General features: G+C 38.7%; 8 protein-coding genes and 1 long non-coding RNA gene across 11 annotated transcripts; 4 read left to right on the forward strand and 5 right to left on the reverse strand.

Moving 5' to 3' along the window:
- The first annotated feature begins 3,865 nt into the window (after nt 1-3,865).
- On the forward strand, nt 3,866-6,441 carry LOC103414178 (transcription factor bHLH130-like). The gene is made up of 8 exons (XM_017326453.3): nt 3,866-3,941; nt 4,058-4,136; nt 4,258-4,982; nt 5,109-5,425; nt 5,527-5,694; nt 5,821-5,886; nt 5,980-6,048; nt 6,155-6,441. Exons 3-8 carry the CDS (start codon nt 4,403-4,405, stop codon nt 6,200-6,202), a joined length of 1,248 nt encoding a protein of 415 aa, XP_017181942.3. The 5' UTR covers nt 3,866-3,941; nt 4,058-4,136; nt 4,258-4,402; the 3' UTR covers nt 6,203-6,441.
- A 6,724-nt stretch (nt 6,442-13,165) lies between these two features.
- On the reverse strand, nt 13,166-13,711 carry LOC139192117 (uncharacterized). The gene has a single exon (XM_070813485.1). The coding sequence runs from the start codon at nt 13,709-13,711 to the stop codon at nt 13,166-13,168; it is 546 nt and encodes a 181-aa protein (XP_070669586.1).
- A 260-nt stretch (nt 13,712-13,971) lies between these two features.
- Nucleotides 13,972-16,584, forward strand: LOC103414187 (transcription factor bHLH130-like). Its single transcript, XM_029096908.2, has 7 exons — nt 13,972-14,258; nt 14,380-15,120; nt 15,247-15,590; nt 15,691-15,858; nt 15,985-16,050; nt 16,144-16,212; nt 16,319-16,584. The coding sequence occupies exons 2-7, from the start codon at nt 14,526-14,528 to the stop codon at nt 16,364-16,366; spliced, it is 1,290 nt and encodes a 429-aa protein (XP_028952741.2). The 5' UTR covers nt 13,972-14,258; nt 14,380-14,525; the 3' UTR covers nt 16,367-16,584.
- A 2,096-nt stretch (nt 16,585-18,680) lies between these two features.
- On the forward strand, nt 18,681-22,457 carry LOC103414199 (ras-related protein RABA4c). Its single transcript, XM_029096923.2, has 3 exons — nt 18,681-19,291; nt 21,513-22,007; nt 22,101-22,457. Exons 1-2 carry the CDS (start codon nt 19,065-19,067, stop codon nt 21,952-21,954), a joined length of 669 nt encoding a protein of 222 aa, XP_028952756.1. The 5' UTR covers nt 18,681-19,064; the 3' UTR covers nt 21,955-22,007; nt 22,101-22,457.
- Nucleotides 22,458-24,416: 1,959 nt separating this feature from the next.
- Nucleotides 24,417-34,705, reverse strand: LOC108171473 (probable inactive ATP-dependent zinc metalloprotease FTSHI 4, chloroplastic). Of its 2 annotated transcripts, none has more exons than XM_029096924.2 (17): nt 34,270-34,705; nt 32,535-32,790; nt 31,543-31,915; nt 30,539-30,797; nt 29,824-29,955; nt 28,513-28,587; nt 28,321-28,446; nt 28,123-28,232; nt 27,961-28,039; nt 27,675-27,812; nt 27,475-27,586; nt 26,506-26,669; nt 26,304-26,409; nt 26,089-26,165; nt 25,480-25,623; nt 25,248-25,392; nt 24,417-24,724 (listed from the first exon to the last, which is right to left on the reverse strand). In XM_029096924.2, exons 1-16 carry the CDS (start codon nt 34,522-34,524, stop codon nt 25,249-25,251), a joined length of 2,550 nt encoding a protein of 849 aa, XP_028952757.2. In that variant the 5' UTR covers nt 34,525-34,705; the 3' UTR covers nt 24,417-24,724; nt 25,248. The 2 variants fall into 2 exon arrangements, with proteins under 2 accessions (XP_028952757.2, XP_028952758.2); XM_029096925.2 differs by having other exon boundaries at nt 24,417-24,727.
- Nucleotides 34,706-35,959: 1,254 nt separating this feature from the next.
- Nucleotides 35,960-37,928, reverse strand: LOC103413381 (elongation factor 1-delta-like). Its single transcript, XM_070810337.1, has 6 exons — nt 37,748-37,928; nt 37,202-37,427; nt 36,994-37,087; nt 36,582-36,819; nt 36,281-36,442; nt 35,960-36,155 (listed from the first exon to the last, which is right to left on the reverse strand). Coding segments are annotated over exons 2-6 (699 nt in total). The 5' UTR covers nt 37,405-37,427; nt 37,748-37,928; the 3' UTR covers nt 35,960-36,153.
- A 100-nt stretch (nt 37,929-38,028) lies between these two features.
- Nucleotides 38,029-40,537, forward strand: LOC103413372 (UPF0235 protein At5g63440). 2 transcript variants are annotated; one of them, XM_070810343.1, is made up of 7 exons: nt 38,029-38,170; nt 38,408-38,508; nt 38,747-38,900; nt 39,180-39,276; nt 39,548-39,636; nt 39,736-39,804; nt 40,254-40,537. In XM_070810343.1, exons 2-7 carry the CDS (start codon nt 38,411-38,413, stop codon nt 40,311-40,313), a joined length of 567 nt encoding a protein of 188 aa, XP_070666444.1. In that variant the 5' UTR covers nt 38,029-38,170; nt 38,408-38,410; the 3' UTR covers nt 40,314-40,537. The 2 variants fall into 2 exon arrangements, with proteins under 2 accessions (XP_070666444.1, XP_008350063.1); XM_008351841.4 differs by having other exon boundaries at nt 38,033-38,170; nt 38,394-38,508.
- Nucleotides 40,538-41,882: 1,345 nt separating this feature from the next.
- Nucleotides 41,883-44,903, reverse strand: LOC103413361 (uncharacterized). Its single transcript, XM_008351831.4, has 7 exons — nt 44,525-44,903; nt 44,087-44,260; nt 43,868-43,960; nt 43,684-43,752; nt 42,990-43,196; nt 42,346-42,471; nt 41,883-42,232 (listed from the first exon to the last, which is right to left on the reverse strand). The coding sequence occupies exons 1-7, from the start codon at nt 44,753-44,755 to the stop codon at nt 42,083-42,085; spliced, it is 1,050 nt and encodes a 349-aa protein (XP_008350053.1). The 5' UTR covers nt 44,756-44,903; the 3' UTR covers nt 41,883-42,082.
- Nucleotides 44,904-45,847: 944 nt separating this feature from the next.
- Nucleotides 45,848-46,487, reverse strand: LOC139190319 (uncharacterized). The gene is made up of 3 exons (XR_011574462.1): nt 46,348-46,487; nt 46,093-46,172; nt 45,848-45,989 (listed from the first exon to the last, which is right to left on the reverse strand). It is a non-coding gene; the product is annotated as an uncharacterized lncRNA (long non-coding RNA).
- Between the last annotated feature and the right edge of the window lie 15,767 nt (nt 46,488-62,254).

Below are 62,254 nucleotides of genomic sequence, written 5' to 3' on the forward strand. Positions count from 1 at the left end.
ATTTCGAATGTGCATAATTAATTTGTTTTAGAAAAAGGACATGTATTGTTATGGTGCTTTACCAAATCAACTCAGTTATGACCACTTAGTACTACGATTTAGTGATATTCTTTTTCACTTGTAAATAAGAGATTTTATTTTTGATTTTCAATAAAGACGAAGTTAAACCATGTTATTAAAGCAAACCTTTTATAAGACTTAATCAGCTCTTCCACCTTTTAGTATAGTTACTATCGTTTGTTAAAAAACAAACGCAACTATAACTTTCTCCTAATATATTCCAAGAGAGGGAGAGAGTGGACTTTTGAGAAAAGTCAAAATTGAGTAGGAATCACGAGCAAAACGTGATCATTTGTTTAAGTGAAAATAAGTGGTTCCAAAGTAGGAGACATTGCTTTCATTAAACACCCATCATCATGATATCATTATAGGAAATGTATCATCTTCGGATTCTTTCTATCAAATTCATCAAAGTCACAAATTTAAATATTTGAAATTTGATTCAACAGTTAAAGTTATTATAACTTTTAAAATGAATTTCTATTTGTAACCTTAAATCAAATTTTAAAAGTCTGAATTTGTAATCTTTAGTGGACTTGGCGGAAGGAATCCTCGTTATAAACCAACAAACAGAAACAGCCATGTTAATAGCTTTCCTTAATCCGATGGGCGGGATAAGGATTGCGGTTTGTACAGCTGGCTTTGGGAACTCAACACCGTTTTCCCTTAATTTAAGAAATAAATCTTTGGAAATCTGAAGAGCCACGTACGTGTTTTTAATCCGCCCTCACCAAAAGCATGGAAATTCAGGTCACACACTCGTGACTTGAACTGACCAATCACATATTTTATTGTCACCACTGCCATCACTTTTTCATATTTCACTCTTTTTTTATTAAATTGATTTTATTAAAAAGAAAATTGAAGTTGTTTAAATTATCAAATAATAATTCTAGTTTAAAAAACAATTTTATCTATAAAAGTCACCTACTCGTGCAACAAAAATAGCCATTATATTACAGAAAGTAAAGACAAATTCTACGAACCTCAATTCTTTGTGTAGATAATATATGTCATGTTGAAGAACTTCAATCATACACAATGTCACTGATCAATGCGAAGCAGTTGGCCAAAAACCTTTGGATCTGAAAATTAAATTAGGTTGACGAATAAATTAAATCAAACGGTCCCAATTGCTGCGTGAAAGAAAGGTAACAATTTATTGCTTCCCAGCTGTACTTGTTTGAATGTCTTAGTACTTCATAGTCATTTATGTATGTATCTGTTCTGTCCTCCATATGCATGCATTCGAGCTCCAACGTGAACATGTCAAGAAAAGGTCAACTTCATGTTTCCCAATGCCCAATCCTTCCAATTCCAAATTTATAATGCGGCTACAGTACCAATTGTTCCAACCCGTCGTTTAAGAAGAAAGTTGAGGTTCCATTCTATAAACCGATTTGTAAAACGAAGATTTTGATCCAACTTTTTATAAACCATTGCAAGATTTTTTTTAATTCTTTGTTATAAGACAAAATAATTCACCACATTTTCGCATGTGTGTGTGTATATATATATATATTCTCACGTGAGTGTTACGAGACGAGAATTATCATTTATCAGCATTGTAATGGAGATATATTCTTTTCCTTAATAGCAATGTATGTCATTCCGATTCCCATTGGAAGCTCACTTTTGTTAATGATATATGATGTGTGTGTGAGCAGAGCAGCCACTTTTGGCACCTAAAAGTGCATCAATAGAATGAATGAAATTAATAACGATTGTTTTGGTGGTTAGAATTTTTCTATCTAATATATTGTCTTCCGAGTTCAAATTCTTTATTTTTTCTTTGTGTAGTTTAGAGTAAAAATATTGTTTATACTAAAAAATAGAAAATAACCAAATTAAAGCTTGTTTGAAAGTGCTTTTAAAATTGTTGAATGTGTTTTTGGTGAAAATGTTTTTAAAATCAATTCTTTGCAAAAATACAAGTAAATCTTAGAACAACACTTGGTGCTTTTTATAGGAAGCACTTCAAGTGCTTTTGGAACAAAAAAAAAATTATGTAAAAGTGTTTTCCATTATTTTAAAAGTATATTCAAATGAGTCTTTATTCTTTGTTGTTATCATTAATATTTTGCCAAGTGATAAAACATAAGTAGATAGATTAAGGTGCTAATTAAATTAATATCAATTAACAAAACAAAGAACTTTTGAATGACCAGTCCTGATCAACGAGAGAGAATATGTATGCACCTACAGGCTACATCGGTGACTCTTCCCTCATACCAAAAAAGAGCAGAAGAGAAGGGAGGCAGATTGTCTACCCTCTTGTTTGTGTGCCATTCTCATCCCTTTTTATTTTGTACGGTCACGGTTAAATCATGTCAACATTTTATATTAATTTTTTAATAGAGATAATAAAATAAAATATAATAAGAATATAAAATATTAACATGGCATAATCGTGATCGCATAAATAGAAAAAGATGAAAATGACATTTAAACAGGAGAGCAGACAATCTGCCTCCGAAGAGAAGGATCTGGTAGGCTATATGGTTTACAGTGGCTCACGGTTTTGGTTTTGGACTTTTGTAGTTTTTAGCGTAGAAGTTATAGACTTTAGGATAAGACTAGCATAGAGAGTCGCTTGGTCCATACGCAAAGCACCATATACCAATTAATATACCACCATTATCTTCTCATCATGATCTGAACTTTATGGATAACGTTGTTTTCAGAATTAAACAAAACAATTTTATCCCAGCAAAAAGGTGAAACTTATACTTCTAAATCATTAAACAAGATAAAAATAGCAAGATTCTACAAAAGGTTAGAAGCGTGACGGATTAGGATTTAGTGCCTAGGTAACTACGCAAGATCTAGATATATACAAGTAAATTTATTATATATCATATAAATAAATGTCTACTTATACTTAAAAATACATAATTTCATTGTAATGCATAAACTACAAAATAGAATGAATGACATATAGATGATAAAGTATTAGAGCATAATGAAAACATGAGGAACAAACATATAATGTGTGTTCATCTAAATGTTTAACATGTATCTTACAATTCATTGAAAAAAAATGCAAAATGAAAATTATTTGTTTTCTGTCTAAGTAAGAAGGGCGATTTAGGCGGTGCGTAGGCGGTCTAGGTGGTTGAAGAAAGTGCCTAAGCAGGTAATAAATTAACTGATGTTGAATATAAATTAACTAGTAATAAATTATAACTATTCAAGTTTTGGAATCAGGATAAGTTTGGAATACTTGCGATTAAAAGAGATAGGAAATTTAGATTCGCTAGATATATTCTAATTTTCATCTAGTTTTTTTTTTTGGAAATGTTCTGATTGGGATTCTTATATTTACAACGGAATTTTCGAGTTAGACATTGGAATCTCCAATCCATCTTGCACCACTAATTTATGATAGCGTTTGATAATCAAGCTGGTCAGACTGCCTTAACTAATTATTTTCTCTTACTTGTTTAACAAACAAATAGTGAACACTTGTTTTTAAAACGAGCGATTTTTATGTACGACGGTATCACACCAGCTGATGTTATTAAGTCGCGTATTTTACTATACATATTTCATTTGGTAATATTATACTCTAAATTATAAATTCTGCTAGTAGTTATCCACCAAGATTATAACACATAATAAGTTAATGGGATTGATTACAATACTAGTATGTATTTAACGCAATAATAACCATCTAACAGACGAAACCCAGAAGCTTGATGTCACAGGATAGTATGGTCAACACATGTGCCGACATGAAATGGATGCCACCATGCCCCACCAATGGCATTAGGATAATAAAATTAGAAACGAGGGGTAGTTATGGAGCATCCTCAGTACATATATGTGGATGTTAAGGATGTGGAAGGAAGCTGACTCAGATTCAGAAAAAATAATGAGAGGTAGTTGAGTTGTTGAAACTCAAATCCTACAACTTCTTTATCCAAAAAAAGAAGTTTTCCTTTTCTGTAATTGTTTTCCATTTTTGTTATGTTTCCATTTTTGTCTTTGATTGCAGGGAACAGAAAAACATAAAGATTCTCGCTTGCTGGAGTTACAGAGTTCCTTTCCAGCTACAAAAGTTCAAGTAATCTGAGGTGCGTAATCTAAATTTCCAATCTTTCTAGTTAGATCAAAGCAACCTGCAAAAGGGGCTTCATTTATTTATTTATTTATGTTTTTGGATTATTTTTGGTTATTTTTCTTGGTTTTTTGCAGATTTGTGTTCTGTTTAGATCAAATCAGAAGTAGATCTCATCTGGGTTTTATCCGAAGAGCGAAGTTAGATGAATCTTGAAGCAATCCAAGTGCTGCAAAATCTTTGAAATTTCAAGAAATTAAGATTAGCACAAAAGAATCAGATATGAGCGGTCTTCTATACAAATACAATCCTAATTTTAAGGCCTCGGAGGGAGAGCCGAGGAAGAACCACGCGGCGGAGTTCATGGATTCGAATATTTTCCACCAGCAGCAGAGCTCCGGCTTAACGCGGTATCAGTCAGCTCCAAGCTCATTTCTGATGGAGCAGATGGACAACAATGGCGGCGGAACCCAGGATTTGCTGTATCTTCAACCTTCGAGCCCTGAAGTCGAAACGGTGCTGGCCAGGTTCATTTCTTCATGTAATGAACCAGATGAACGTGACAATGGTGTGCGGCAGCATCAGTTTGAAATCCAAGAGAGGCCGGTAAATGTGAAGGGAGAGGCAGAGGACTCTGTTTCTGAGCACATTAATGGTTACCCGAATTCTACTCATACGATGTACCAAGCTCCTCAAGGTCAGCAAGCTCATGGTTTAGACAGCAGCTCCTTCGCTGCAGTCAACTCTACGGGAATGGAGAATTCAATGAGGCAATCGAAAATTGGGGTCGGAAATCGGTCTAATCTTGTTAGACAAAGTAGCTCTCCGGCTGGAGTCTTCCCAAACTCGACCGTTGACGATGGTATAACAATATTTTTGTTGCCTATATCTTGGATATATTTGTTAAAATGCTGACAGATGTGTGTTGTTATGTTGAAATTTTGTTCTGGTTCCTCTAGTAATTTATATTGGTTTGATTGAAAAACAGGCTTTAACGTGATGAAGGACTCGGCAGGATATCGCGTAGGCAATGGTACAAATGGAGAAGCCAGTCCATCAACTTCTAGGTTTGGTAATCAACTGAGTTTCTCATCAAGGCAGTCTTCATACTCAGGTCGAATGCCTCGGATTGCTGAAGATGAGAATGGGAACTTGGGAGAAGATGAGAATGCTAATGGTAGCAATTCACCTTACCAGTCTAGCTTCCCAGATGATTCGTGGGACGATTCTTCATTTAATGACCTCAAAATAGCCAGAGACACTGATGGGAACAAGTTTTCTACTTCGACTGCATTCGAATCACAGGTAGGATTTGCAATTTTTCTGTAAACCATATTTGGTCTTCACTTTTTACTTGGCCATCTGCTTGCTCATCATATTGGTAATGTTTGTTTTTCTTTCATCAGAACAATGATTTTGGACACCGCAATCATGGATCGACGCAACACTTGAGGTTTTCCAAACATTTTGAGATGCCTGCTATGGAGAAGTATTTGCAATTTGAAGATTCGATTCCTCGTAAAATTCGTGCCAAAAGAGGCTTCGCCACTCACCCGCGAAGCATTGCAGAGAGGGTAAATCTTCTTTTATTTTATTCGTCTTGTGGTTGGTTTACACTTCACAAGGATTCAGTAGCAGAGCTACATGTTACCATAGCCAGATTATATGAAATCCGTGATCGTGAATACTGTGAATTTCAGATGAGAAGGACGCGGATTAGTGAAAGAATGAAGAAATTGCAGGAGCTTTTCCCAAACATGGACAAGGTATTTGCTACGCTTGCAATTATCACCATTGTAGCGGCGTTTTCTTGAATGCATGAAAACTGAGTCTTGTGTTGTGTGTTGTATTCTTGGCAGCAAACAAACACGGCAGAAAAGTTGGACTTGGCGGTCGGGTTCATAAAAGACCTTCAGAAACAGGTTCAGGTAAAGTTGCAGCAAATGAAATGTGTAATCTTTGTATCGAATTAATCCACACGAAACTCAACCAACTATTTCTTCCCTCTGAAGTGTTATTTAACTCTGAATGCAGACACTCAAGGATACGAAGGCCAAGTGCAGTTGTTCGAGCGAACAATAACAAATTCAGTGCAAATCCTTCTGTCCGGTTTGTTCATGTAAAGATAGCAGTAGAAGATCGGAGAGGGAAAGGAAAGCGATTTTTTGTTTTGTTTTCAGGTTTATTTGACTTGAGAGATAATAGTAGGATGGTAGGATGTACTGTTGAATGTTAGCTTTGTAGGCAGGCTTCTGTTGTTTCGATTTCATCATGGTGTGAAAGAAAAGCAAACTAATAAATTACCTCAAAGCACTTAGTGATGAGTGAGAGTCGAGCAGTGAATTACGATGACGATATGTTATGGTTCGATCCCTTCCAATGTACACTTTAAAAACGAAAATCGCGCGATTTGTTTATGGTAATTTTTGCTACTAGTGTCACCACCAGCTGCAACACGGCACCATTTTAGGGCCTCTCAAGCTTCATTTCCAGAAGCAAAATCAATGACCAGCACCTCACATTGTTGAGTTGTTTGATGGTTAGATTTTCAATTATTTGGTGTAAAAGAAAAGATATTTATGGATAAATTATAAAAAAGAAATGCCTTCCAAAACTTGAGTGACTAATGAAAAGAAAACAGTAAAAAGCGATGCTTTAGTACCCTAAAGTCACAAAATTTTTACTTTTATACTTTCAATTGTCGGACTATCAAGTTAATTGTGTTTTTTTTTTGGCATGCTACTCAATGGGCACGCTTTTGTTTACATGAACGTAAAATTGAGGCTTTTATTTACAAAATTCTTATTTGTTATCCATATTGTTGTGGGCATAATTTAGGGTCCATTTGGTATCTGGGATGGGACGGAACAGGGTGGGACGGACGCGTTCTGTCCCATGTTTGGCGCCTAAAATTATGTGGAACGGCTGTTCCGCGGGACAGAAATGGGCTAAATTTTGGTTCCGCGCTCCCCCCTGGAACACAAAATTTGTTCCCTCTCCCATTGTCTCTTTCCTCGGATCTCAGCCTCTTCGTCTCCTCCTTCTTCCTTCTCACTTCCATCCGACACTTAATTTCCAGATCAAGGCCTCCTCCGCCCAGGCGTTCACCGAGGCCAAGCAGCGGCCTCCACGGCGAGTCTGTACGAGGTCCTCCGAGTCACGGCCAACGCGTCGCCAACGAAGATCAAGTCGGCGTACCGGAGCTTGGCCAAGCAATACCACCCAGACACGTCGTGGTCGGAGTCCGACGATCGAATTTCATCCAGATTTTGGCCAAGCAATACCACCTAGACGCGTCGCAGTTGGAGTCCGATGACCGGATTTCATCCAGATTCACAACACCTACGCCACGCTGTTCGATCCGGCAGCCCGAGATTTCACCCAGATTCACAACACCACGCTGTCCGATCCGGCAGCCCGGGATTTCACCCAGATTCACAACGCCACGCTGTCCAAATTCACACGTCGTTGGGTTTCAAACCGACGGGTTTCGAACAGAATCTCGCTGACGGGTTTCGAACCGACGGGTTTCGCAGTCATTTGCATTCCGTCCAACGCGTACCAAACGCAGAACGGAACAACCAACATGTTCCGTCCAGCGCGTACCAAACATACACGGAACCTTCGTCCCGTCCTGTCCCGTTCCGTTTCGTCTTGTCTCGTCCCGTCCCGTCTGCGTACCAAACGCTACCTTACTGAACAATTATGGAGGCCAGAAAAAGAGAGAGGGTGAGGCATAGAGAGAGAAGATAGAGATGTGTAATTGTGGATGTGTGTTATTCCACCTCATTCTACCTTTATTTATAGTAGTAGGGAAGGTTAATTCATTTCCCTTTAGGATTACAACATTTAATAGGTAATCTATCCCTAATAAGAATATAAGAGTTATTCCAAGATATACTAGGATTTACACAATTACATTCCTAATCTAATATGACTGCAACACTCCCCCTTAAGTGTGTAAATACTCAAGTAAATGGCGCATCAGGTCTTCAGTGATGAAGCAAGTATAGTTGATGAAGTCGTTAGCACATTGAGCGAATGCGAGTCTCAAATCAACGGAAGAATGCATAAAAAGTAAAACTCACAAAACCTCCTTATGGTAAAACCCAAGGTGGGAAAAAAACCCATAGTCTAAGGAGAAAAGTGAGAAGTTGCATTAAGTCAAAACTATACGTCTTTTGGACGCAAGTAGATGAGCTCACAAGGGTATAATCAGCCCAGGATAGGTGCCTCATTAAAACCTAGTTAGGTAGGAAAAACCCAGTGGGAAAAATGCTCCTAATCGTAAGGAAAAAAGTACATTAAGATCAAGTGAGTATACTTCTGGATACTCCCCCTGAGTTTGACATAACTTTCAAATGAGAACTACAAGCATTGTATATGAACAGTTAGGCATACCAATTCCTCAAACAAGCTTTTGGAAGGTTGACTTCAGCAGTGACATCGTATAGTGGTCGGCAAGGTTGTCTGGGATCGGCTTGCATGACTTCAATCTTCTGATGCTTTGCTGATGTAGATGTAGACGCAATATGTCTTGGTGTTGACTTTGTTGATGTATCATGGCTTGGTCGGGTTGATACATGCGGCATAATCTTCATGGATCGTCATTGGGCCTCAACGATGGATGAAAACACAGTAAGTACTTCGAATATTCTCAACAAGAACTCCTAACCATGTCTCACTTGTGGCGTAGTGAAGTGAGGTGAGTCTTGGAACGATTCGAAGATTTCGCAACTAAAGTCATATTGTAGACCTCTAAGATATTGCGATATCCCTAACAGTAAAGACATAACCATTTGGGGATTTTTCCTTGTGCGGGTTTGATAAGTAACCTGCGTCAGTATAACAAACAAGGCAAGCATCATTCCGAGGATCAGGGGGGTTGGATCCACTCGAGATGTGTTGGGATTTGCCCTCGTAGTACCTTTAGGGTACGTCTTTAATACCAATTCAGTGGTTGCGTGTAGGCGCAGTGCTGCATCTTAACCAAGATCAACAACGAAGGAGATGTCCTGTCTAAATACAATGAACTAAGTACAACGAAGCGCAAAGTTGAACTTAGATATGGAAATTTGGATTCCATAACCTCTTCAATGATCTCATTTGCATATAACGTATGGACGATCAAAGGTACACTCAAGGGTGACATATTCAGGGTGTAGTTTGACTGGTAGACCAAAATACCGTCAGAACAATGCTCCAACTTCAGGTTAAAGTATAAAAGAGTTTTCCCAAGATCTTTCATCTCAAATTCCATCTTCAGGTGTAAGGCAGTTTTCTCAAGCTCTTTCGGAGTCTTAGTGAGATTCGTCTTAACGACATAAACTGTAACTCTAGCAATTTGGAATAAGACTTCATAATTTAACACGCAATGGCATAATTCATATCCTTGACTGATCAAATAATCACTTAGACGGGTATACCACATCCGTCAGATTGTAAGTGAACGCCTCAAACAAGTTAAGAGGGTGTTCTGTGGTTTTGGAACTATTTGAACCAGTCCATGTAATTCTTCAGGAACTTACATGTAAATCTCCATATCTATATCCCCATGGAGAAACACTAACCACATTTCATAATGTTGTTATCAATCACATGACGTTTTGAGAGAAACCTTGCGCCATAAGATGTGCATCATATCGCACCATTTCATTCATCTCAATACGCTTCCTTTCCCACTTGTAACACAATAGGGTTATCTTGGGTAATGTAGGGACAACAGGTCCAATACACACTTTGGTAAGGAATTTGACCTGGATTGTAACTTTATTTGTCCAATCAGTTCTACGTTGTCACTTAATCAACGGAACACGGTTCGATATCGTCGCGTTTCATTTATGTTGGTAGCTACCATATAAGTGAAAACATCATCGATGATAATCTCATGTCAATTCCATTTTCTCATCTAAACTAGTATACTGGACCAAGAACTTTTTAAGTCTTGGGAGAAATCCGGATTAATCTCATGAGATGGAAATGATTTGAGACAGATTCATTGTTGTGCCATGTCATCCTCTTCTAGGGAAGTGAATCCTACGAACCGAATGATCTGTCATGCTCCAGGCCAAGACAGATTGATTGGCTATCCGCCGGTGTACCAGACCGTCCAACAGGGGCGGCACACCCTCCGAGGATGTTGACTCGACGTCCGTTAAGTACGTCTATCCTTGCAGGCATATATGCAGCTGGTATATGATCTCGTCACTTTAGCTAGATCAAAGGAATGCGTCTGGAGAAACATTCTGAAATTTAGAATTTATCGCACTTGCTTATCACACTTGTGCGGTATGGGGATCGAGATCAGACATAGTGGGCAACGTACACGTAAATTCGCGCTGTTTTACAGGAACGTTGACGTTTTTATCTCCCCCTAACAACGGGAAGACAGTCTCGTTAAAGTGACAACCCGCAAATGAGCGGTAAAGAGATCGCATGCAAGGGCTCGAAAAAAGCTAGTGTGAAGGAGAATCATGATCTAAAAAAGATACACATCCTTCTTTAATGACTCATGGTGGTACATTACGGCGGCGTAACTTGGCACATGGAATGCACACCCAAATGCGTAATACGAAAATAGTCAGGTTCGTACCTAGTAACCAACTGTAACGTCATATAGGTTGGTTGGCAATGGGCCTCAAGACGGACTAACATAATTGCGTACAAGGATTGTATAGCCCTAGGCAGAAACTGAAAACTTGGTACGTTTACCAAAATTTGAGCGATCATTTAAATTGCATTTTATGATCACTAAGTGAGGCTATTTGGGGTGAACATGGGAATTCAATGTTCAATTATAAACCCAAAACACATGCAATACTTTATCAAAAATCGTCGATATAAACTCTTCGACATTATCCTGTCTCCCGGACCTTAAAGGATAAGTAGGGTGGTGAACCCTTAATCGGCCAAGAGGTTTAGCAGTAATGTGTGTGGACAAACATGTGACCAGTTTGTCGTTTCATCAACCAAAACCATAAGTATTTATATGGTCCGCATTTTGGTTGGATTAGTCCACATATATTCCCTTGAATCCACTGTGAAAAGAGGTGATTTCGTATCTTTGCGAGAAATGATACAGAAAATCAATTTCCCTAATGAGCAAGCTTGGCAAAGTATGCTTGTAGGCACAAGATCCTTACTTCGGGTAAGGAGATGTGTCGTAGCATCATTGTTCGACCTAAGTGTCCCAAAAGGTCGGCCAAAACAAGTAAACTGCTCAATCACCCAGCTCCAGGCCGGCCACATGTGGTGTGTTCCCAGTTGGGAGACAACCCATTGGCCCCAAATCAAAGCTTTAAGCTCATTTTTTGGAGGTGGTGCAAAGATATTTCAATCTATTTTCTTCAGTGGTTTCATTTATGATCATTGTCATCTCGAATATCCTTAAAAACTCAACGTCACAGAGAATTTAAGGCCCCTTAAATGATAATTTAGTACCATTCATACAACGAGGAGCGTGCCAATGCTCTTAATCAGGTTGGATAAACCTGAAGTCGTTGTTAAAGATGTGATGTAGGTGTAAAGTTAGTGTGCGTAGTACGCATTCATCCAAACAACTAATTTTCCCACATTCCTACCTAATCACGTGTTTAATTGAATTGGTCACATGTATTAAGAAACATGATTCAATTAACTCATATTAAAGGACAATATCAATAAAATTATCCATAAGTAAAACATACACCAAACTTGAATTCAAGAACATAGAAACCTGTTCACAAAGTAAATGGTTTACTAAGGGAATTCGGCCAACAAGGTCATCCATGTCAAAATTATGCTCTTCCAATGGTGTTTGGTGGAGCAAAGTTAGTTTCACGTATTGACTACTAGAATGGTACTCCTTAACAACATTGGTAGGGGCACGAATAGGTGCATAACCAATGGTCTATTCCATCGAGACGGAAAAAGATTTTGCAGGATTAAGATTTGGGAATATTATCCCTTATTCTTGAAGTTTTAAGTCTTAAGTACCAAGTATCACGCTTCGGGCATGATGCCACACCTTGGCAGGCTATAATTCTACCATATGTTGTAAAAACAAACTCAAAATTGGATTGTGAGAGAATATGTCATTCGGTGTATCCCTGCCGAAGCAGTGCATCACCATTCGGTAGGCTTTAACCGAACTGGGTCGAGCAATTCGGTAGACTCCAGCTGAATTGGGTCCATACCTTTCTTTCACATTTGTGGTAGTAATTAGATCCGAGAATTTGGTAAGGGAAATATAACCCACTCCTGTTACAGGAGCAACATCACCGTTGGCAGTAATGACCTCTTCTTTAGATGGTGAGGTCATGTGATAGAATAATGATGCATCATAAGTCATATGATTTGAAGCTCCAGAGTCAATTATCCAACCAGTATCTCTTTTGGTGGATGTTATTAAAACAGTACTGTTTTTACCTAGATCATCTGAGTTGTCACTCATTGAGATTTGATTGATTAAAGAGAGGAGTGTGATGGTGTCATTTGCTGCCTCTGAAGTGGTCCTTGCAGCTTGGGCTGCTGCGATTAGGTTGGACGAAGTGGGCCACGGCTGGCTTGCTGCAATAGCAGCCAAGCCTCGGACTCTCTCAATTTTTTCAGGTTGGGCTTTAAGCCCAGTTTGGCCCTTTGTACACCAGACGCTGCTCCTGGTCCAATAACTGCTACACAGGTTTGACCTGTTCTTTTATTTCCTCGAGCCTTTAATTTTTTCTTTCTCTCCCAGTACCAATCTGGGTAGCCATGGATTTCAAAACAGGTATCCTCTGTATGTCGTGTTCCATTACAGTGGTTGCAATGGAGTTTATCCTTATCAATATCTTCCTGAGTACGAGATGGTCGAGTGCTTCCATTAGACTGTGGACGTGAACTAGACGCCTTGGTTGCCATAGCCATAAGGGGTACTGCCATTATAGTCTTTGTTCCTATCATAGTGGTCTTCCTCTGGGATTCTCGTTGTACCAAATTGAAGCATTCTTCGATTCCAGGGATAGGTTTCATCCTTAGAATTTCACTCCGAACTTGATCAAAACCGCTATCTAATCGAGCGAGAAAGTCTTATGCCCTATCATTTGCAACTTCTTCTTTCCGAGTTTTCAGGTCTGCTCCACACACCATACAGAGTGGACATCTCTTGTTCAAGTCTTGCCAAACGTCCTTTAGTTCGGTGAAATATAAATTGATTGAACGACCGTCTTGTCTCGTTCTTGGAGCCTTGCCCCAGAGTTCATAGTATTGTGACTCATTGGAACCATCATAAAACATCTGGGTGACACTCTCCCAGATATCTTTGGCCGTGGGTAAATCTATAAAGAGGCCAAGTAGGTGTGGTTCCATGGTTTTGAGCAACCACCCGCGCACGATGGCATCTTCAGTGGACCACTTTACATATCCCGGATCATCTTCATCAACAGCCGGGATTTTACCCATTAGGTAGCCTTGCTTCCCGAGGCTTGAAGCGTGAACCTCCATCATCTTGGACCAAACCTTGAAGTTCGAGTCGCTCAACCGAAACCCGAATGGAATGGCATTGACATTGGCAGATTCACTTTGAGTCGCCACGGGTTGCATGGGGATTATAGCACCAATTTTTTCTTCTGCCATTGCACTACCAATTGTAGCCTTGTTACTTCAAGGGCTACAGAACTTGATTTCTAGATTCAAGAATTGAAGAACCAGAGTTTTGATGGCTAAGGCTTGTACGGTGTTTTAGGGTTTTTCACGAAGAGTCAGATCGAAACCTGCTCTGATACCAAGATAAAATTCTAGGGTTATGGTAAATATTGTTCTAATATTATTCTTCTCATTGAGGAATATATAAGATTACACAAACTCCTATAAATTAGGAAACAAATATCTCAAATACACAAGGATACCATTTACATAATTATATACCCAAAATATCTCCACAGTCCTTATTATCCAAGAGTGACTCACGCAACAAAAATAATGAGGGGTAGTTGAGTTGTTGAAACTCAAATCCTACAACTTCTTTATCCAAAAAAAGAAGTTTTCCATTTCTGTAATTGTTTTCCATTTTTGTTATGTTTCCATTTTTGTCTTTGATTGCTGGGAACAGAAAAACATAAAGATTCTCGCTTGCTGGAGTTACAGAGTTCCTTTCCAGCTACAAAAGTTCAAGTAATCTGAGGTGCGTAATCTAAATTTCCAATCTTTCTAGTTAGATCAAAGCAACCTGCAAAAGGGGCTTCATTTATTTATTTATTTATGTTTTTGGATTTATTTTGGTTATTTTTCTTGTTTTTTTGCAGATTTGTGTTCTGTTTAAGATCAAATCAGAAGTAGATCTCATCTGGGTTTTATCCGAAGAGCGAAGTTAGATGAATCTTGAAGCCATCCAAGTGCTGCAAAATCTTTGAATTTTCAAGAAATTAAGATTAGCACAAAAGAATCAGATATGAGCGGTCTTCTATACAAATACAATCCTAATTTTAAGGCCTCGGAGGGAGAGCCGAGGAAGAACCACGCGGCGGAGTTCATGGATTCGAATATTTTCCACCAGCAGCATCCTCAGCAGCAGCAGAGCTCCGGCTTAACGCGGTATCAGTCAGCTCCAAACTCATTTCTGATGGAGCAGATGGACAACAATGGCGGCGGAACCCAGGATTTGCGGTATCTTCAACCTTCGAGCCCTGAAGTCGAAACGGTGCTGGCCAGGTTCATTTCTTCATGTAATGAACCAGATGAACGTGACAATGGTGTGCAGCAGCATCAGTTTGAAATCCAAGAGAGGCCGGTAAATGTGAAGGGAGACGCAGGGGACTCTGTTTCTGAGCACATTAATGGTTACTCGAATTCTACTCATATGATGTACCAAGCTCCTCAAGGTCAGCAAGCTCATGGTTTAGACAGCAGCTCCTTTGCTGGAGTCAACTATACGGGAATGGAGAATTCAATGATGCAATTGAAAATTGGGGTCGGAAATCGGTCTAATCATGTTAGACAAAGTAGCTCTCCGGCTGGTGTCTTCCCAAACTCGACCGTTGACGATGGTATAACAATATTTTTGTTGCCTACATCTTGGATATATTTGTTAAAATGCTGACAGATGTGTATTGTTATGTTGAAATTTTGTTCTGGTTCCTCTAGTAATTTGTTTTGGTTTGATTGAAAAACAGGCTTTAACGTGATGAAGGACTCGGCAGGATATCGCGCAGGCAATGGTACAAATGGAGAAGCCAGTCTATCAACTTCTAGGTTTGGTAATCAACTGAGCTTCTCATCAAGGCAATCTTCATACTCAGGTCGAATGCCTCGGATTGCTGAAGATGAGAATGGGAACTTAGGAGAAGGTAGCCAATCGCAACCAGATCATAGTTTAGGAAATGCTAATGGTAGCAATTCACCTTACCAGTCTAGCTTCCCAGATGATTCGTTGGACGATTCTTCATTTAATGACCTCAAAAGAGCCAGAGACAATGATGGGAACAAGTTTTCTACTTCGACTGCATTTGAATCACAGGTAGGATTTGCACTTTTTCTGTAAACTATATTTGGTCTTCAATTTTTACTTGGCATTTGCTTGCTTATCATACTAGTAATGTTTGTTTTTCTTTCATCAGAACAATGATTTTCGACACCGCAATCTTGGCTTGACGCAACACTTGAGGTTTCCCAACCATTATGAGATGCCTGCTATGGAGAAGTATTTGCAATTTGAAGATTCTATTCCTCGTAAAATTCGTGCCAAAAGAGGTTTCGCCACTCACCCGCGAAGCATTGCAGAGAGGGTAAATCTTCTTTTATTTTATTCTTCTTGTGGCTGGTTTACACTTCACAAGGATTCAGTAGCAGAGCTACATGTTACCATAGCCAGATTATATCAAATCCGTGATCGTGAATACTGTGAATTTCAGATGAGAAGGACGCGGATTAGTGAAAGAATGAAGAAATTACAGGAGCTTTTCCCAAACATGGACAAGGTATTTGCTACGCTTGCAATTATCACCATTGTAGTGGCGTTTTCTTGAATGCATGAAAATTGAGTCTTGTGTTGTGTGTTGTATTCTTGGCAGCAAACAAACACGGCAGAAATGTTGGACTTGGCGGTCGGGTTCATAAAAGACCTTCAGAAACAGGTTAAGGTAAAGTTGAAGCAAATGAAATGTATAATCTTTGTATCGAATTAATCCATACGAAACTCAACCAACTATTTCTTCCCTCTGAAATGTTATTTAACTCTGAATGCAGACACTCAAGGATACGAAGGCGAAGTGCAGTTGTTCGAGCGAACAATAACAAATTCAGTGCAAATCCTTCCGTCCGGTTTGTTCATGTAAATATAGCAGTAGCCTGTTAAATTCACTTGAGAGATAATAGTAGGATGGTAGGATGTACTGTGGGTGTCGAATTGTAGCCTGTTGAATGTTAGCTTTGTAGGCAGGCTTCTGTTGTTTCAATTTCATCATGGTGTAAAAGAAAAGCAAAATAATAAATTAGCTCAAAGCACTTAGTGATGAGTGAGAGTCGAGAAGTGAATTACGATGACCATATGTTATGGTTCGATCCCTTCCAATGTAGACTTTCAAAAACGAAAATCGCGCGATTTGGTTATGGTAATTTTTGCTACTGGTGGCACCACCAGCTGCAACACGGCTTCATTTCCAGAAGCAAAATCAATGACCAGCACCCCGCATTGTTGAGTTGTTTGATGGTTAGATTTTCAACTATTTGGTGTAAAAGAACAGATATGTTTGGATAAATTATAAAAAAGAAATGCCTTTCAAAACTTGAGTGACTAATGAAAAGAAAAGAGTGATGTTATTCCCGTCCAATGTCTTATCTTCTCACTTATCTTTTAATGAATTTTTAATTACAAATTTGTCCATTTGCAAAAAGACTAATAAGAACATTAATTATCTTGTTTTGCTTAATTTAAAAAAAAAGTTGGTCGTGGGAGACGATTTGTCTACCTTAAACCCTAACTCATATTTTCATCTCATTTCATTCAAAAAAAAAAAAAAAAAAAAATATCAATGAACTTAGAAGATGACTTTTCCATTGAAGAGGTGGAAGATGACGCTTCTACAGAAGAGGTAGAAGATTATGTTTTCATTAAAAAGGTAGAAGAATAATTTGTGTGTGAGTCATTTGAATTTGTCCATCGTATTTTTAAATTTGTCGTTGTCAAATTTTTTTGAATTTGGATACCTCTGTCGTTTCAATTTAAATTTGCAGACCGTAGTTGTTTTCATTTACATTATATTTTTAAGAGATAATTTTATAATTTCATATGTAAGTATATATTAAGGCTAATTATATTAACACCCCACAAATTGTTGAATAAACCCCACAAACTTAATACACCCCACTTTTGCTTTTTCACTTAAAAATTATCTTAATACACCCCACTTACTTTCCCATAATACCCCCACACCCCACATTCTCAATATACATCTTATATTTTGTACATACACTCCACATTTTCTTTACATCCCACATTTTTCAAATCTTATAACACTCAGTTTTAATTTTTAGGGATTGAATCTAACCATATGAACACTAAAAGATGAATATGAATATAGAAGTTTAAATAATGCAGCAAACGCAAGATTAAATAATTATCGATGTCATCGAAATCACTAAAACAATGAAAACTATGAAGTCTTACCTCATGTGAAGCTCCTAAAACATCAATTTCGTGTTCCATTCGTCAAAAACAATTTTTCTTAATCAACATGTTTGATAGTTGAGAAGATAAATAATACGCTAAAAGTGATTTGAGGTGTATTTATAAATCTTTATTTATTTTTAATACCTAATAAGGTCAAAATTGTCATTGCATAGTGGAGTAAATAAGTCATTTAATATTAAATTTTAATGTGGGGTGTATTCAACATTTTGTGGGGTGTTAATATAAAACCCCTATATTAAAGGTTATTTTGAGAATAATAGTGGGTGGGAAAATATCATTTTAATTTTTTAACTTTTTAAGGTGGATGAGATTATAATGTGGTTGTAAAAATAAGATCATAGGTGGGTCTAGTAACTCTCGAAAAAAGTAAAAAGCGATGATTTAGTTCCCTAAAGTGATAAAAAAATTTACTTTTATACTTTCAATGGTCGGACTATGAAGTTAATTGTTTTTTTTATATTTTTTTGCATGCTACTCAATGTTCACGCTATTGTTTACATGAACGCAAAATTGAGGTTTTTATTTACAAAATTCTTATTTGTTGTCCATATGACATTTTATTTAAGAGAATTTTAACGAAAAGTTTTCGGTACTGTTTGCTTTAACGAAAAACCATATTTTTACACTAAAAAGTCAATCATGATACTATTCATTTTATTCTTTAATTTGTTTTTATCGTTAAATTTCAAAATTTTCAAACTATTTTCATTAGTTTTCCTTTAGTAAACATTTGTTATTAAAAAGATTAAAACTAAACTGTTAATTACTCAAGACTAGAGGGGTGTAACGTGTTGCTAACCTAATTTCTAAGTGTTTGTGAAATTAAGCATGCTTTGAAATCATTTCACCGGAAATTACAGCAACTTAAAATCTGATCGTGTTAATGAAAAAAAAAAGTACTTCTAGAAAACTGTAATTAACTGCAACATGTACAATTTCCTTTGGGAAACCTCCGCAGGCAAAGCCGTTGGTCCGCGTCTCTGTCTCCCCCTCCAACTCCACTGCACATTTTTCTTTCATTCCTCTTCCTTCCATCTCTTTTACAATTTTTTTTTTTCGGTCAAACACATTTTTCTAGGTACTTCATTTACGCGTAAACAGAAAACGAAAAAAAAAAAAAACTCTTTGCTAGCTCAGCTCTGCGAGTTTTCACTATTCACACCACATTTCGTCGATTCGATCATCTTCCCCCACTGATCGATCGGTCTTCCTCCCTACAAAAGCATACATTTTGAGCTTTCGTATGAAATTCGAGTTGGGTTTTGTTAAGATTTGAATTTTAGCCCAACAGAGAGAATTACGATGTCGAATTTGGCGAGTAATTTCAATCAGAAGATCGACTACGTGTTCAAGGTGGTGCTGATTGGAGACTCGGCGGTGGGTAAGTCTCAGCTCTTGGCTCGCTTTGCTCGGAATGAGTTCAGCTTGGAGTCCAAGGCAACCATTGGGGTTGAGTTCCAGACTAAGACCCTCGTGATCGACCACAAAACCATCAAGGCCCAGATTTGGGACACTGCCGGCCAAGAAAGGTAATCGCTTTTTCATATATTTGTAAATTTTGGTGCATTGGTGATTGAGTTTTTGTGTTTCTTTGATGTGGGTTTGTTGTTATTTTCAATCTGTGATGTGGGGTTTGGTTAAATTTTGATTTATGTTTTTGTTTGAGATGCGGATGATGGTGATCATGATTTTGCTGAATTTAGAAGGGAGCCCTTACTTTGGTAAAAGTATTTAGCCCAAATGAGAATTGCTTTTAGGCCTCGTTTGGTCTCTAGTATTGGATTGGAATCCATAACTCACTATATTCAAGGTATGTTGGAGGAAGAAATGAAAAAATTGTGTCCAACTTGAAGGTAGAAGACGGATTACTCATTTAGGAAAAACCATTCACCTCTATTTTCAAGATACCTTGAATATAGTAAGATATCCATTCCAACTCAATCCTAGATACCCAACAAGGCCTTGAAGAGAAATCATGACTAATTCATTGGATATTTTTTATGAATATCAACTAAGTATTGTAAGTAAATTGCTCCCAGTTGTTCAATCATTTGATAACCAGAATCATTCTTTGATAAATGATCACTATGAGTTAGACTCAATGGAATTTTATCAATCCTTTTTTTTTTTTGTCATTAAGGTGGAGAACTGAACCAAGAATTCTCTTTCTTTATCATCCATCAAATCACTGTTTGAGACTCAGGATTCTATTTTATCATCAATCCAATCACCGTTCACGTTTTTTCTTATCAATGAATAGATCTCTTTACTTGTATGACTTAGATGTCTCTTATTTTTAGAAAAAGCGATTCGATTGATTATAGAATGTAGTACTAGGTTGATGTCAATTAATTAGTGTACATAGATCTTGATTAGTGGATACTGGTCTATGAGGTGAGACGCAATCCATGACAACAGAGGATATGTAACAATGTTGAATCATGATTTAGTAATTGTCAATTTTAGGATGAGATGAAGGTTTAGATTGAAGTTGAGGTAGAGGAAGAGGTAGAGGCTGAGATGGATGCTGTTACAAGGTTAGAGTGGATGAATGCCAAGGGAAGCCAATCGTTTTGAAACAACATATTAGGCTACGAAGACAGTTTCTTCAAATGACTAGCATATGGGATATATTCTGCTCATTCTTTGGTTATTACTTGAGCAAAACCTGTCATGAAGGTAACACTGTCTACAAAATGAATATTAATATGAGAATAAACTCTGTTAGAATCATCTTGTGTTTGCTTTCCTATCTCTATCCATTTATATACTTATCCACACTAATGACCGGAGCAATCTAGCGAAGATCACAAAAAGCGACCGTTTTCGCTACCTAGGATCTATCTTGCAAGAGAACGGAGAATTAGATGGAGATCTCAACCATAGAATACGAGCTGGATGGATGAAGTGTAAGAGTGCATCCGGCGTGTTGTGTGACCGTCGTAGGCCACTGAAGCTCAAGGGAAAATTTTATAGGACGGCAATAAGGCCAACGATGTTGTATGGCACAGAATGTTGGGCGGTGAAGCATCAACACGTACACAAAATGGGTGTAGCGGAGATGAGGATGCTTTGTGGGATGTGTGGGCACACGAGAAAGGATAAGATTGGGAATGAGGATATCCGAGGTAAAGTAGGAGTAGCCGAAATTGTAGGAAAGATGAGAGAAAATCGGCTCCGGTGATTTGGACATGTGCAAAGAAGGCCGACTGACGCTCCGGTTCGAAGATGTGACTACGGGACAGAGGTTCAGGGCCGAAGGGGTAGAGGAAGACCTAGGAAAACTTTGGAAGAGACTCTAAGAAAAGACTTAGAGTACTTGGATCTAACGGAGGACATGACACAAAACCGAGCGCAATGGCGTTCTAGGATTTATATAGCCGACCCCACTTAGTGGGAAAAGGCTTTGTTGTTGTTGTTGTTGTTGTAATAAACTCTGTTAGAATAATTAGGATAATAAGTAATTGTGCTCAGTCAAGCTGGGTATTACTTATTACTTTATCGGAACCTGTCTAGAACTAGTCTGAGTCTTGAGATTCTAATATTTTACAAATGGAGATAATAGGAAGAAGGAGATGTAACTTAAGGCATATATACATACATACATACATACATACATATATATTTCAATTAGTTACCCCTAACATTTGTGTCTATTGTATAAAATTGGAAAGTCCTGTTATTCATATTTTTGCACCAAAGTCCATCTTCTTGTGCTTGTATGTCTCACACTTCTGGTGATGATCTCAGATACAGGGCGGTGACAAGTGCGTACTATAGAGGTTCGGTGGGCGCAATGCTGGTCTATGACATAACCAAGCCTCAATCATTTGATCATGTAACCAAGTGGTTAGAGGAATTGAGGGGGCATGCCGACAACAATATTGTTGTGATGCTTGTAGGTAACAAGTCCGACCTGGGGACACTGCGAGCTGTACCTTCTGAGGATGCAAAAGAGTTTGCCCAAAGGGAGAACCTCTTCTTTATGGAGGCATCAGCACTTGAGGCTACTAATGTTGAATCTGCATTCGTTACAGTCCTAACAGAAATTTATCGAATTGTTGGCAAGAAGTCCCTCATTCCCAATGAGGAAGCAGAGTCTGGGAGTTCCTCACTTCTCAAGGGAACAAAACTTGTCGTTCCTCGACAAGAGCCCGAGCCTCAAGCGAGTAGCTGTTGCTGGTCTTCATAGAATTGTGGCCTTTTGACCTCCTGCAACGTGGATTTCTGCTGTTTATACTTCCAGTAATAATTTTAACCCTCTTTCTTTAATTAGTTTGCATTGCTACTTTCATGTTTAACATTTATTGACATGGTTACATATTTCCATCTTTTCAGGAGACGAATGTAATACAGCTTGTGGTAGAGTGGGCGATTAGGTTTGCCCTCTTGTAAAAAGCGGTTGGCCGATGGACTGGCACAGAATTCTGAGACTCAAAACATACCAGTAATATGATACAATTGACACATGTACTTGCCTGTAGTATGTTCATACATTTTTTTCTTCTTCTGATTTTTACCAGCATTTGGTGGCTGGAATAGTGAAGGTTCCTTTCAATTACACTGAAGAACACTCATGAAACTAGACGGAGAGCAATGTAGCGTGTGAGAAAATGAGCTCGAGTTTGGTTGTGGAACAATGCTGCACTTCAGTACTTTATTGAGTTTCATTTTTTATAAACATAGCTTTTTCTATATCAGGAAATGATGGATTTGAACTTGAGATCTCTTACGATATTAGAAAGAGGTTAGACTGAGTGCTAGTTGATCATATAAACTTACTCAAAGGCCTACCTTATCAAATGTTGTATATGAGTCAAATAATTGCACAATATATGACGGCTATATAGAATGAATGAATTCATTTGTTCCATCAGGTTATTTGAGGGATTAGTGCTCTAACCGTTATCTCTATCTTCAATCACCCAAATCTAAAACGTACAAGAATGTGATCGGCCCTGCTCTCCATCGCGTACAATAATGTGATCGCCTGGTGCATGATGTCGTCAATAGGAGGAGCTGTGACCCTGCTGGTGCATAGGAAAAGACTAGAGTTTTGGGATGGTGCGCTTTTAGTTGCACCATGGGCAAAAGCCAAAAAGATACATAATAGGACATGAGAAATATTAAGGAGACTCTCAAAATGGAATGAGGATCTCTCAAGATTTTCTTTGTGAAGATTTCAGGAATTCTTCAATCACATTCGTTCATCGTATATCGTGCGGTCAGAAATCATTATAAATCTTTTTATTTAAAATTAAATATAAACAGTACCTGACGAAAAATATCCGCACGATGTACGATGAACGGATGTGATTAGAAGATCTCTATAATCTTCACAAATGGGATCCGAAGAAGATCCTCATTCCTCAAAATGAGACTCTCCATGAACTCTCTGCTCCGCCATCTCATATGATGTGGCGAAAAGTCTATGAAGATCTCATTTTTTAGAGAGTCTCCTAGCATTTCTCACGTAGAAGAGAGAAGGAAACAAAGGTTTGGTGGATGGTGAATGAGAGTCTGGATCCTCTTTGTGAGGATCCTGGAAACCCGTAAATCGTATATGTTCATCGTATATCGTACGGTAAAAAATTATTTTAAATATTTTTATTTAAAATTAAACACAAACAATACTTAACAAAAATTAACCATACGATATACGATAAACAGATATAATTCACAAATCTTCTAAAATCCTAACCAAAAGCATCCGAGAGCATCTTGTTTGGGTGAATGAGATGTAAAAAAAAAATATAGTATATTTAGGGGTGTGATATCCACACACCCCATTTTACTTCTCACACACCCTTCTAATTTTCGGCCGTCGGATCGGATGAATTAAAGAAGATCAACGGATAGAAATTAACAAGGGTGTGTGAGAAGTAATTTGGGGTGTGTGGATAGCACACCCCTATATTTAAAGTAGGGGGGTCAGTGATGTGAATAAGTCACCAACCTTTTGTACAAGGCCACAGACCCCAAGAAAAAAAACACCATCACCTATTTCTCTGACGGTCTCACATGTCGTCGGGCCAAAGAAAGGAAGAATAGTAAGTTAATATTTATAAGAATTGTTATTGGCATTCTAAAAATTACATTCTGCAGTTCAAATTTTCTATATTTAGAAAGAAAAATATATTCGTAAGGAGTGTAAAATGAGATTTTTGAAGTGCCAATAACACTTTTCATATTTATTTATGTTTTCTAATTATTTGTATTAATGTGATTGGAACGGTATAATCGCTCATTCTACACTAATATATTATAATACGAATGGTGCATATTAACACCCTCAACCTTTTTATATTTACATATGTGTGTGTGTGAATGGCGCGGCACTGTTGTCCTTTTCATGATAACATTCATTATCTTTTAAGTTTTAATATTTAGGTTAATAGTGCTGAATTAAACTCATCATAATTTTTATATATTTAAAGAAATTTATTTATAATAGCTGAAAATCGCCATTTGCTTTAACTTATTTATCGTACTATATTGTACTATATTTTGTTACGATGAAGTCCTTTGATTCTCATCATATAAAAAGATGGGCCATGAAGTTCCTCTCATGCTATAATTGGAAACCCTATGCTACTAATAGCATCACATTGAATAAATGAAAACTGAGATTGCCTGCAGGCTGCAGTAGCAAACTGAAAACATAAATTTTTGCTTTGCACAATCACTTTTGTTTGTTACAGCATTATATCTCTCGTTTCAACGTTAACCCAACACTCATATCATCAACAAATTAATGATGTTCGAACAGGAATCATCGATCACCTGTTCTAGACACTAGAGTTTGACAGACGATGATTACGTTTACGCGTGCTTTTAATCGCAGTAGCAGGGAAGAGTCACCTCATCAAAATTCGCCTGGCAATGCTGCCACCAACACTAGCCTATATCCTTGGGGATAAATCTTGATTCGTCCTGTAAACCGTCTTTATACAAAAACATGCCTGCTAAGAAACGAATACCAAGTATCAATTTTAGAGACATCTTAACCTTATATGACTGAAATGAACTCAACGATTCACTAAAAAAGAAGAGGAAACAGAGATAAATTGGAGCAGACTAACCCTAACCCAAACCCATAAACCCTCTGTCTAAAGTGCAGGGGACTCGCGGAAAATCGCAATTAAGCGTTTATGGTAAAAGCGCAAATTTTAGAACATGTTACTATCACGTAGTTAACATCAGGCACAAGGGCTGAAGTGAAACTGGTACATTTTAAATGTTGGCAGAATGAGTGAAATCGTGGAAAGACAGCAAGTTACACTTCCAAAAGTTAATTCTGGCGAAATTTTTCTCGTTTCATACAACCACAAAAAACAAAAGCAAAGTCAATTCGTCTTTTATCTTAATGTAAAATTAAGCTTGATGCTCTCACTATTCCAGGCCAGAAAAGTGTAAGGGGCAACAGTCAGAAAACGTAAACTTAATTAAAAGATAAAGCATTTCAACCACAAGAAAGATGCATACTTTAGAAGAAATGGTTGGCCATTAAAAGTTGTGGCTTCTCTTTGTCTTCTTCAACCTCGGCCGAAGCTTCAGCTTTAATTTCTTCAACCCTTTTATCCCATATGCTATCTATTAGTTTCCAAGTTTCATCATTGACCCTTTGGGTCTGCAAAAAGAGTCAAACAACAGTCAACTAGCATGATAACAAAATGTTGCTAGGCAAAAACCCCAGTAAGCATAAATCTTCAGATACCTCCATAGGGCGGGGTGCACCAAAGGTTGAAAATCCAGCATTCCCAGGTGAAAACGTAACTCTCCCAGGAAGTGTAATCCCATGAATTCCCCACCTCCCCGCATAAATTAGGGCACCATATTCATCAACCGGGTTCACTTCAGGCTGATAAATGAGCAAGAACAAATGCTTCAAATACTCATATCATATGGACTAACATGTAAACTTTCTCACCCTTGTAGATTCCAACCCTAGAAGAGTTGAATAAATGTTGGCATATGGATCAGACATTTACATAAATTAGAATGAGAACAATTTGTATATATCTTGGGTCAGCAACAGAGTTCAAGAATCACATGAGGGTTAACTCGCATTTTATCTGGATCACTAAATGATACCATTTAGTAGATAATTTGTCAGCTGCATTAGAATAAAATATAAACTAGCGATGAATGACATGGAAAGCACCAATAAGGAAAAAAAAAAAGCTTTCAAATGCCTCACTCTAATTCAAAATAATTAGTTCCAGAATTATCTCAGTAGAAATTAAACATTTACCCTATCAGAAGAAGTAGATCCAAACACAGCAGTTCAAAACAATCACTATCCATAAAATCATTCAAGAATTACCTGTGGTACTCGAGGAGACCGTTTATATATGTCCCAAATTTCTTCAGCTTTAATCTCTCCCTGGTCAAGTAAAATATCTGCATGACATGAAAGCTTTCAGTCAACCAAATAGTATAATCACAGCTTGACTAGAGTGATACTACCAATCTCATATTCTGTATATAGAAGCTCAAACTCTCACACAAAACAGAACGTAACCAAAAAAGATTAATAACCTGTAATTGTCTCTACAGTTGAATGGTACTCCCTTAGTACAGATAAACACTTGTCCTCAGCATAACGCATATATTCATCTCGAAGTGCTTCAAGCTTGGCTGCAAGCTGTTTAAATTAAAAAATTACTGATGCTATTTGGGTCCTCAAAGTTTTTTTCTTTTCCTGAAAATGATAAATGTAACTCAAATCAAGTAGGCATACATTTGGCACAAGATCATTTTGATTTCGGTAGTATGCTTTCCCATATGCTGTCATTCCTGTCTGCAGAATCAGAAATTCTGCAAGCCTTGAAGCCTCCAATGTGGCCTTTGCAGAGATCCAACACAAGTTGTCAACCCCAAACATCTCCTCCTCAATAACTCTAGCTACAAATTGGAGCAAATCAGTAAGCCATAACACTTCCTTTCTGCATGTCTAGGATTAGATTTACCAAGAAAATGAAAAAAAATAAACAAATAGATGCAGAAGAAATTCAACTAGGTGCTTAATAATCAGGTTCATACAACCAGAAGACATAGGGTCCCTTCAATTCAACTGTAGGTACTAGTTTAATTTATATCAATAACTTGTCACTTCCCCTAACCACAGTCCTAAAATCTTAGCAGCAACTTCAAGTAGTTTGAATGTTTTTTATAAAAATTTGAAGAAATATGAGTAAAGTATCAAAGATCGTTAGGATTGCAGTAATTTGAGAGAAGGCAGAGGGATGGAGAATAATAAAGAAGAATAGAGAGAGGGTAGAAGAAATACGATGGCACCAGGCATTAAACAAACATTTTCATCCAATCCAATCTGATCTGTTTACAACAAATTGTGTTAATTAGGTCATCTCCAATTGGTTCCCTAAATGAACTCCTGAGTCCAAATTTAGAAAGAAATTAGAACATTTCAACTCCAACCATGCTCTCTAGTTAGGGACTCCCTAAACTAGTGAGCATGGTTGGAGCCACTAGTATCCCATTTCTCTCTCCTCAGATTAAGGAGCCCATTTCTATCTAAATCATGGGATTCCAAAGAAGATAAACTTCTAACCCAAGCTATAGCTGCCGCATCATAATCTAGATATTATGATGATAAGTGCAACTTAGAGACCACCATGCATATCTAGGTGTTAGGAACATCTTGCAACCAAAAGTGAACTTGCTAACAAGATAAATCTCTAGGACTTACGAGCACATGCACGCACTATAGAGTTTATAAAATCTGATTTTCTTGAGAAGACCTTCCCCGGTATTTCAGTGTAGCGCATATTTGGTTGGCTACGAATGGATTTTATATCTGTCTGAAGAAGATATAATGCAATGAAATTAGCACGTTTCTACACAGGAAAATACATGTCACACCGATTGAAACAAAGTCGAACTACTAGCCTCAGCGAAAGGCCGGTTTGGATCAGGAAAGTAGCACGCAAGGACAGCAACAGCTGCTTCTCGATATGCCAATCTAAGTTTCAGTTCCTCTGGAATTTCAGAACTATCTTCCTGACCTGTTTCAAACGTGCCCTTTTGCTGCAAATTGATAAACAAAAAGATGAACATGTTAGGCAGTAAACCAGTCTATGTAATTCGTGAAGCTATGTTGTTAGCAGAGCAGGGATGCAGGGAAGCATATTCTTGCCCAGCAAGAAAGAGCTGGATGGGGAAAAGGTCCACTAACCCGTTTCAAAGCCTCTAGAAGCTCTTCCCGTCCGATGTAATCTAAGTCCTTCCTTGCAGTCAAAATTCCAGCTTCATTCCTGTCAGGTGATTGGAAAAACATAAGCATCACTCTGTCACTATTGAATTGAAACTTTTAGATACCGATTAGGCAATAAATTACAGTATGTTCTGCAACTCTGCACCGGTAAAATCCTCAGTAAGCTCAGCAATTTCATTAAGGAGAACCTCCTTCTCCTCTTCAGAACGGAAAAATTTATTTCTAGCGTGCACCTATTGGCACAAAAAGTAGATGTTATGCAAGGATTAGTAAAAATTCAGAAGCTAGAGTTTCATATGCTAGAAGCAATGACAAAATTACCTTCAGTATCGCTAGTCTACCATCCTTTGACGGCAAACCAACTCTAATAATCTTGTCAAAGCGGCCCTTTCTCAATAGAGCAGGATCAAGGATATCCAGTCTATTTGTTGCACCTATGACTAACACCTGAAAAGGGAAAATCAGCAGCCAAGATACAAAATCTCCTTTTCAATTGAAGAAGAAAATGCATACCTGTGAAGTAGAAACTTTAAATCCATCCATCTCTGTCAGTATCTGAAGCAGACCTTGTTCCCTTTCTGCACCACCCTTCAGAAGACAATTGAAGAGACGAAAATTACTGATGTGAATTATAATAATGAAACCAACTATACGATCTTAAGACAAAAAGGCACCAGTTAACAAATTCCTTAACTTTCCTATAGATAAATGTGTGCGTGTGCCTATTTGGAAGTGCGTGTGCCTATTTAGTTGGCACCAAATGCAGATTCATTTCAATAAAACCATCGCACACTCTTGGATAATCATATCAGCAACTGCAACTTCAAAATGTGGCATCCATGAAACTTTAGCAAAATAGGAAGGGCAATGCTTGTTTAATGAAATCCGTTCAAATGGGTAAGGAAACTTTTCTCCGAGAACTGCTACAATTAAAAGAATACCAACCCTTTTATAATCAGCACACTCCATATTTTCTCACACCATATTTTCTCACACCATGTTTAATGAAATCCATTCAAATGGGTAAGGAAACTTTACTCCGAGAACTGCTACAATTAAAAGAACACCAACCCTTTTATAATCAGTACACTCCATATTCTCTCATTATAAGTTTTGCATGTCGATTCATATCCGTATAAGCAACAAAATATATTATTCAAATAGAAGTGATAGCTTTAGTTCTTCACAAGTTTTGCACTGCTCACATAATTAGACATATAGTACATAAATCTCTATTATACCTGTAGCAATTTTAGAGTTCCTTTTTAGAAAGAAAAAAATTATTTGAAAATATCAAAAAACACAGTACAAGGCAAAGTGAACGAGAGGTCCATCCCAAAAATGGTGCAACTTTCACTGAAAACAAAAGAATATCATATTACACTTCTAACATCGTAAGATAAAAAACTACATTCCATCAGCTCCCCAATCAAATAAAATTAAAGAAAAGGAGAGATTCCTAAAGGCTGGAGACAGAGAACTCTGAAAGGGAATTTAAATGTCCAGTCCGTAGAGTTATCAGTGAATCAATGTCATCATGTATACGGTACAGTGATACAGAATGGTAGCATTATTATCTGTATAACATGAGAAACGCAAATGTAATGAGAACAAAACATGAATGAACATACAGCCCAACACAAGCATTTGCAAAGCCTTGTCTATCTTTCAAGCCTAATGCAGCAGGACCACACAAATAAAAGTTAGAAACAAAGCAAGTGCCAACCATCAATTCAATATTTTGCCTCTACCCTTCTTTTCTTTATGAAGGTGTAGGAAATAGAGGAACATAAGAATAATGAGAGACAGAGTCTATTAACTTACCCCACCAATATCAGGTCCACCACGTTTGCTACCAATGGCATCTATCTCATCAATAAATATAATGGACGGTGCGAAGTTTCTGGAACTAGCAAATAGATCCTTCACACGTGATGCTGCAACACCTACAAACATCTGGAGAAAATTTAAATAAGATCATTTGGATGAAGCAACATAGTATTGATTGTTGTGTATGGAAGAAATTAGGCTTTTTAGCCAAAATAGTCCTTGAGATTGACATAACTCCTCACTTTGGTCCTTGAGATTTAAAATCAATAGAAGTGGTCCCTAAGTTTGTCCACCGTCAATCATTTTGGTCCTTATTTAACAGAGATTTTTTTACGGAAGAACCACAATGATTGACGGTGGACATACTTAGGGACCACTTCTATCGATTTGAAATTTCAGGGACCAAAGTGAGGAGTTATGCCAATCTCATGGACTATTTTAACTAAAAAGCTAGAAAATTAATACAGACAATAACCAATTCTATGTCTATCATAAGACATTACAATATAGTAATCATCTACAAAAAAAAAAAAAAAAGAGGCTGGCAGAGGTAGGAATTCTAAAAGAACTGTACTAACTGTTCCAGGTACTTGCTAAAGATATCTACATGGATTTTAGTAACATGGTATTTGATCTTTAAAAGTTTTATTTTACGAAGGCATTCACTCCTTTCAAACTCACAACCATGACTTCAAAAATCAGCTCAGACCTCTACAAAATCAGTGCCGTTTGCTGCAAAGAAAGGCAGTCCTGCTTCGCCAGCAATAGCTTTAGCCAGCAGAGTTTTTCCAGTTCCAGGAGGTCCATGAAGGAGTACGCCTTTTGGGCAATAGATGCCTTTATCTTGGAACTCTTCATCGTTTTTTAAAATTCGCACTATCTCCTGCAGTTCCCGCTTTATATATTCCTGGCCAGCAAAATCATCAAAGGTAACACCAGTAGATTCTTCAGCTGATATAAATTTTGCCCTGGAGGAAAAACAAGTATAATTAGCGACCAGATAAGGTGCTTGTTAGCAAAACTTGGTAGTCCATTTAAATACATGATTGCATGCTCTCATCTTCTAATTCTGCAGACATAAAATTCTGAAATGTTGAACTATCTAACTATCTAACAGAACAAATTTTGTCACATTGCTTTCCCACAACAAAATGCAAATATCAGTAAGCCAAACAGCCTACTAACTCTTCTCATCAAAACAAAGCAATCCACTAAGTCCAACAATAGAATCGCATAAGCTCCCATGAAGGATAAACAAAACCATCACAAAACCTGTTTGAACAACTAAAACAAACATTACAAATCAATAACCAAGTCTAAAAATGATTGGCAATACCCAGAACAATAAGTCACCTACCAGTTTCTAAGTATTAAGTTACCTGCAAATAATAGCACAAAACTACAAAACCATCTCAAAAACTTTAAGCTTCAACGGGCCAGCACATGGATCAGCTTGGAGGTTGCTTGATTGCAAATACTCCTCTTGCAAGGTACTCCAAAACCATTGCTTGTCCATTTCAGAAATAAGTTTTTTAACTATTAATGTATAATATAGTATGTAAAATTGACAGTTACATCAACACAACTCAAACTTACTAAGTTTTAGTCCATATTAGTTTTTAAAAAGTAAGCCTAAAAAAGGGAGATATTGCCAGCTATCCACAAGCAAACTCAAAGAAAAATTAAGTATCCAACAAGTCACTCTGCACATACCGGCTCTTGCCTAATGATCCAAGCGCACGGCGCTTGAGGGGTTGCCTGGTTTTTTTGCTAGGACTTCCTAAATCAGATGGTATTAACTTTGCATAAATGGGTCTCGTCAAGTTGTCAATCCAGAGATACAATACAATGGACAATGCAAGCCGCATAGACCATATGACTGCAGTTGCCACAGTAGAATATACTTCTGCAGGTACTGTATCCACATTCAGAACCTCAACATTCACTATTTGCTGATGCAACTTCTGCCAAACATCATTCCAGCTATCTATTGGCATTCGGTCAACCACATGACGCCGAAAAATAACCTCCTTCGAATTTCCTTTCGCTTCTTCCATTTTATCATCTTTGTAGTAAGGTAGAATCACTGCAGAAATTTCTCCATTATTCAACAGAAGGATTTAAAGAAATAAAGATGACACATTTAAAATCTAGTCAATGTCTTGCCATGTGCAACTATCATGAGAGAGACAAAGAACCCAGAGGTAAATATGTTTTAGAGGATACAACTGATGCTTCATAAGAAACAAAATCTTTTAATAAAACGATAAAGAATATACAACACAGGGAAGTAGGTGTACCCTGAAACTAAATAATGAAGCAACAAAACAGAAGCCATTGAAAGAAAAACAAAAGAACAAAACTAATTTACAATCACATACCAATTGGGATAAATAGCATGAAAGGACAGTAGCTTAAAATCTAAAGAATCCGAAGTCCACAAGGATGTGCCGGATAAAACCTGATAGTATTACAAATGCCGAATAACAAATGAACTCAAGCTTTAATGGATGGGACATGCCAGTATATCTAGCAGAATTTTTACAAGCAACAATTGGATTGACTAAACGCATGACAATAAAATATGTTCAAAGCATGGAAAAACAAAAATATTAAAGAACAATGGCCTAAATTGAAAAAATAGCACCAAATGGAAAGTACCAATAACCTGGAAGACAGTTTAAATTAAGATAACAAATTTCTACCTGATATTGTTTGACCATAGTTTGAGTACTCCATATACTGGACTTTATTTGAGTTAAGGAGTCTCCAAAAGTCACTAAAATCAATCCTGTGTGAGTTCTCAGGATCCCATTCTGTTCCCCTTAACTTTCCACGCATGGTCAACAAGGCCCTGCTCCAGTATGAAGCCATGACAAGCTGTCTCTCTAACTGCAAATTTGCCTTGTTCTCAAGTTCTTCCAAGTCATTTATCCTTTTTTTCTCAGCATCCTTCAGTTTCTATAAAGTAAGGGGAACTAGTAAGTGAAAGAATCCAAATTACAGACATTGAATTAGTTTTCCTTTTAAAGACAATTTAAAGAAAGAAATGAAGAGAACAGTATAATGCATAATTAAGAAATACAAGGAGGTTTTTACATAGGCTTTCAAGACATAACTACAATTATTTAAACAAAAATTTCTCTACACTACTATAGAAAGCCAACATCCTATTCAGCATGGTCACTCAGTTTTTGTATTTCCCAAATGATCCGTGTTGTAGTTGAAGAATGAGTAATTACTAAAGTTGCCAAAAAAGGGTATTAACTAATATGAAGCCCAAGTCTTCTTATAGAATTTCAAATCTCTTCATACACCCCAGTTTCACTATTTTTTAAGATTTGTTCCTACTTAAATATAAACTGCCAATTTATAACAACCGGCAAACAAATAATAAATAGCACAGTAAATGACTAGACCAACAATATAGAAGCGGTAGGGTACACAAACGCTAGTGATAAACAAAAAAATACAAAGTTGGCAGCTGTAGTTAAGAATACCTAACAACTTTGAAATAGAAACAAGGATTCAAATCCAGTGCAAAACCAAAATACCATTAAAAATAAAAGTAACCCTAGTTTCAATAGAAATCTCAACACCCTCAAAAAAAAATATATATATATTACATATATTCCATTGAGATTAGTTCCTTCTATGCACTGAAGCATCCTCCACAAGCTTTCTCAAAACCTAAATCAGTGGTAATATGAGATTAAGAATAACACAACCAAAGCATATCATTTGTTTTGACTATAAACCGATTGTTTTAAGGGAACTGTGGGAACACCATAAGATTGGTAACTGTGACAGCTAGCCTTCATATTACAATGTGAGAACAACACATAAACAGAGTTGGGATTCTACAAAGTCAAACTGATGGAAATGAATAACCATTTATTTAGAGCTTAAAGGGGCTATTACCCACTAATACCAAGTTATCACAAGCCAGAGGTTTGCTACCTATAATCCTAATCCAGAGGTTTCCGTGTCACCGATAATCAAACTTACAACTCCATTGTGCCGATTACCATTGTCGAAATTTTGGGCCACCTTTCTAGCCTAATTCTACCCCCTAGTTCATCCAATGCAAGCTCTTCACTCTTACTAAACTGGCACAAAGTTAAGTTTGCCATTAAGAATTATCCTTTTCCTTAATTTCCTCGGCCCTCAAACAGTCTATATGCAGACCCAAACACACGCATAACCAAAACCAATTGTACAACCACAACTGAATACCAACAAATAACATGAAATCCTGTTTCTCAATGATTAAAACAACAAAAGAGAATTACTTTCTTCACTATTCACCTTAATTTCTACTCCCATAATTTGCCAACACCTAAAAGGATCCAAAAAAGTGGAATTTCAAAAAACCATCACCAAAAGACAAATAAGCAAACAAAACCCAGATACAAAATCGCAACAAAAACAAAAACATACCTCAAAAGCCGCAACGGCCGAGTTGTTCGTCGTCCCCAAATCGACAACTTCAACTTTCTCGTTGACTATACGAAGCGGCCCGACTCTTCTAACGCCGTCGAATCTTCGGCTAATAAAGATAAAGTCATTGGACGGCGTCGTTTGGCCCAGTCTCTGACCTAAAAACACAGTCTTGGGGGTTGTGAAATCCGGGGTCCTGATTGAAGAACCACGCGAACTGCCCAGGACGTTGATTTGAGCCGCGGGGGAAGCCATCTCTGTGATTTTCAGGCGAAATCAGGGTGTTTCGTACATCACAGCGCACCGTAAGTGTATAAGACAAGGCACCGAGAGTGTTTCTGTTAGTGAGAAATGGAAGTCAGGCAGGAGTGGGATAAGGGGGGAGACGAGAAGGGGTTTTTGGAATGTTCTATTTCCCGTTTGAAGATTTGTAAGCATCGTTTGGAATATTTTTAAAAATCGCTAAAAGTTTTTTTCGGTAAAATGTTTCGGTAACAAAATTTTTAATAAAAATATAAGTAGATTTAAAAATAAAAATAAAACTATGTATTTTTAAAAGAGCATATAAGTGCTTTTGAAATTTAAAAATATTTTTTAAAAATAATCTTAGTTATTTTCAAAATATTCCGTCTATTCATTTGATTTTGAAGGAAATCGATTCTAATCACTTCAGCCACCACCATAATGCGTTTAGCCATCTAAAAATTAATATTTTAAAACTACTATAGCTATTTATTTATTTGTAATCTGTAACTATGCAGAATTATATTTTATTTTTCTTTATATTTTATTAATTTTTTGACCAAACTTAATCTGTCATAGAACTGCATGTTATTGCTCTAGGGCCACACTTAGCCCGAAATGTTGCAGCAAACCCAAATAAAACAGTTGGCTTCTTGGCTTGGTGTGAATTGTGTGATAATGGCTGAGGGTCAGTTGCGCTCAGGTACGTGAGAACCTTCTGAGAATGAATGCATCCGACAGGTACAATTTTAGCAAATATTCAATGGAGAAATCCGTGCGGATGGAAAACTTTGTTATTTGACTAATATAGCTATAGAAAATACCCAATAATTAATTTGTGATTATGGAATGGTTACGGCACATCCGTGTCCGACTCTGATCCAAAACGTTACATCCCACAGTTTGCTATCCCCTTGTGACATTGCTTGTATAAAAATATAAAATTAAAAGAACTAGATCCACTAAGTCTAATAATATTTTTCTACACTCATAAATAAGACTGTTTAAGAATTGACTTCCAAGCACGACTTTTCTCTCTTATCCCAGGACAACCTTATTCCCCATTGATTGACAGTCACAACAGGCACTTCGTACTAGGAAGAGGATCCTCTCCTGAGCTCAGGATGGGAATCCTCCTGATCACGAAATCCAAACCGTTCAAATTTAATCCAACAGTTGCATTTATTATAACTTTTAAAGGGTCCTCTTGTTTGGACCAAGTCTGATGAAGTTCTGTTTGTTTGTTTCATCGAAGTTCTGAATCTTGTTCTTTTTGAACGATTGAATCGAAGGCGTTTTATTGGCAACCAAACACTTCTCTCACATGCAATCAATTTATTCTTATTAAAAAGACTTGTACCAAGTCCTTTGAGAAAGATCAAAAGGATTGCCAAGCTTCTTTTGAGTCGAAGGCAAGCAAAAACAAACTACAAACACCACCATAACAAAACTGAAATTATGTTTTTTACATTAACTGAAATCATACCAATTTACCAAACAAGCAAACGGCTTCAGAAACTATCCATCAAGGGAATGCTAAAATACATCAAAACCAAAGATAATATAAGTCTCTCATATCATGCATGTGTGCAAGCTCCAATCCTAGCATCCTCTATCATCATACATCTCTGCAAGTTCGAATCCTGCAATCAAAACAAGGGCAAGCGTAAATTAACACCATAAGGATACATTCATACTCCATGACAATGCACAAATCCCATCTTGTAGGATAATTACCCTAACTAAAAGCCATGAAATGGTCACTTACATATTTTGTTGAAGGCTACGATGTCACAACTCTGAACATACTCATTAATTGGTTCGACAGTAAGATGTTCCTCAATGAGAGTGTCAACAGAGACCAGGTCATCAACTATTGTCATCATTATTTGCAACTTCTTAATCCCGTACCCAACAGCTACAAGTTTGGCTGCACCATTAAGAAAATAATAATACCGAATTAGCATCAAGACTAAAATTTGCATAACAAAACATTAGCTTCCACACTAGTAACACAATAATATGTCCTCTTTAACAACAAATAACCCTTAGATGAAGGAAGAACTTACATGCTCCCCAATGCAAGCCTTCCAAGTGGACACTTCTTACAGCCTCCTCAAGCTTTTTCATGTCAGTTTCATCATCCCATGGCTTCACATCCAACAGAACCGACGACTTGCCAGACTCTTTCTTCTTTGTTGATGCCTTGATAGAAGCTGCACGTTCTTCGGCAGCCTTCTTCTCCTCTTCGGTCTCTTCCCCAAAGAGATCAACATCGTCATCATCGTCATCCTGAGCAGCCGAGGCCTGAAAATCATATCATGTTCTAATACATCAGTATAACAATCTTATGCAAGTTTTTCAAACTGATAAAGCAACACAGTCACAACTTCGCAAATTGCAATTATCCCTAAATATATTGAAAATTAAAACGAAGACATCCAAATACGCACTTGGCAAATAGGGAAGAAAAATACTTGCCTTTGTATCAGCTACAGGCGGTGTAGCAATTGCTTCCCCGGTGACAGGAGCAGATCCCTCAATAGTGACACCACATCCTTCTCCGGTTACACCACTACAAAAATGAATATAATCAAATAATTCAAAAAAGTGTTCACAAATCAAAGAAATCCATTAGAAGTAATAACAAACAAAAAAAACAAATCCATCAAAAGCTTTACGAACTTACGAAATCCTAAGAAGAGCAGCAATGTGGTTGTACCACCTAGACACATTCACAAATTCGGAAGAAGGGGCCTTTGAAAGAGCTGCATACACAGTGATATCATCCTTGGAAGCCTGATATCCAGTGATGTAACTGCGAGCAAGCAAGTAGTCATCGAGTTTCTTCAGGCCGGAGGCTGCGTTGACGTCAAAGAATGTGACTGCCATTGCTAGGTCTCCGGTGATTTTTCCTGCCACCCATACAAAATATATATATATATATATAGTCCTTTAACCCTAGATGATTACCCCAAAAAAAAAATTACAATATTTACACAAAATTCCAACATAACCATCAGTGCCAAATATTCAATTACTAGAAAATTAAAAATCTTTCTAGGGTTTTACTGAAAATTCCTAATCAATTTAGTCGAAGGACTGAAAGAAAAACTAGAAAACGATTTCAGTTGACTGTGAAAACAAAATTACCACACAGATTCATGAATTGTATATCCAAAAACACTCTGATTAGATAAAAAGTAAGGATCTTTAGCAATGGATGTGAGATTACCTGAAGAGCGAGAGCGAGAGAGAGTGAGGGGTGGATATTTTTAGGGTACTAACAATTTTATAGGCAATTGGATTTTGCTGGCTATATGCGGATCGTCTAAATGGGCCGGGCCGAAAAAATAATGGTACGGCCCAACAAGTTTAAATAATATTAGTACGACAGAACATGACACAAGATACGCCGTCTTTTTAGGACCTTTGCGCGCTTATGGCCTAACGCACCTACGTCGACCTGGAGCAATTCCCAATTTCCAGTAGCCGGTAGGAAGGAGAAGAAGAGGGGAGAGAGTAGCGAGAGAGAAGAAAGGAATGCCGAAGAGAACAACACACACGTACTCGAGCGAGGACGCAGCTCCGGATGGACCTGACTCTGATCTCTTCGTCTATTACTGCAAGCACTGTGGATCCCACCTCCTCATAACTGGTTCTCTCTCTCCTCTCTCTCTAGATACATATACATATATATATATATATATATATATTGGTTTTACTTGGATTAATTGTATGATTAGAAATTTATAAGCTTGAAAAGAAAAGTTGATTTAAATGGTAATTTTGTATTGGGTATAATCGCTGTTTCTGAAAAGATAGTGTCTTGAATAATATTATGGGGGCTACAAACTATACTGAAGTGTGTGTTGTGTAAGATACCCAATTGCAGAAAATGCCGAAGAGGAAGACGGACAAGGCTTATGTGTTGGACAAGAGCAAGCATCTTGCAAGGCTCAATATTGCTGAGGCTGGAAAGGTTTTGTTGAAAAGGTGCTTAATTTCTTTAGTCTGAGTTAAAAATTGGGTGTTGTCACTGATGTATGTATGTTTAACACCAGCTGATCACCGGCCCTCAGTTTATTGTAGTTTATTTCGTATTTGGGAAAGTATTTTGCAACTACACCTTTTTTAAGCAAAGCTTGATTTTGTGATTAGTTTTTCGAGTACAATTGTTATGATGTTGCAGCATTGTTGATGCCATGAAATCTTGGTTGATATAATTATTCAGAGGGGAAGGGAAATTGGAGAAGCAATTTCGAATGAACTGTGTGGGTTGTGGACTCTTTGTTCTCTATCGCTCGGAAGAAGACTTGGAAGGTGCTTCTTTCATTTATGTTGTTGATGGTGCTCTAAGCACAGTTGCTGCTGAAACCAACCCACAGGTATGAAGAAAATTTACAGAAGGCTTTTTACCATCATCTTGTGTGGTACCCCAATTCTGGAAAAGGATTATAAATAAAGGGCTGTGTATGTCTCACTATATCCTCCTTGTCATGCATCTTTTGGATTGTAAACGTAGATTTTGGGCCAGCAACTGAACAATTTGTTTCTACATGAGCATATCAATTCCCTTTTGCAATGTTGTCATGTTTTCTTTTTATGAACATCCATATATAATCACTCCATCCATATTTACTAATTGGGTAATGTGATGTGTGTAGGATGCTCCTGTGCCACCTTGTATATCAAACCTAGAAGGGGGACTCGTTCAAGTGGCTATAGAAGTGGAAGATCGTGCACAACGCTCAGCGATCACAAGTAAGAGAGTATTAAATGGTTTTCTGTCATCTTATTCAGCATGCAATGCTTGCTTGTTAGGTCAGATTACTATCATAAGTCAGAATTTCCTGCATGTACTTGAATTGGGTTTTTGGATTTCTTGTATGGCAAGTACTGGTCCTTTTGAGGTCTGTATGCATCCCACAACTCCTGTAGTTGGCAGTTTTAATATGTAATACTTGCCAAAAGTTAATTGTTTGCTGGAAGTTTAGATCGCTGATAATTTACACACTCCTTTCTCTTATGCCAGGAGTGAATGCTGACGATGTAAGAGTCACTGTAGCTGCACCTGCTGCTCGGGGAGAAGCAAACAACGAGCTCTTGGAATTCATGGCCAAAGTATAATTCTGCTTCATCTTTGTCTGTTAAATTTTTAGGATCCCAATCTTTTGGAACAAGTGTTAATTTAAGCCTTGACACAATTGCTTTTTTGCATAGGTGTTGGGTCTGAGACTAAGCCAGATGACTCTTCAGAGAGGGTGGAATAACAAATCAAAACTCCTTGTGGTGAGTTAAATGAGTTTTACTATCTCTCTTTCTCTCTCTCACTCACTCATTGGGTGGCTTCTTGATGATCACAATCTGTTTCAAATGTCCCTGAGAGAGCAATATCGGTTTTGTCAAAAGAAGTTTTCCAAGATTGCATACATTAACTTCGGTGTCAGACTCTATTCACTGATTTAGTTTCTGGATGCACAAATACATGATACATCTACTCTGAAAAACTTAGGATAGGACAGCTTATCAAAAGTAACGGTACTGTTTATAAAAAAAATAGCAATCACAAGTAATGGTAGCATGAATATAAAAGCAATGTATGAGGATGACCCCTAAATGACCTATGAGTTATAGTTGCTTAAGGACATGTGACATGCCAATTTAACTAAGAAACTTCTTATGTACTAATCTAACTTATCTTGCTAGCTTTCTTCCTCAACATTTGGTGATTGTTTCAGGTAGAGGATTTGTCTGCTAGGCAAGTATATGAGAAACTTCTGGAGGCTGTGCAACCTTGAGTCTTTACAGTGCAATTTCAAATGTCAACTCTAATGAATAACATCAGTCGACGTGTATGTTTACAGCTTACCCTAGACATCAGCGGTACAAATTATTCCTGTGTTAGTTGTGATGCAATATGAATCTTCAATTGTAAAATCCCGAGTCTTTTAGGCGATAGCTCCATCTAACTCATCTGCACTCTTGCACTTGATAGTGATAAAGGTTTGGTTGATTATATGCACCTTTTCTGTTTCCGTTAGAATCCACTCTCCCTACTCTCACCTCTGTGAAAGATGTTAGCAATGTGATAAATAAGATTAGTGTCAATTTTTGCGCTAGTAGGGAAGGGTTTACGAATTGTGATTCCTCGTGGTAGTCAATCGCGCAAATGCTGCTCGAAATTCAAACAAGATTAGTGTCAATATTTGTTTAAGACAAGTAGGCTTAGGCATGTGGATGGAGTAACTGTGAGCAATATCCTTTGGCACATATTTCTTGCTTACGAGAATGATGCACGTTGCAGAATTTACAACATATATTCAGTGTTTGTGTCACCAAACAAACCCTCAAAGCCAAACATTATAACAAGTGATTAGGAATGTATTAAAGTTTAATAATACTTCATTATTAAAACAAACTAACAATCTGTTACATCGGAAATCAAACTCCAACGAGTACAAATCCTAGATTAAAGTTAAAATCGACGCATAAAATATAAAACCACCAAGGGGAAATGAGCTCCTCAGTTTTAAGCAGTGTGTGGGAGGAGCTGGAAGGTACATGGTTCAAAGTTGTCACCAAAGGGAAATATGCTCCTCAGTTTTAAGCAGTGTGTGGGAGGAGCTAGAAGGTACATGGTTCAAAGTTGGCGGCGCACTTCTCCGGGAGCTGCATGGCCATGTTGCGATCAATGCCAGAGATCGGAGGGCCATTGACGAGCACACAGAGGCAAGGCTGGCCAAGAGCTTTGAGGGCATTGCAGCAAGTCTCACTCGGCGGAATGGGGCTGAAAGGAGCAACTGCTACTCTGCAGGGTATTAGCTGAACTAGTGCCGAGAAGAAAGTGCTTGTACAAGTAGTTCCCTGCCCTTGATCCACCAAACCTGTCATCACTAACACAAACACCAAAATTGGAAGAGCCATAATTTTCCTGCTTGTGAACCTCATCTTAATTGAAAGTTAGAACTAAGATTAACTGTTACTTGTGCTTTGGTAGTGTTAGGGAGAAGGTGTCTCGAATTCGGATTTATAGGGGATGACGAGGGTCTCATGCTATCATGCATGTCCATCCTACTCAAAGGTCACACCTATGATGCCATTATTTTCCAGCTCTGTTGCTCATCGGTACACAAAAAACTAGTCAAAAATACAGTGTGCTAGTTGTTGTAGTTGTTCAACTCAAATTTCATGACCCTTTGTATTTTCTATAATTTATTTATAATTTTCCATTCCAGCTTATCTCTAATCAGTTTCTTCATCCTATTGACTACGAAAATCACTCAGAAAACGTCCTGCACCTTTAAAACGCATGGTGCAAATCGAAACAGTTCAAGACGAGTAAGAAACCAAAACTAGATACTCAAGAATGCAAAGAAATGGTAAAACTAAAATTGCTGGAGGAGCAAAAGAATGTCAGTACATGATACAAAGATAAATAATGACACGGCACAATTGGCCGTACCCAACCTTCTTTATTACAATTCATATCATCCACAAACGCCTTTTCACAATGTTGTTCTGATCGTTATAATACGTTACGATTTCAACATGTAACAAGTTGTCAAACTTATTCTTTGTTTCCTTTGAGATTGATTACTGCAAGCTCCTGTTCAACGAACTCTCCTGCATAAATGGGCGGGTATTTACTCACAAGCAGGGATTCTGCAAAGTGACCTAAGGGCTTCAACACAGCATCAGATGCTATATGTGCAAACAACTACATGGCAAGAAATGTCACAAATAAGCATACAGTGTATTGGGATATTTTAATTATATAAAACCAAAGAGAACGAGATGGTAATAATGACAACAATGACTGGCTTCACTCACTGTTGAAGATACTCGCCATAGTAAGCGATTTTGCTCCGTTGCTAGTTTGATTGCATCAATCGTCCTGTTTGTTACAATAACTTCATGCATTCCGGCTATGCAATCTCCTGCAGTCAGCCATTCTATCTGCACATGACAAATTGTGTGAATGGAATACAACTAGCATAAAGAATTAAAAAGCAACACACGCCGAAGGAAACCAACCTAAAACAGCTATAAGCATCAATGAGAACTTAATTTTTAGCACACCAAATTTTATTTTTAGCATACGTTCTGTTTTATCTTTCAAACACAAGATGTGCATAACTTTTTTCTTCAGTTACTAGTTAAACATCTACATAAATGATGATTCAAAAGTACATTGATGAAAAAGAAACACCCATTCCCATCTTCTGACATTTTGAAGTATAATTAGATAGATATTGAACATGATAGTGTTTCCAGTAGTTAAATTTAAGTTTAAATATGTCCTTTCAACAGTTAGGAAATATAGAATGTGTAAAATGTATTTTCCATTGGCGTAACTGTACTCCAAAATCCAAAGTGCTTTCTAGTGACAGTCACTGTAGTCAGGTGGTCAACTAGCTTTGAGAACTATTCGATTATTGATTTATTACAAAGCACAACAGCTCAAATATTTTTACCTGCTTCCCAGTCTGAATGAGAAGACATCCTACAGGAACCTTCACCTCAACTTTTTGCCCATTTTTAAGCCAAATATTCAGACCTGGGAATCTACTTCTGCCGTGAATAGTTAGAAAGTTGAGGTCATAATGATATCCGGCAAACACAGTACCCTCTTGGCCATAACGCCGAAGGTCACTTCCTGTTGGAGCTAGAAGGTGCGGTCCCTGGGTTCGAAAACAAAGGGCACTTAGCATAAAACGCATAAACTTATCCAGGAATTGGCAAATGCAAAGGAAGAGAGTCTAGTTCATGACACGACTCAATCCACAAGTTGGTGATTGTCGAAAATGCAGCATGTAGACAAAATGCATGTTTTTGCTCTATAAATGACCACAAGGCAATGTATTTAATAAAGTTATAAAGTCATTGAAGAATGTCCAAATTCATCCTTATAAGTAGGAGAAACAAAACAAAACTAAGAAGTGTTTTAAAATAAAACACTAGTGACATTATGGAGCAATGCAGAAGGCATTCAATAGAATGCAACTTGAATTGGGAACACATATGTGGCAGGGTGGTTAAAGATAAGAAAAGTGATGGATACTCGATATAGAACCTAGCATGGAATTGAAAGGCATATAGACATGCATATAGATATGAATATATGAATATAGACATGAATGCAAGTTTCGATTGACAGTCATTGGTCACCTGCTTCATAAGAGAAGTGAATGCATCCTTTGGCAAGCCAAATCCAATGGCAGCCATTTCAGCAACAGCCTGTAAAGAAAGAAATAAGGTAAACATTTACATGATGAATAATTTGATGATATTGGATGATTTGTAAAACAAGCACGCAGCTTGAACAATCTGAAAACACAAATCAGTGGCTCACCTCTATTGCCGAAATCATCTTGTAACCCCACGAATCCATGGTATCTTTCCATTCAGGAAACTGCTCGGGTACGACAGGCTCTGCATTAAGCTCCTATAAAACAAGAATAGCATCACTATCATCTTCTTCATCTTGATCATGGCAAGTAGAACAATAAGCATTGACTTTTAAACAGTTTTTGTGCAAAGTGAAAATCAGAAAAGCAAAGAAAGAAGAGACCTGAAAGCGGGTTTTCGAGGGTCGAGGACCCACTCTCCACATGTATCGCCATTTGCGATCTGCCCCCTTGGGGATGGATGGCTGGGACTCTTTGGGCATTTCTTTCAATTTCTCCTGCATTTCTTCATCAACAAGGCTTCTGGGGACTTCCACGCCTTCCGGTGTCACACCAACCTGAAATATGTTATCCCTATCTCACTTTCCATGTTTTGAGCAACAACAACCGGATTTGGCAATTTCAATTCACACCACAAATGACCCAATTTTACACGGTTTCTATTAAATACAAGTGATAAAAAATGGATGAAAATAAATCAAAAGGGTACCCAGATGAGCCCCCAATCAGTAATCACCGAATTGGGTTTCAAAATTCAAAATTTCAATTTTTTTCATTTGTGGGCAACATTTTCTTGGGAAACAAATAGTTCAGAACCCCACCTGGTAATGCAATTGGGGCCTCTCCTGGAGTCGCTTGAACTCCGGCGGACTGTCGAAGTACCTCTCCATCATATCAAGGAAGCGATCGTTGTCCTCCGCCGTACATCTGGGATCCTTTACCAACAGAGCTCCCGTTTCTCTCAGACTCCGACTAACCTCGCCGCACAACTCCTTCACTCCCGCCTCCTCCGATTCCAAATACGCGCTCAGATCTACCACCGTCATCTCCATCTTCTCGATCCCAAATCCAAAAAATTTGATACGAGATTCTTGATTTTTGAGGGCTTATTAATGTTTGGGGATGGCGGGAGATTTTTCTATTTAATTTTGTTTCTGTTTTTAGTTTTTCCAATGTTTGTATCTTAAGCGTCAAACGTTTGAGTCAGCGGAGAGATACGTGTCGTGTGTAACTCAAATTGTTTTTGTTTTGTCGTGTGTAACACTAATTGTTTTTGTTTCACGTTACAGTAATAACTAGAAATTGCTGCCCGCCCATTGTTGCGGGATTAGAAATTGTATGAAAGATTGATAAATTAATTCTAAATCATCAAGTTTGCAACTGCATTGCATGACAATCAATTGAAACATTTTCTCTAAATTATTAAACAGCATTTAGCATAAACTGACTTGCAGGTTCAAATGCAAGAATGCAAATGAAGATAAATTGTGAAATTCCATACACATCAAACTTCTTTTAGGAAACTGAAAACCATAAAAAATAAATTGATAAATAGACAAAGATGGTTCACAATTATAAATGTTGAATGCTAATAAAACATATAATACAATGATCTCGGTTTCTCTCATAATTATAAAATGTTGGTTGTAAACAGCATACCCAAATTACCTGTCAAACCAATCAAAATTTCCACTCCTTGGTTAATATCAGAGAATGCCAAATCCAAATCCATGAACCCCACACTGTGAACCGATTCCTTACCAAAGTTATAGCAAGTATTGTTATCCAATTCCAATCATGTTGTTATAGTACTCCTTGAAAATGCATGAGTTGGTATATCCATCTATCTCTCTAAGAGTAATTGTTAGTAGTAATTATAATAACAGGCTAAAAGCATTGTCAACTATGTTATCAAGGAAAACAAATGTCAATGAGAATGAAAATAAATGACTTACTGGTGCACTCAAGAAATTGAGAATCATTAGGTGCAAATGGCCTCCGATGGGATCACCTCCAATTCTCATGTGCTACTTTGAGGATAGCTTCTGTTCAATACAACCATGCAAGAATAGCCATTCTTCAATATTTAAGCATGATTGGAAACAGGGAAGTAGCGCATTAAAGCATTAAAATAAGGTTAGTTGGCCAAAAGTTGTTAATTTCTTGTGTAATTAACCAGTTTGTCAATTATCTTATGAACATAAAGAAAGAGCAACATTTAACAAATCAAAAAATTTCTTGCCCCTTTGTTGTCTAAAGTCCTGCTCTTAGCTCTTTTCCTGGGGTCTGATCAAATAATTAAAAGTTGTAAATTAGAGCCTAATTAATTTATGTGAACAAAGTAAATCAAGTAAAGGGCAAAGAACAAAAATTAAGAATTGTAACTTACATTGAAGGCATATTCAATAATGTCATTGCTGAAATGTTGAAGTATGACTTGGGATTTCCAAAACCAGCAGGGCAGAATTCCTGCAAAAATTAAAGCAATGATATAAATTACCAACCCCAAATATTAAAACTAAAACAAAATTCAAGTTTTTGTGTGAAAATTTAATTGGATTTGTAGGTAATTAATTGCTCAAACAAATAAAAATATAAATTACCAAAACTAATATTGATGAAATTAAGTGATAATCTTAGTTACCTCAAATCGTCCATAACTGTTAACAGAACCGATGAGCTTTGCAATGTGAAGAGGTTCATCATTGTCATTGTTAATTAAATAAATAGAAGCCCTGCAAGAACTCTAATCACATCTCTATGTTCCATGTTGAAGGAGTCCTTTCTATCTTTCATCAGAAGAGTACAGGTAAATTGTCCTGAAATAGCAAAGCAACAAAAAAAATGAAGATATTAGTGTGAACACGGAAAATTCCTGAAACGAAAGAGACAAGAACAAACGTGCACAAACAAATATTTAGTATTTGATGATTTTGGGTTACAATCTCTCTCAAATTTGATCCTCTGATTCGATCTCCGTAAGGTGTTGATTGGTGGGTGTTTCGTTGATCCAAGGGCCGTCGAGGCTTAATCTTGGATGAACAGTTGGAAGTTTCTTCAAAGGGTCGTGGGCTTAATCTTTGAAGGTGGATTTGAGCGGATCTTCAAGGGCTTTTGGGCTTGATCTTGAAGAAACAGTGATGAACAGATCTTCAAGTGCTTTTGGGCTTAATCTTGAAGAACGGTTGGATGTGTGGATTTGTCGACGTTTGTTGATCCAAAGGGCCGTTGGGGCTTGATCTTGGAAGAACGATGAACGAAGAACACTTTCTTCAAGGGCCGTCGGGGCTTGATCTTGAAGGTGGATGATTGTTGATCCAAAGGGCCGTTGACTTGATCTTGAAGGTGGATTTGAGCGGATCTTCAAAGGGGCTTTTGGGCTTGATCTTTGAAGAACAGTGATGAACGGATCTCCAAGGGCTTTTGGGCTTGATCTTGAAGAACAGTGATGAACGGATCTTCAAGGGCTTTTGGGCTTGATCTTGAAGAACGGTTGGATGTGTGGATTTGTCGACGTTGTTGATCCAAAGGGCCGTTGGGGCTTGATCTTGGATGAACGGATGATGAACGATGGTGCTTTCTTGATTCTTCGGGAACCTGGATACTTGAGAGCTTCGGAGTTTCAGAGCTTCAGAGCTTCAAGAGTTTTGCCTAATGATTTTGGTTCTCTCAAATGAATGAAATTGGGCTTGTATTTATAGAATTTTCCAAGGCCTAATTTGGAATATAATATTCCAGATGAAATAAGTCGTTTCTGCCAGGTGTTGACACGTGTCCTATTTGATGACTTTTCCAACTCATTTCAATTTTCGTTGAGTCACACGCTACGTGTAAAATTTATGTAATACATGAGCGTTGACACTTTGATTTATCGGTCAACATTTATTTACTGAAATTTCGATGTCTACAAATGCCCCCACTTCAAGGCACGTCGTATACATGTGCTTGTCACGTGTAGGAGATGCGTTTTGAAGTCCCTTACTGTAGATGTCGATCCAAGGGCCGTCGAGGCTTGATCTTGAATTGGGCTGGAGATTTCTTCAAGGGCCGTTGAGGCTTGTTCTTGAACTTTTGTTTGAAATTTCTTCAAGGGCCTTCGAGACTTGATCTTGAAGGTTGAAATTGGACCACAAGGAGCTTCATGTGGTAGATGATCTTTGGCTTTGGTAGTGGGTGAATCGGCACATACTTTTGTTGTGCTTGTTGACTTTCCACAGCTTTGATCTTGAACTGGGTTGGAGGATTTTCTGGATTCCTCCAATTGTTGATTTTCCACAGCTTATTCTTGAACTAGGTTTTGATTCAAGGGTGGTAGACACTTAATCTTGAATCGGACTTGTGATTTCCTCAAGGGCCGTCGAGGCTTGATCTTGAATTTGGCTGGAAACTTCTTCAAGGGCCGTTGATGCTTGATTTTTGAAAGTTGACTCGAACAAATGGCAAGCAGGCATGAGGTAAAGGTGACAACCTGTTTCTTTGTTCAATCTTTCTAATTCACACCTGAGCAGTTTGGTCAACGGTATGATCTTCAAGATTGATGAACTCTTCTTCCAGTTGGTGACTTGATCTTTAAGGATTCGATTCAAGGGTGGTGAATCGGCACGTGCAGCCCACAACGCCTAGTAAGTCGACCCAAGAATTTGAGGGTCAAAACAAGTTCACCGTCCTCAGGCATATGCGACATCTTCTCGAGTTCTTCATCTCAGACTCTTTCTGCTGAGTTGACTGTGCAGACCGCATTCTTCTCTGCTTGTTCCTTTTGCACCTTGTCTCCACATGCTGCAAGGTATCATTTTCACTTGCCTTATCTGTTCTTCAGGCAGATGTGGCAGCTTCTTTGAAAGTACAGCAGCAGTGGAAGGCGAGTACTCGAGAGCAGTGCTAAGTAGGCAATCAGGGGAGGGTTCCAAGCAGTCGGTTCCTTACCCGAGTTTGAGTGGAAGTTCCGGCATATTGTTTTCTTTATCCTTGTCTTTGTAGGTAAGAACAAGGACAAAGGAAAGGACAGGGAGAACGCATGATATGAGATACTCTTACTTTCTACCCTGGTGATATGAGATACTTTTACTTTGGAGTCATTGGCTTGCAGAGGTACCCCAAGGAATAAGGAACACTGGGTAACTCAAGAGGCTTCGTTGGGAAGGCATTCTCAGAGATGAAGAAAGGTTCTGTATGTCTGCCTTGCTATGGAGGGTGAAGATGGACAGTTATAGGAAATTCTTTAACACCTGTAGATGTACTATTCTTTCACTCGTGTCGGCAACCGTTGGATGATTGAACAGTATACTTCACGTGCTTTTTCCTTCACCGAAAATCTTCGACAAATTGCCCGTGATTTTTGCCAAGCTGAGTGTGCATGTGACAGGTGTTGACGCGGCTGAAAAAGGCTGGCGCCTCTTCGATATCTGGGATTGGCGATTCGACAAATTACCCGTGATTTCCGCAAAGCTGAGTTTGCGTGTGACGGGTGCCGACGCGTCTGGAAAAGCAAGATGCTTCTCCGATTTCTGAGCTCGCCTCTTCGATTTTTGAATGGCCTCTTCGAATTCTGAGCTCGCCTCTTCGATCTCTGAAATCCCATCGAGTGCTGATTTTTTATAGAGGCATGCAGTTCGTTTCAAAGCACACTTGAATTTTCGCTTGTGAAAACTCCTCTCTTGCACTTCTAAGATCTTGATTCGTCCGACCTCTTCTTTCTTCAACACTTTGAAAATGTCTGGACCCTCCGACCGTCGTTTTGATTTGAACCTTGATGAAGAGGTAGTCCCGTCTTCTCCAGATAACATATGGCGCCCATCCTTCATATCCCCTACTGGTCCTCTTACCGTTGGGGATTCGGTGATGAAGAATGATATGACTGCTGCGGTGGTGGCCCGGAACCTTGTCACTCCCAAAGATAACAGACTACTTTCCAGGCGGTCTGATGAGTTGGTTGTTAAGGAGTCTCTGGCTCTTAGTGTGCAGTGTGCGGGTTCTGTGTCCAACATGGCCCAACGCCTATTTGCTCGAACCCGTCAAGTCGAATCGTTGGCGGCTGAAGTGATGAGTCTCAAACAGGAGATTAGAGGGCTTAAGCATGAGAATAAACAGTTGCACAAGCTCGCACACAACTATGCCACAAATATGAAGAGGAAAATTGACCAGATGCAGGAATCTGATGGTCAGATTTTACTTGATCATCGGAGGTTTGTGGGTTTGTTCCAACAACATTTGCCTTCGTCTTCTGGGGCTGTTCCGCGTAATGAAGCTCCAAATGATCAACCTTTGGTGCCTTCTCTTCCTGGAGTTCCGCCGAGTGGTGTGGCTTCAAACAGTCAACCTCCGGCGCCTCTCATTTCTGGAGCTCTACCGAGTGGTGATGCGGCATCTGATCGTCCTTGAAGATACCCTCTTGTAAATTTGATTTGATTTGATTTGATTTTTTTTTTTTTAAGTATGTATAATGCAAATTTATGTAAAAATTTCCTGAAAAATAAATAAAATGGACCTTCTATTTCTCTCTATGCATTTGTTTTTTTTTTTTTTTTTGATTGATTTTTTTTTTTTTTTTTTGCTTCTTTTTTTTTCTTTTTCTTTTTCTTTTGGTGCTGGATGCACCAAGTTCCATCATCATTTTTTTTTTCTTTCTGCACATGGTGCCCATGCACCACCAGAAACTTTTGATCTGCCATGGGGCTGTACCCCATCTTTGATCCATCATTCCACCCCATCTTTGATCCACAATTCCTTTTTTTCACGTGGTGCCAGGTGCACCGCCACTTTTTTTTTTTTTTTTTTTTTTTTAATTGTATTTCTTTATGTATAAATTAGGATGGTGGGTAGAGGAATTTGCAGGGAGCGGAGCAAGGAGGATGGAGAAGACGGTGCTTCGGGCTTCACGACCGGCTAGTCGTTTGACGGCGGTTGTTGAAGTCTGCGAGGCAAGAGAAGGAGGAGGAGGTTTCCTGGAGTGACATGTGGCTGTGGAGATGAGGAGCCCGGAGGAACTTGCAGGGAAGGACGAAGTCGAGGGGGCCAGGTGCTGCGGTGGAAGGAGTCGATGCCGAGAGCGCAGCCCAACTTGCCCCGGGGCTGTGGGCTCCATCCGCGTTCTCATCCGACGGACAGTATTGCATCTTCCTCTGCGTCAGCAAGCAGCACAGGAAACGCGAGCCGTCCATTGGACGAGCCTTCAACACCTGCCTTGTTGTTTCCGCCAATTCGGTGATCGTGTTCACTTCCTTCAGAGGCGGTAATGGCGTCGCCGGAGATGATGCCGCGGGACCAGAGATCCGCCTTGGCTCCGTCGTATTATGATGTAGGGTTCGTGTCCCCAACAAGGCGTCGGTTTTCCCCACTACAGAATTCCAGATGGTTTGATGATTCACATAGAGGTGTAGATCACGATTTCAGGGGCGGGAGATTTGCCGGAAGACGGTTCCAGCCAGGACAGAGGTTTGACTCAGAGCGTTCATCTCGGAGATTGAATCAAGATGGTTACTCTGAACCCGTGATGCGTCCTGATGGAAGATATGAGATTGTTCATCGCGTGAGGCGTTTTGATTCAGATGGTGGTGTGAGTCAGTACCGTTATGATGAAGATCGTTTTGCATCTCACAACACGCAGAACTAGGATGAATCTGACTATAGGGCGGCCGAGAGTCCGGGAGAGCGATGCGGCCCTGGCGGTCGCCTGCGGCGAGGAGAAGGTGGGAGCTGGAGCATACGGGCTGGCGTGGAGCTGATTGGAAAGCACGGGGTGCTTCATCTACTCGTCCCTCATCCATTTGATCGCAAAAGAACGTCAGGAATCAACCCTCCCTCCCTCTCAAACGATTCACCTGGCACTGGCGAGCTGGGTGCGGAGGAGAGAGAGAAGTCCCACTGCGCCGACGAGGCTCAAATGGCTTTGGCCGCAAGCGAATCGTCAGACTGCGGCGGCGGCAATGGGTGCCGAGTTTTATCTTCCTCTTCTTCTTTAAATCGAAAGCTCGTGCTTGATGTCGATGACGACGACGAAGACAAAACCTGCTGCCTCCTTCTGCAAGCCATTTCCGACTACCCCCTCTTTCCTCCACTCAATCGAATTGCAAAACCCTAATCCCTAAATCAATTTCCGAGCCTCTGACACTCGCCGCTCATTCAAAATGCGAGCTTTACCCCTCTTTCTTCTTCGTTTTGGTCAACAGAGTCTTCCTGCGACTGCACGGATTGGAAATTGAAGAGGGCTGATGACGAAAGCCCTAAACTTGGACACCCAATACAGTCACAGAGACGAAGATCTCCTTCCTCCGCCTTCAGCCGGACGAATCAGCCCTCTTTCTTCTGAATTCACCCGCCTGTGTGCGTTGAGTCGGTTCTGCGAGTACGGTGCGGAGGCGGTGACGTGGGAGTTGTTCTTGTGCAGCGGAATAGGAGCTTGGAGGAGTTAATCTCGATCTCGACGAGGGTGATGGCGACGGTGGGGGCCTCGGCAATCATGACGCGGCGAAGCGCGTTGGCGATGCTGGCGTCAGTGTCGCGGAGCTCAAACTTCACGTAGTCGTCACGCATTTCGAAGATTTTGACGCGCCGGAGCCTTTGGTACGATTTGCCTTCCATTCTCACTCGTCAGACTGTCCGAGGGAGAGAGAGAAGAGAGCTGGGCTTGGATTTGGGGTGGAGAGGTCAGGGACTTGAGGAGGGAGTGCCAGAGTGGAGCAGGGACAGCGCGGTAGGACTGGGCCAACTTTTGTAGCTGGGCTCACGGTTTTGGCTTCATCCTCAACAATCTAGCCCACCATTGATTATATTTTTTTTTTTTTTTATTTTGATGTGACTGAACTTGAAATTGAATATTCAAGTTGCCTACGTACCCTTCCAAAGAAAGAGATCAAGTCAAAACGTAGTTCAAAAATACATTTATTTATTTATTTTTTTTTTGGAATTTTTTTTTTGTGCCGTTTGCAGTTTCAGCTCATGCAGGCAAGGAGCGTTGGTGTCGTTTGCAGTTTCAGCTCGTGCAGACAAGGAGCATTTGGTGCCGTGTTGCAGTTTCAGCTCGTGCAGGCAAGGAGCTTTTGGTGCCGTGTTGCAGTTTCAGCTCGTGCAGGCAAGGAGCGTTGGTGTCGTTCGCAGTTTCAACTCGTGCAGACAAGGAGCATTTGGTGCCGTGTTGCAGTTTCAGCTCGTGCAGGCAAGGAGCGTTGGTGTTGCCTTTTATGCTCGTGCAGACCAGGAGCGTTGGTGTTGCCTTTTATGCTCGTGCAGACCAGGAGCTTCGTGCCATGCAGTTTAGGCTCGTGCGGGCGAGGAGCATTGTGTCCTACAGTTTAGGCTCGTGCGGACAAGGAGCTTTGTGTCCTACAGTTTAGGCTCGTGCGGACAAGGAGCTTTGTGTCCTACAGTTTAGGCTCGTGCGGACAAGGAGCTTCGGTTGGTTCGTCAAGCGATCTGAGAGAGTCGTTCCTCGCAATCTTCATAGCAAGGAGCCTTGACTGAGTAGTTGAAGAAGTCTTCTGGGAAGATGTCACACATCGTGATGGGGATGGACGATCTTTGTGTCAAGGTTTCATTATCTCCAACACTTTCACATTGTTCTGGAGGTGAACAGGAGCTGCTTTGCCCCCTTTCCCGTTGGTGAACTTGTGGAGATGACATATGCTTCTTGTGCAGTTTCTTCGGAGTGACATAAGTCCATCCTTCAACTTCACTCGGCTTGACTAGCATGGTTTTGGAGCATGCCCCCAGCGATTGAGGTGAAAATTTTGAGTTGACAGAGCCTGAAGTGATGTCTTCTTCCAGGATTTCGTCTTCTTTGTCTTCTTGGGCCTTTTTTTCAGTGCGGTCCTCTTGGGTTTGTTGCCGTGAAGATTGGCCGGTGTAGATGATGGTGCGCCTCCTTACTTTCAGTGGTCCTTTTGTGTCGACTTCCAAAGTTGCTTGGCGCTTCATCCTTGAAGGAATCAAGCTTTGAACATCGTTTTTTCCTGCTAGACTGTCGAGCTTCTCTCCCTTTGGCGTTGTCTTCCTGTTTCTAGAAGGCTTCTTAGTTTCTTCAAGTCTGTCCAAAGCCGACCGTTGCAGAGGCGATCTAGCTGTGCCGCTTTGTTTCTTGGGCTTTGATAACCTTTCAAAGACTGATTTTTGCGGTGTTGGCGTCTCAAGCCTTTTGAAGACAGAAGTTTGGTCTCGACCATTGATGCGATCAAGTGCTGCAATTCTAGGTTTTGAATAATTCAGTCTTTCGAAGACTGAAGTTCGAGGGGCGAGTTTAGGCTCCTCTTTTGGCCTTGTGGCTTGTGGTCTTGGCTTTCTCGTTTTTTTGTAGGTCACCGATGTCCGCCATTTCTTATCACCAGTAGATGCATCTTGGTTGCTTGCCCCCGGTGATGGTTGTGTAGGAGGTGCCATGTGACTTGAACATTGACGGGAATGATCATGCATGCTTCGGAGATGCACAGGATCGAGTGATTCAAACACGATAGTAGTAGTGTGTGCCGCCACCGTGTCTTCGAGGTCAAGCTCGATTTCCCCTTGCTGTGCTAGCTTCAGGATGAGATCTTTCAGTACGAAGCACTTTTCCGTTGGATGACTGATGAAGCGGTGGAATTTACAGTATCTTGGGTTGTCGGTACGATTCATCTCTTCCGGCCGTCTGCACTCGGGTAAACTGATCACCTTCTTGTCCAACAGGTCATCCAGCATGGCAACTACATCAGAGTCGGGGAATGGATAAATCTTCTCCTCAAGCTCCTTCAAAGTGCGTCTACGCATCTCTTGATCACGAAAAGCTTCGGTTTGAATCGCCTTGCCTCGTGTGGAGATTTTGACGGGAGCTGTGTTGACCGTCATCGCTTCCTTGGTGGGTTTCCATGCGGCCTTTTCCACCTTTGTCCCAAGAACTTTGTCGTTCTTGTAGTCGGCGATCGGTTCTTTCTTCCCATGATGGGCGATGCTCAACTCCATGTCATGGGCGCGAGTAGCCAATTCCTCGAAGGTCCGTGGTTTAATGCCTTGAAGGATGTATTGCAAACCCCATTGCATGCCTTGGATGCACATCTCGATTGAAGAAATCTCGGAGAGTCTGTCCTTACAGTCGAGGCTTAGATTACGCCATCGGTTGATGTAGTCCATGACTGGTTCTTCCTTCCATTGCTTCGTGCTCGTCAGCTCTAGCATGCTCACAGTGCGGCGGGTACTATAGAAGCGGTTGAGGAATTCCCGCTCTAACTGCTCCCAGCTGTTGATGGACTCAGGCTCTAGGTCTGTGTACCACTCAAAGGCGTTTCCTTTCAGCGAGCGCACAAACTGCTTGGCGAGGTAATCCCCTTCGGTTCCTGCGTTGTTGCAAGTTTCAACGAAGTGGGCAACGTGCTGTTTCGGGTTTCCCTTTCCATCAAATTGCATGAACTTTGGTGGTTGATAACCCCTCGGCATCCTTAAGGCGTCGATCTTCTTTGAATACGGCTTTGAGTACAACCCGGAGGTATTTGAGCTCCCTTCGTACTGTGCCTTGATGGTGTTGGTGATCATCTCTTGCAGCCGCTGGATAGAAAGAGATCCCATGAGTGCCGCTGCTTGGTCTGGCTCCGGCTTTGCATCGTTTTTCTCCACCTGAGGCTCATCTTCTTCGTCATCTCTTCTCTTTAGTGGATCATTCTCTGGGTCGGGTTTATCGCCGTCCTGCGCCTCTAGTCGATTGACGAGTGCTGCAATTTGCAAGTCTTTTTCTTCCACAGTTCGGGTTAGCCTTGCGATTGCTTCATTCATCTGAGCCAGCTGCTCATCGATTGAAGTTACTCCAATGGTCATGACTTGCATGGTTGCACTGCCGCTTGAATCGGCATCGGAGAACATGGATTCGGAGTATTTCCTCGGGCTTCCCCCCCTTGGTGCCCTTAGTGAGGCTAAGGTGATCAAAGGCTCGTGCCTTGAGTGCTCTTGTTCCCTTGGCAGAGTTGATGCAGAGGTGAAAGAGGTGGCAGAAGTAGCTCTTGCCATGCTTCGAGTTGTGATGCCCAAAGTGACACCAGTTGCGGGAGCAGTTTGAGCCTTCCTTGATGCCATTAATTTTGGAAGTGCGTTTTGATCTTCTTGTACGGAGAAAGAGATGAAAGGCAGAGATTGTCCCACTGGGCGTGCCAATTTGTGAACACGGAAAATTCCTGAAACGAAAGAGACAAGAAACGACGTGCACAAACAAATATTAGTATTTGATGATTTTGGGTTACAATCTCTCTCAAATTTGATCCTCTGATTCGATCTCCGTAAGGTGTTGATTGGTGGGTGTTTCGTTGATCCAAGGGCCGTCGAGGCTTAATCTTGGATGAACAGTTGGAAGTTTCTTCAAAGGGTCGTGGGCTTAATCTTTGAAGGTGGATTTGAGCGGATCTTCAAGGGCTTTTGGGCTTGATCTTGAAGAAACAGTGATGAACAGATCTTCAAGTGCTTTTGGGCTTAATCTTGAAGAACGGTTGGATGTGTGGATTTGTCGACGTTTGTTGATCCAAAGGGCCGTTGGGGCTTGATCTTGGAAGAACGATGAACGAAGAACACTTTCTTCAAGGGCCGTCGGGGCTTGATCTTGAAGGTGGATGATTGTTGATCCAAAGGGCCGTTGACTTGATCTTGAAGGTGGATTTGAGCGGATCTTCAAAGGGGCTTTTGGGCTTGATCTTTGAAGAACAGTGATGAACGGATCTCCAAGGGCTTTTGGGCTTGATCTTGAAGAACAGTGATGAACGGATCTTCAAAGGCTTTTGGGCTTGATCTTGAAGAACGGTTGGATGTGTGGATTTGTCGACGTTGTTGATCCAAAGGGCCGTTGGAGCTTGATCTTGGATGAACGGATGATGAACGATGGTGCTTTCTTGATTCTTCGGGAACCTGGATACTTGAGAGCTTCGGAGTTTCAGAGCTTCAGAGCTTCAAGAGTTTTGCCTAATGATTTTGGTTCTCTCAAATGAATGAAATTGGGCTTGTATTTATAGAATTTTCCAAGGCCTAATTTGGAATATAATATTCCAGATGAAATAAGTCGTTTCTGCCAGGTGTTGACACGTGTCCTATTTGATGACTTTTCCAACTCATTTCAATTTTCGTTGAGTCACACGCTACGTGTAAAATTTATGTAATACATGAGCGTTGACACTTTGATTTATCGGTCAACATTTATCTACTGAAATTTCGATGTCTACAATTAGAGTTTATGATAATGTAAATTCATATAAGAAAAATGAGTATTAACGAAGATATTAAACCCTAATCTCAAAAGGGTCTCCTCCACAACTCAAAATCTCCACATTAAAATTTAAAATTTCAGTGCTTTCAAACAACCAACAAAAAAAGAAACTACCAAGAAACAACATTGATCTTTGCAACACAATTTTTTATATCTTCCAAGTATAATCTTTCATACAATATATAAGCACATAATTTAACATTGCAACACAATCTTGCATATCTTGTAGGGTAATTTTGATTTCGTCGGTTGCTTTTGGGTACCCTTAAGACAATGCAAGCATTCATAAAATGTTTGCACATGATTAAATCTTCTACAATTTTTGGATCAAACCTTTCATTCTTTTTGTCACAATTAAAAGCTTTCAGACGATTTTGCACCTCATTATACGTATCATAAACATATAATTGAGAAAATTTTGATGACTTATTATTAGCAGGTAATAAAGATCTCGTTAAATGACAAACCTAACCACTAATATCTGATATGCGAGTCTGGTAGTAATGGCTCACCTACTTCAACCTTTTGGTCAATGTATCTCCTTGCTTGATAATCCTAGAGAAGATCAAGTAAAGGTGGATTTAAATACTTGGTTTATGCTAGAGTCCTGCTCTCATAGACCTTTAAAACAGTACAGCTGGTAACTTTGGTGCAAAAAACTTGCATCTTAGAACATTAGAAGAGCAGGAAACTTAAAAATGGATATATTCGAGGGTCGTACATATCTAGCATATAGACTCAACCTGTTCATGCAAAACAGTTATTGGAATTCCAGAAGAGGGTCAAGTTAAATATTCAAATCCTTATGAGGACTGAGAAGTACCTTACTTTCATTGGTAAAATCAGTCTCATAACTGTTTCCTTGATGTGCATCAAGATCAATAATCATCACTCTATAACCATATAATGAATGATCACATCCATACAGTTTTTTTGGCTTTTTAACATTATAATTAACATTTCAAAACCTCACAATTTGCAACTATCACACATGCGGTCAAAAAGTTAGTATACCTTGGCGTACTTAGTAGCTCCAAGGCAAAGTGTATGCAAAGAGTAATAAATCAACATCCGCAGCACACCAAAAGCTGCCCAACATAAAATAAAACAAAATTATGATTAAAAAAAAAAACACTCTATTAACATATAGACTCAACCTGTTCATGCAAAACAGTTATTGGAATTCTAGAAGAGGGTCAAGTTAAATATTCAAATCCCTATGAGGACTGAGAAGTACCTTACTTTCATTGGTAAAATCCGTCTCATGACTGTTTCCTTGATGTGCATCAAGATCAATAATCATCACTCTATAACCATATATTGAACGATCACATCCATACAGTTTTTTTGGCTTTTTAACATTATAATTAACATTTCAAAACCTCACAATATTGCAACTATCACACATGCGGTCAAATAGTTAGTATACCTTGGCGTACTTAGTAGCTCCAAGGCAAAGTGTATGCAAAGAGTAATAAATCAACATTCGCAGCACACCACAAGCTGCCCAACAGAAAATAAAACAAAATTATGATAAAAAAAAAACATTGTGTTAACATCAGCATAGATAACAAATACGATAAAAGCTCTAAAAAATTTCAATCAAAAGTTTAAGACTTTAACTCACATATTCGCTAGGCAAAAAAAAATGTCCATCATTGCATTCTCATACAAAAGAATTCTTTAAATACTGATTTCATGCAATCCAATAGGTAAATGTTAAAATCAGAAAAAATTCTTTAACCTAGATTTTTAAAATTAAAATTATAAAAATTTGAACCAAAAAAAAAAGAGAACCCAAAACAAATATGTCGGAGAACTCACCAGGAAACCCGAGCTTTCATGGGTTTGAAATTTCTTCAAATCAGAACGGCAACCAAGTTTTGCTGGGTATAAAATTTCTTCGAATCAAAACGGGATTCAACTTGGATTTTCCCAAGAATGAATCAAATCAAACAACAACAAAAATTAAGTGCAGCAAACATAGTGCACAATTTGTCGAAAGCAATAGATCCAGCATTCATGCAAAACAAATACGATCATGAATTGAAAAAAAGGTGAGAGAGAGAGAGAGAGAGACGAACCTTGAGTTTTTTGGCAGATTGTGAAGTCTGAAGAGAACCCAGATCCAACAATTGTGAAGTCAGAGAGAACCCATAATTTGAATACTGAAATCTTGTGTTTTTTGGCAGATTTTTCCATCGCTGATTTCAATAACCCTAAATCAATTTTAAAAAAAAAGTAAATAGATTTAAATTTGAAATTGGGCATAATAATTGAAAAACAATACCAAAATGTCAAATTACTTGCCTTAAGTAGAGAGCATTTTACAAAACGACCTATTTGGAGACCCAGCCTTCGAGCAATTGCGACCTGATGGTGGCGGTGTAAGAGAGAGAGTTTGAGAAGCTGCGATCTAATCTTTTGGATTTAGATGAGAGAGAGCGGAATGACGCAGAAGAGTCGAGAATAAGTACCTTCAACAACGATGGATGCGTGGGCAACGAGGGTAAAATCCTCTAAACAGAAACATTGCTGATGATCAACATATGGAAAACATGTACTGAAAAGGCAGAGCAAAACCAAAAAAAAAAAAAAAAAACCAGAGACGGAGGAATGAGAGATGTGCATGCAGCAAGGACAAAACATACTTCTTACTGTAGCAAAGTGTGAACAGTACGGGGACCAAAGCAGAAACCAAGGGCAGTTCCGCCCTTTCACTGTTGGTGAACAGTGCTCTCTCTCACATGATGAACAGTGGTTCTATGCTGAGCTTTAGTATATAGATAATGTTCATTGATTCGCTTTAGCCCAACATTTTACACCAACCTTATGTCCTGAGACACTATACCAATTTTTTTTTTTTTTTAAGAAACGTTTTAAGTGCTTTTTAAGGATTTACTTACATATTTATTAAGAATTTGTTCTAAAAATATTTTCACCAAAAGTATTTTTAGTCTATTTCTTTAGACACCTCTTCTCTTTCATAGGGACATAAACAAGAGTCGAGTCGACCTACTTCGATCCCTCCAAGAAGTTCAGTAAAGCAATAATTAGTGTTTTTTGCCAACCTACTTCAATCCAAACTCATCTAATATAAGTCGTTCTTCTTTCTCTCCTCTCTCTTCTTCTCAACCTTGAATTAAATCTCGACAAATGCTTAGCCGAGCTAAATTCTTATGATTTATTTTAGGGAACTTTAACGAAAAGCTCCAGTACTGTTCACTTTAATGAAAAACCACATTTTTACACTAAAAAGTCAATACTGGTACTATTAACTTTACTTTTTATTTTGTTCTTATCATTAAAACTCAAAGTTTTCAAGCCATTTTCATTAGTTTTCCTTTTATTTTAGTTAACCTCCTTTTGAATTTTGTAAGAACTAAAAAGGAATATGCAACTTGCTACACTTTCATTAAGGGCTGTTAAAATCAATCTCCACCTTTGAAGAAAAATTTCATCCGTTCTTCATTTATGTGTTTAACTCATTCTTCTCTTTGGCTCTAAATTAGTAGTTTTTTCCTATTTATTTCTCGGTGTAATAAGACGTTTTTAAAATATGAGAGCACATCATGAACAATAGAAATAAAAGTATGATCAATTTTAGAAGCATATATTTTGGACCGGGGAAGGCACGGTGACATGAGTCAGATATCATGGGCATAAAGGACACCTTGATATGTGTGTGGATTGAAGGCTCAAGACCTATAGGGTAGGCAGATGTCGGGCCCTTTGAGTTTTTGGTGAGGTATGCTCACGTTGTCGGGTAAAACTGTCATATTGAACTAAAAGTCTACATGTCGTTCTTCTATTAGATGTGGTTAATTTATATCTCCACATTAACCATTTAAATTGGATAGAGGAATGGGATAAAAGCTTTTATAGGTGGGGAGGTCTCATGACGTACTAGGCAGACCGGCTATGTTATGCTAGTATGATGCAAACTAGCTCCGTCGACAACTACATGAAGTAATTGAGAGAGCTCTGGCAGGTAGTGGCGCCGTAGCACGAGACATGACAGAGAACTCTTGAACAGTCGACCCTCCCTTCCTTAGGTCGTGGAAGTGCCTGTTGGCAAAATGGGATATCATGGGCCCAAATGACAATTGATATACATGTAGGCTAAAGGCCCATAACCTACATGGTAAGCATATGTTAGCCTCTAAATTATGGTGTGATATGCCCTCGATGTTAGGAGTAAAATCATTATATTGAGCTAAAAGTTTACATGTCATTCTTCTATTAAATGTGATTAGTTTATATCCCACACTAACCATTTAAATCGAATAGATGATTGGTAAAAAAAACTTTTATATGTTCGTAAAGATAAATCTGAAAAAGGATCCATCTCCCTCAAAAGTGCAAGTTTTCACTCAAATTAGTAGCATAGTAAAAATATAATATACACCTCTATTATTATAAAGCCACACCTACTTTTGAGTTATAAACTTCACCATAAAATAATATAGCAAATTGACCTCAGACAAAAAAAAAAAAAAGTGAACAGTTACTAAAAAAACCTATACAACAAAACAACTGTTATGTAAAATGTGGGTTCAAACTTCGTTGGCTATCTAATTTAACGTTTAATCAACAAATCTATCATTTGACAAAAAAAATAATATTGGCGTGTATTCGATTGAGAAATTGAGAGACTTTAATTGATTTATAAATCCATGGATTTTTATGGAGTTAATTGATTTGTAGATATTCCATATAAAATTTTGATTCAATTCCCTTGAAATCTCATGAGGAGAGACAAGATTTGTGGATGTTTAAAATACATTACGAAATCTCTTTAATTCCCTCTAATTCCTTAACTTTCTCAAATTTTTTAAAATCAATTTTTAATTGAATACACTTGAAATGTTATAAACTTATTTAAAATTTTAATTGAATACATCCGGATTTTTAAGTATTTTAATAAACTATCTTAAAATTCTAAATAAATATACTTTGAATTTCAGATAATTACTTAAAATCCTGATTCCCTAGAATCATTAAAAGAATTATAATTCCTCAAAATCCCAATTGAATACACTCCCAAATCTGAAAATCATGTCAAATATAAATTTAAAAAGTTGGACACCATTCATATGAGTTTTCACACACAACGCATGCACCTAGCAGAATTGTTGAATTTCTCTAACTACTTCCTCATGTCTCTGAACAAGTCTGTTGAACTTTTCTCACACACAACATATGCACAGAAAACAGAAACATTTTATTTCACTTGGAAATGATTTGCATGCATAATCAGTGCATGAGTGAATATAAAGATATGTAGTTTTGAGTTGTTTCCTTGCAGGCTAATTATATTTGGTTTAATTGAAACCTTCTATTTTATGCC

The sequence above is a fragment of the Malus domestica genome, chromosome 02 (genome assembly GCF_042453785.1).
Source record: "Malus domestica chromosome 02, GDT2T_hap1".
Taxonomy (NCBI): Eukaryota; Viridiplantae; Streptophyta; class Magnoliopsida; order Rosales; family Rosaceae; genus Malus; species Malus domestica.

Coding starts and splice junctions, on each gene's coding strand:
- LOC103414178 (XM_017326453.3), top strand. CDS start 4,403: ATGAGCGGTCTTCTATACAAATACAATCCTAATTTTAAGGCCTCGGAG. Junction 5,695..5,820: donor CGCGAAGCATTGCAGAGAGG/GTAAATCTTCTT, acceptor TGTGAATTTCAG/ATGAGAAGGACGCGGATTAG. Junction 5,887..5,979: donor TTTTCCCAAACATGGACAAG/GTATTTGCTACG, acceptor TATTCTTGGCAG/CAAACAAACACGGCAGAAAA.
- LOC103414187 (XM_029096908.2), top strand. CDS start 14,526: ATGAGCGGTCTTCTATACAAATACAATCCTAATTTTAAGGCCTCGGAG. Junction 15,859..15,984: donor CGCGAAGCATTGCAGAGAGG/GTAAATCTTCTT, acceptor TGTGAATTTCAG/ATGAGAAGGACGCGGATTAG. Junction 16,051..16,143: donor TTTTCCCAAACATGGACAAG/GTATTTGCTACG, acceptor TATTCTTGGCAG/CAAACAAACACGGCAGAAAT.
- LOC103413372 (XM_008351841.4), top strand. CDS start 38,056: ATGCCGAAGAGAACAACACACACGTACTCGAGCGAGGACGCAGCTCCG. Junction 38,171..38,393: donor ATCCCACCTCCTCATAACTG/GTTCTCTCTCTC, acceptor GTGTTGTGTAAG/ATACCCAATTGCAGAAAATG. Junction 39,805..40,253: donor ACAAATCAAAACTCCTTGTG/GTGAGTTAAATG, acceptor TGATTGTTTCAG/GTAGAGGATTTGTCTGCTAG.
- LOC139192117 (XM_070813485.1), bottom strand. CDS start 13,711: ATGGCAGAAGAAAAAATTGGTGCTATAATCCCCATGCAACCCGTGGCG.
- LOC103413361 (XM_008351831.4), bottom strand. CDS start 44,755: ATGGAGATGACGGTGGTAGATCTGAGCGCGTATTTGGAATCGGAGGAG. Junction 43,961..44,086: donor CCTCGAAAACCCGCTTTCAG/GTCTCTTCTTTC, acceptor CTTGTTTTATAG/GAGCTTAATGCAGAGCCTGT. Junction 43,197..43,683: donor TCACTTCTCTTATGAAGCAG/GTGACCAATGAC, acceptor TTTCGAACCCAG/GGACCGCACCTTCTAGCTCC.
- LOC108171473 (XM_029096924.2), bottom strand. CDS start 34,524: ATGGCTTCCCCCGCGGCTCAAATCAACGTCCTGGGCAGTTCGCGTGGT. Junction 27,587..27,674: donor CAAACCGGCCTTTCGCTGAG/GCTAGTAGTTCG, acceptor TATCTTCTTCAG/ACAGATATAAAATCCATTCG. Junction 26,670..27,474: donor TATAGTGCGTGCATGTGCTC/GTAAGTCCTAGA, acceptor TCCAATTTGTAG/CTAGAGTTATTGAGGAGGAG.
- LOC103413381 (XM_070810337.1), bottom strand. CDS start 37,404: ATGGCAGTCACATTCTTTGACGTCAACGCAGCCTCCGGCCTGAAGAAA. Junction 37,088..37,201: donor GCTGCTCTTCTTAGGATTTC/GTAAGTTCGTAA, acceptor TCATTTTTGTAG/TGGTGTAACCGGAGAAGGAT. Junction 36,820..36,993: donor CGCCTGTAGCTGATACAAAG/GCAAGTATTTTT, acceptor TATGATTTTCAG/GCCTCGGCTGCTCAGGATGA.
- LOC103414199 (XM_029096923.2), top strand. CDS start 19,065: ATGTCGAATTTGGCGAGTAATTTCAATCAGAAGATCGACTACGTGTTC. Junction 19,292..21,512: donor GACACTGCCGGCCAAGAAAG/GTAATCGCTTTT, acceptor TGATGATCTCAG/ATACAGGGCGGTGACAAGTG.